Source organism: Diadema antillarum, unplaced genomic scaffold, assembly GCF_040938485.1.
Source record: "Diadema antillarum isolate AM-2024a unplaced genomic scaffold, OU_Dant_1.0 seq00001548_RagTag, whole genome shotgun sequence".
In the NCBI taxonomy this organism is placed as follows: Eukaryota; Metazoa; Echinodermata; class Echinoidea; order Diadematoida; family Diadematidae; genus Diadema; species Diadema antillarum.
Window position 1 is genome coordinate 583,519 of NW_027272277.1, and position 72,089 is coordinate 655,607.

At 38.1% G+C, this 72,089-nt stretch overlaps 3 protein-coding genes across 4 annotated transcripts in view; 2 read left to right on the top strand and 1 right to left on the bottom strand.

Annotated features, from left to right (window-relative positions):
• Positions 1–3,025: 3,025 nt before the first annotated feature.
• Positions 3,026–51,987, bottom strand: LOC139710621 (uncharacterized). 2 transcript variants are annotated; one of them, XM_071622545.1, is made up of 30 exons: positions 51,652–51,987; positions 42,710–42,960; positions 41,862–42,042; positions 40,694–40,800; positions 39,930–40,136; positions 38,534–38,637; positions 37,634–37,738; positions 36,005–36,109; positions 35,088–35,214; positions 34,588–34,751; positions 29,369–29,523; positions 27,541–27,697; positions 26,800–26,951; positions 25,494–25,620; positions 24,277–24,486; positions 23,903–24,081; positions 21,949–22,028; positions 21,352–21,535; positions 20,358–20,490; positions 19,570–19,683; positions 18,543–18,937; positions 17,576–17,640; positions 16,484–16,585; positions 16,009–16,146; positions 14,499–15,107; positions 12,746–12,978; positions 12,060–12,179; positions 9,923–10,075; positions 9,379–9,403; positions 3,026–7,765 (listed from the first exon to the last, which is right to left on the bottom strand). In XM_071622545.1, exons 2-30 carry the CDS (start codon positions 42,927–42,929, stop codon positions 7,455–7,457), a joined length of 4,962 nt encoding a protein of 1,653 aa, XP_071478646.1. In that variant the 5' UTR covers positions 42,930–42,960; positions 51,652–51,987; the 3' UTR covers positions 3,026–7,454. The 2 variants fall into 2 exon arrangements, with proteins under 2 accessions (XP_071478646.1, XP_071478647.1); XM_071622546.1 differs by lacking the exon at positions 3,026–7,765 and adding an exon at positions 8,446–8,696.
• A 1,434-nt stretch (positions 51,988–53,421) lies between these two features.
• On the top strand, positions 53,422–57,614 carry LOC139710619 (E3 ubiquitin-protein ligase MIB2-like). The gene is made up of 4 exons (XM_071622543.1): positions 53,422–53,916; positions 55,024–55,210; positions 56,191–56,297; positions 57,406–57,614. Exons 1-4 carry the CDS (start codon positions 53,694–53,696, stop codon positions 57,612–57,614), a joined length of 726 nt encoding a protein of 241 aa, XP_071478644.1. The 5' UTR covers positions 53,422–53,693.
• Positions 57,615–68,507: 10,893 nt separating this feature from the next.
• The window catches only part of LOC139710620 (ankyrin repeat domain-containing protein 16-like), an 11,744-nt gene continuing 8,162 nt past the window's right edge, over positions 68,508–72,089 (top strand). Inside the window, exons 1-5 of the mRNA XM_071622544.1 lie at positions 68,508–68,519; positions 69,247–69,351; positions 70,030–70,198; positions 71,040–71,272; positions 71,472–71,623. Coding sequence (XP_071478645.1) covers positions 68,508–68,519; positions 69,247–69,351; positions 70,030–70,198; positions 71,040–71,272; positions 71,472–71,623 — 671 coding nt within the window. The remainder of the gene's footprint in view (positions 68,520–69,246; positions 69,352–70,029; positions 70,199–71,039; positions 71,273–71,471; positions 71,624–72,089) is intronic.

Sequence of the window (72,089 nt, forward strand, 5' to 3'; positions counted from 1 at the left end):
GTCTCCACGCTGAGGATCGAGATGTCTCCTCACAGTGTTCACTTTAATAGTCTCCACGCAGTGGCGAAATCTCTCACACATAGAGAAGTTTCACCTTCCAACTTTGACATAATAATCATTATAGACTATCTCCAGACCGAGTGAAATCTACCTGCCAGAGAAACGGTGTCAAATCAGACGCTACACACCGCGCTCACGCATGTTCCCACATATCACACGTACACGCAATGTCTGCCTGATTACAGTTGGTTTGTTTGACCCACTGGCTTCTATGTTACCATCTACACTATCTAGGAATGTATGGTACAATGGGTGTACAAGAAAATAAAGCCACTAATTTTATATATCTTACTTGTTGAACCTTACGACTTTACTTTGTCACAAAACTGAGATGGATGCGATCAAACATGTGGTTTTTAAATTTGATTCAATCAGGATATTTCGCAATCTGCCAAGGTAAATAGCTGACCACTTTACAAATTACCATGTGCGTATCCAACCTACGTTTTCTTGATTTTTATGACAAACTTCGGCGAATAATTTTCCGTTTATGTGGATATTGCTTTCCTTCCACAAAATACATTTGTAGGGTTATAGCAAATTAATGACGTAATTGTGACTGATTTAGTGTATGCAACATGTTTTAACTGTACTAACTATAGATGGGTATTATTTTCCGTGTTATCACCATGATCAGGGTGTATAGATTTTGACCAATCAAGCAAAGGGGGGGGGGGGGAGGGGTCGTGGGGCAGGACAGAGGGGGCAGATTCATTGCATTGGTCGTAACATTTATACATGTATTTTGACACAGACACGCACGCATTCCCGTCGATAAGAAAATAAAAACAGCACTACAAAAAAAAAAAAAGGTTGTACATAATCCTCTTCATCATAAAATGCCGCATAATAGTACACCATGACAATGACATCATTGACATAACTCACTATACAAATGGGACATGGTGTATTTGTAAAAATAATGTCGCGCTTCTGCTCAATGTTTATGCATGTAAACCGAAAAGGCACACACAAGCTTCAGACAAGAATGTACGTTTTACATATTTTTTTTTCCGTTTGTGATAAACCCTCGGTCACAATTAACTATACTAACGAAACTTAGAAAAATTAGAACAAAAAATCCAACATCATACAGTGTACAATTAATTATTCTCGAAAAGGAAGAAATGATATTGATTCATCAAAATGCTGAACTGTGTCGTATTTCATTTGTATTTGCACCAGTACAAGAACAGCCATGGTTTACAATAGAAAAGACACACACACAAAAAAAAGAGTATAATCGAATACCTAGTGCTACACGTGACACTGAATAATACATTACTCATCGTTTAGAGTGAATTTTATCGTATGTCATCTAATAATGTACGATGATGTGTTTATCGACATCATACGGTTTTTATCGTCTTTCTAATCACTATATTAGATACTCATGTCATAACATGATGCCATTATTGAAATGAGTGCTCGACTTGCCTTGCCCAGCACGGATTAAAATATATATATATATATATATATATATATATATATATATCAGTGTATTATAACATCATACGCATTCACTGTATCACTTGTATCCATAAAAAACCGCATGTGATACAAACACCTGAAAAATTGATAATTTTCACAGCGCAAAATGCTTCACTTCGACAGGCTCCTTCACATTGCAAGTTTACCTTCTTTGGCGAATCATTGTATTATAGTTTACCCATACTCTTCTATCATGACAAGATGAAAAGTTTTGGATTTGCTTTGTTTTTAGTCAGCAAATTACCATATGTACGTAACAGGGAAAAAAATTGTAATTTAGAATCGCATGTCATCAATTACTTTGCTGAAGACACTTTAGTTTTAGTAACAACATGATGTATTTTCAGAATAAAACGAAGGCTATCGGCATTTGATATGTTTGTGTGTCTCTTAATGACTGACCCTGAATCTCTGAAGTACACAGCGAATTGTATTTGGCATGACTGTGACATTATTTTCTTAGTTTTTAATTACGAACACATGCAACAGGTTACTGCAAGGTATTTCGTGATATCGTAGATATTCATACGAGATTGTATTTACTTCAGTATCATTTTGTTCAGATATATAATATGGAAAAAAGCGGCCAACATTTAAACACACACACACACACACACACACAAACGGACACATGATACAGACAAAAGTAAGGGAATTTCGACGAATATGTGGAAATTCCAGGTATCTCAGTGGAAATGAACTACATGGAACCCTTAGATACTGAAAACTGTAATGTCGGCATCAGAAAGAATAACACACGTCTCATCTCGCAAATTAAGATACCGCTAGGCCTGTGAGAGTGCTTTGGGCAGTAAAGTTAGATCACAAGTATTTGAATTACTTTGAGGAGATGACACGATATACTGCACGGTTAATCGCGTTAGCTTCCACAATCCGAGCATATAGGAGATGTGTAGATGTTAAGACAGGGGTCAGACTATGGAGGTATGTACATATAAAACGAATAGATTGTAAATGAATAGATACATAATTATTAAACTGCAGTTAACTTGCACAATTCACTTTTCACTTGTGATTTACCACTGTAATATTATTATACATTCCTTTGTCTTAACTGTACTGGAAGATCTATACAAGAGTCATTAGTTCGCGCTATACGTATTTACATTTACTGTAGAAATGTCCTTATAAAAACAATTTCCTAGTTTCTCATATTTGAATTACCTATGTACATCACACTAAGTGCTACCAGTACTATCGGGAAAAGGCAGCATTGGAAATACATTGTACAAACAACACATACTCAAACATTGTTGAATATTTCTATTAATGCTATACAAAAGTAGATACCTTTGAGTGGCCGTTTATATAGTGTGTATACATGTATATACCGTATGCTATATCGTACGCCGCATATCGTGTGTTAAAATGGTTACATTGAATCATGATAGGGTGCACGATTAAGCAAATAATATTTTTAAAGTCACCAAAAGTGAAATGTCATTTTCTCATGGACATTTACAGAAAAAAATTCAACAAAATAATAAGTAATCATACCAACAAAACCATGCAAGCTTATGACTTGCATCAATTCATAATTGTTCAGTTTACCAGCCTCAATATCATGTGCCGAATGTTTTACTCTTTTATATTCCGTAGCCCTTTTAATGCTTCGGGATAAGAAAGGTGGTACTCTTGTATGATAAATCACTTAACCCTATTATAATTTTTGCACATTAACAGTTTCCATAGAGACCCCTCTATCTCCCTCTACGTTAACAGTGGTGATAAACAATACCACAGGAGGCCTTCGAAAGATATTGCACAATATAATGTGAAAAGAAAAATCTACATTGACTCCATAAATAAAAGCATGTCAGTAAACAAATAAGGCGCAAACATTAATTACCCAGGCAATAGGATCCACGTGATATAATGGAGAATAAAACATACATCACAGTATGAGGATTACCGTTGGATATTCACTATAGTGTACAAATTATCTCATGATGAACAACATTGTGGGTCTGCCGGCATTCATTGTTTTTATGTGAATCTCTGCTATGATTTTTTCGTCACTCCTCTCAGTGCTTGTGCAGATACACATCACCTAAACTATAGAGACAAAGTGAATACCTACAAGTTCCCATTAGCAGGAAATGGAAGAGTTTAAAGGTATGGTATAGTTTTGGTTGAGATGGGGATTTAGATGATAACTTTTTCCAAGATAATTACAAATCAGGTATATTACAGTGCATAAAATTCTGAAAGGAATTTAAAAGGGGATGGCGAGTAACTGATCAGTGGCTGCTAACGATCACCCCGACATTGTTCAGGCATGCTATGCTACCTGGAACCACTAAACTGCTTATTACTTGAATATGAGACCATTCTGAAGCAAATAATGTTCACGCAACAATAGATATATAATGTACTCAATGAATACCACAAAGATTGGAACTATCATCCCCCAGCATTCCCACTGATTTCCAGTGATCACTTACTAGCCATCCTTTTTAAAGTTTATTTGATGAATTTCGGTGTTTTAATGACTGAAACATCCGTCAAAACGAAGTAAAACGAAACAGTCCCATAAAAGCTGGGTCCCATGTTATATAAGGACCATCGCTTTTTGATATCCCAACTATTACAAAACCAGTATTTATGAAATTAACTCTGAATTTGCTTGCGGATTGCTTGTGTGTGTGTCTGTATCTGTGGTTCTGTGTTTGTGTATGTGTGTGTGTGAGGGGGGAACACTTACACGTGCATGTTGACTCCTGAATGTTAAATGTGAACAGTTACAGAAAAAAAAATACATGAATGACTGGAAAATAACACCGGATAGAGATATGAGACGAATATGAATGAAAATTTAACGAAAATGATTGACAAAAGACGAAATCGATCATGCTGTTTTGAGTGCTGCGAGTGAGACTGACGAATTTGAACTGTAAATGACGAAAATGTACGCCAAGACTAAATTGAATGGACTTTATTTGGAAATGAACCACGAAAGACGAATTTGAAAGTAAGATTGGCTTATTCCCGACATCCTGCGACGAAATGTAAGTAAAAATTTGTGAAATTGATTGAAAAAAGTGGAAATGAATGGGAAAACCTATATTTCATAAGGAACATCTCATTATTTCTTTCTCTCTCACTTTCGATCATCTCGACCATCTCGACCAAAACGATACTATCCCTTTTGAATAAGAAGGGAATAATTATATGTTCTGCCAGCATCGAGCATTTCTTATATGGCAGTTTATAAGGAAATATATTGTTCTTCTTCTTATCGTATGACATGTAAATAGTTTGAGTGATAAGTCTAGGATGCTGAGCCAGGCTAGAGCATCATCTATTCTGTCTTTAATTCCTTCGAGGCCACCTGGTCAGCATCTGAAGAGGCAGTCTTGTTAAACTATGTGCTGTGCATGCCATACATGTATGATGTTCTTTGTAGACGTTGTGATCGAAGTAGGTCTATACATTTTCGCACCTACAAATGTATAATAATGATCATGATAAAGTAAATACAGGAACATTATCTGATTTGCTGAAAGAAAACAAACAAGGCAAGGTGAAATACACAATCCGGAAAAAAAATGACCAAAACTTCAAAGTTATTTGCCTTCTGTGGGATATGTAAGAAAACGTTTTATTTAAGGCTGTACATATACATGTATACGTCACGGAAGGTTTGACGAAAAGCAAACCTCTTAAGACAAGAATACTCGCGAATCAAGTACGACTGCGTTCGGTCACCTCGTCAATAACAGAAACCCAAGTATAGGACATTTGAAATACGATAATGACGACGGTCGTATACGAGATTCAGCCTCAAATGGATGGTTTAGTATTGGTTGCGGTGGGGATTCATCTTTTAACTTTTTAACTCAGATGCGCTGAAAACAACCACATGCCACAACGCTTCCGGATTTTTTTTTTTTTCGCAACAAACTTCACACTAATTATGTGCAAAAAAAAAAAGGCAAATCGAAAACAAAACGACATACAAGACGGGCACAAGCTACAATCGTTTGTTACATGCAAATTATGCCTGGGGATGTCACTATACACTGTATATTATATTGTATAACAAATGAATAAGGCTCAATATAATATACTGGAGAATGAAACATACAATATACATTGAATTACGAGGATTGGTATTCGATATTCTGCAGTGCACAAATTATAATAATATGATGAAGAAAAATATGGCTTAATGCATTGTCTTCAACATCGGTTTGTAAATAGACGAGACATCCATCAAAACAAAGTAAAACACAATATTACCATAAAAGCTGGGTCCCGCCTTAAAGTAAGACCACTGTTTTTTGATATCCCAGCCACTACAAAACCAATATCTATGACATTAACTTTGAATTCCTTTAGAACTGTAGGCTATAATTTTCTTATCATCTCACACACACGCACAAAAAAAAAAAAAAAAAAAATTGGATACCTGTAGCTCCATCTCGACCAAAACGACACCATTCCTTTGAGAAGTTAATAAATGTCCGGCAAGTATTGAAAATAATATGGCAGTTTATAAGGGGAAGACAACATTTTTCATTTTATAGTATGACATATGAATAGTTAGAGTGATAAGCCTATAAAGAAGCGAAGCCTGTCTAGAGCGTCGACTGTTCTTTGAGGCCACCTGGCGAGCATCTGACGAGGCAGCCCTGCAAAACTATGTTTTGTATACCATCCATGTTTGTTCTTTGTAGACGTGGTGATGAAAGTGGACCTTCTATACATTTTTTTTCCGCTCCTACATGAATGTATTATGATAATGATAAAGACAATACAGTAAAATTATCAAATTTGCTGGAAGAAAACAGACACAGCAAAGTGAGATACGCAATGCGGGAATAAATGACCAAAACATGGTAGCTATTTGCATTGTGTAGGATATGTAGGCAATTTTTTAGTCAGACGCTATACAATTAAAATACGTCACAACAAATTTGACGAATAGCAAACCTTTTTAAGACAAGAGTGCGTGCAAACCAGGTTGACTATTGTGTATTCGGTCTTCTCTTCAATACGGAAACCCAAACAGGACATTTGAAATATGATAATAACGACGGTCGTATACGAGATTTAGCCTTAAAGGGATGGTTTAGTATTGGTTGCGGTGAGGATTCAGCTTTTAACTTTTTGCGAGATACTCAGAAGCCACTTTATGAGCATACATAGAGCATGTAATTCTAAGAGGAAGCGAAATTTGGTTTGAAAATTGGCTTGAAATGGGAAAGATATAAAAACAGTAAAAAATCAATCCTAATAAAATGTGGGTCCCAGCTTTAATTAGGAACGCTATGTTTACGATTAAACTCATCCATTTCAAAACCGATTTTAATCAAATAAACTTGTAAAGATTCATAAAACAATAGTGATTATAAAAATTATGTCAAAAGTTATAATAATGATAGGGTCTTTATTTGTTACCAAGGGTAGCCTCTCCAGTGTTGCCGCTGGTCTACCAGAGGGCCCCTGCAATTATTTTAACCCCAGCGTTGCCAGGTACCCATCTTTACACCTTGGTCGAGAGGGACGTAGTTGGTAAAAACATCTTGTCCAAGGACGTACAGTAAGCACTGGGCGGGATTCGAACTCGGGTCCTCCGATCGGGAGTCGGGAGTCTTATCCACTATGCACAGAGCCCCCACAATTCTGTTTAGAGTTATATTTTCTTCCATATTTCATAACAGATTTCTTGTAGTCTCAAAAAAAATCATCACAAAAAAAAAAAACACGTTGCAATCCTAAAGTCCCATCTCAATTAACCGAAACTGTACCATTTAATGTCTATGGCGGTGCTCATTTATGACACCATGAGGATATCGAAGGGTGAATTAAGCTGCGACATTCCAAGACTCAAGTCGCTGTCTGCCATGCACGGACTGAATACCCCATGCCCCAAAACATCAATTCATGTAGTCCCCTAATACCTCAAGACAGTCTTCTCTTTGCATAGAAGTCAAAATTTCTTGTAATTGCTTCAGTGACTTCAGTTTCCCTTCTTTCTCGGCAGCGTCTATCAGTTCGACGACGCGCTCATGGCTCTCTGAGAGAAGTGAGGTTTTCTTGTCCATTTCTAGGGCCTCTGCTAACTGTCGCCAATCACAACACAGATGGTCCCGCGGAGCCAAAAGCATGTTGAGCTCCCTGCGAAGACTGTGGCAGACGATCGGTCCGCTGCGCTCCAGCCTCGGTGCTTGGCGACCTTCGACGCACCCTGATGAGAGAAAAAGTGTACAATTGTTGGGTTTTGGAGTTTCCTTCACTAGGAATATGAAATAGTATCCTCTATGGCAACGAGAAAAAAATGTTAACAGGTCAGTCAACTATTCAACATTATGTAAAACATTCCTGAAGTCTCGAGGTAGCTTATTACAATATTGCTATATTCAAATGTATATATAGTAGTATTTTAGGAGAATTTTTATATCTGTACTTCAGCAAATGATTAACAGATGAAGGGATTATGTCTGGAAGCATAATGCTACTTTCCGCTTAAAGAAAACAAAAGTGGTGCGAGAAGAATCGGTTCAGAGAACTTTAAAAAAAACTGTTGGGAAAAAAATCAGTGAACACTAATTGAAATAGGTAGCTCTTTCTCTCATAAGCATTATGGATGAAGGATGATGTTACCACTCGACTAATGGCTGTACACGAAATTAGTGTTATCTTTTTCTCTTGATATTAAAGCGAGTACATTTACTTCTCTCGAGCAGTAAGTATAATAAGAGGTGCTGTGTCATTAAGTAAAATGTCTGACGTGATAAAAATAATAATGATAATAATAATAATGATAATAATAACAAAAATAAGTGACGGGGCGGGTTGAGGAGTAAATGCGTCAGTCCAGTTTTCGTTGAATACCCACCAATCACTTCAGATTTCCAATGACCATGCCCCCGGTATATACTTTAACACTATCTCGTAGTTATTTTCAGTGCAAAAAGGAATCTACAAAATTAATGTTCATCTCTGGTGCCCCTCTAAAATTTCGACATATTACTTCTGACACTAATTTATGTTAAAGGTGTAATGAATTAATACGTCATACTTCTCTGCCATTCTGTCCTTGCTTTTCTTTTCATTTTCCTTTTTGTTTCAAATCTGCCAGCTTGTCTACTTGGAGTGAATTCCACTCTACATTGTACCTTTAGAAGGATCAAAGGGATGGTACAGTATTGTTGGTTGAGATGAGAATTGGGCTTTTGACTTTTTGCGAGATACCAAGAAAACACTTTAAAATAGTGACAGTGCTTTAGCATTCCATTCAAAAAGGAAGTTAAAGTTTATTTCATGAAAATCAGTTTTGGAATGGCTGAAACATCCCAAAACAAAGTAAAACAAAGCGATAGTAATAACAAGTGGATCCCGCCTTTCATAAGAATCGCTCTGCTTTGGATATCTCACCAATTTCAAAACTAATTTCCTTCAAATAAATGTTGGCTCCTTCATGGAATGACATGTCCTTTCATATTTCATACGAGGATTCTCATTATCTCACCAAAAAATGTTAGAAATCTGAAGTTAGGCCTCAACCCAAACCGTACAATCCCATAAAGATCTTATTAACGTGATTAATTTCAAATGACACGAATTCTTGCAGACCTGTGATGAAATTTCTTCCCGAAACATGCCAAGAAATTCAGTCAGTAACCTCATATTACAAATGTTTACAAATTATATAAGGGAATAGGTAAATGTTTTCAGAATAGATACAACGTGTAATAGCGTCTCATTAAAAAGTGATAATTTTCTTATCATGTATCCTTAACTTCATAAATGCAGTTAACTTCGTGTTCTTTAATCATTGAGTATCACTACATTACATACCTCGTTCTTTTATCTCCTTGTTGCGCTGTAATAACAAAGCAGAACGAAAGTTAAAAGAAACTCTTGGCGTTTGCACCTGCACTTATACTGATCTACATTATTTAACTTTTTTTTCTACCACTATAAAAGTTAAATGCAATGGCCGCACTTCATGAGCAAGCCAGTATATTCATAGTGTTCTTGGTGTATTTTGTGTTCACCGTTAACTTTTATACAAAATTTTAACAGTAATCATAATACATAAATTAGAAATTCACTGCCGATACCATCGATATCATACACACACAGACACACATGGACACACACGCTCAGAGAAAGAGAGAGAGAGAGAGAGAGAGATAGTATTATGTTACAAAAAGGAATCACTATCCTGTAGTTGTCTGCTTTGAAATGATTATGCTTATATTATTCACGTTGCTAATTTTCGGAAATTATTTATTTTACTTCATAAAACGTTATGCCTTAGTTTCACAGATAAGAAAAAAGAAAAAGTTATCCAAAATTACACGTATTTAATGAGCAAGTTTACAAGACATGGTCTCACCCATACGTGACGAGGATCTATGATAACTTCAATTTTTTCCTCACTGCTCTGCTGACCAGCCGTCATTTCAAACTGTTGTTGGTTATCAATGTCACGCAGGATGAAATCACAAGGATATCTGGACCTTCGCCTGAGTGTCTCGTAGGGAATCGTCTACGGGAAAAGAATCAAGAAAGCAACGAAAACATTAAATTCATCATACATTTCTAGTTTCAAATGTTCTTTTCCAAGTAACACTTTATACGCCTTATTCAAAATGTGTATAAGTTTGGCAGATATTTTTTATGTAGCTTATTTATGTGGTTGGAAATTACAACATTACATTGTTGAAGCGGGTGGTGTTTTTTTTCTCCACATTTTGCCTTCGTTTCGTTTACTTTTGGACTTACTTATTTCTATTTTCCTTTACACAAACTCACTGGGAAATACGAGTAAAAGCAACAGCTTTAAAATATGACTCATAATTATATCAGAAGTTGCAAACTTTGACAGATGTCGAGCATCGAGATGTATTATTGAATTTACAGTATTATATGTGGACAGAAACGGTCTTTCATTTCTTCTAGCGTATAGGCACAGTAATGTGCCTGGTTGCACAAAGTGCCGTCTGCTGACTATCGCTATTATCACGTGGGACGAACCACGAGAGGTCGGCAACATTCGCCCGTTTTCATGGTTCAGTGGGTAGGGGAACCACTTCACTGGGTTGGCACCATGCTCTTTGCGATGAATGAATAAAGTGGGATCTTTTACGTGCGTGAGTCTTGGGTAACTCACACACGGGACTTCCATAGTCCTATCCGTGGGACAGAGTTTTTTTGCCTCCTACTACAGGGGACGGAATGTTTATTATACAACACCTCAAAATGATGTCGAATTGTGATTGGCCAAGAACATGTCACATGACATTCAATAGAAAATACCTACCAAACTCATTGAGAGTGACAGCCATACAATAGGCCCCTGGCATGGGCCTATTGCACGGGTCGAAGGTACTATAGCACGGCTTCGTGGGGGGGCTACTAATGCATGGCCGCTCACAGAGTTCTGTGGCTCACAGCAGCAAAGCGCCAGCAAACTACAATGTACATATATTGTACGTGCTGGCCGGCTGCGCTGCGCTACCCGCTGCCGGTAAGTCTCACAGACCAGGCGCGGCGGAGTACTGCAACGTTAACGTGTACGTACGCGCAGCTACTTTACCTACAACAAATAGTTGCATGTATTGCGGCCTACCTACTGCTGTGTTTTTAGTTTTGACTCTGATCTGCTACGTGGACCACAGTGATCCCAAAATCAAGACTTCATTTCAAGTTGAGAAACCGTAATTTGATTATTTTTCTGTGTTTTTTATACAAAATCATTTTCGGAAATAGAGAAAGTCTAGACTTACTACTAGATCTACCAACATCTCAGATCGGCTTAACAGTCATGCAGGCCTAACTCGATCTAACGTTAGCGTAGAATGGGTATAGACCCTGCGGAGTTTGACTGTGTGGTCGAATCATGACGAGTGTTTGAAAGCAGTACACAGGGTGGTTTACAATTCTCGGCCTAATTGTTACATTTATTTTTGGGCCTTCCTGAGTTAGCGGTCACTAATTTAGTACTGTGATTGTGGACAAGGTGTTGTATAAAACGAATAATTTATGATTTTGTTTGTGCATTGGGGCACGTAATACCGCACTCGGCGCGAGATTCGCCACTGGTCTATTCAACGCGGCGCTACGCGCCTTGTTGAATAGACCAGTGGCTTATCTCGCGCCTCGTGCGATATTCGTGCCCTATGCACTCACAACTCATAAATTATTCGTATACTAGTACACGCAACATTGCTCAGTGAGACTCGCGGTATCCTTGTATCTGAAGGCAGAAGCGCTACCGACTGATCCTTATCACAGCCTGTGCTTCCTATAAGTAGCTGGATTACAAGCGCACGTCACAACGCCATACCCAGCACTTCACATGATACTAGTAAACAAACATAGTATTGCAAAACCAGCAAATGCGCACATTAATTGCCCGCATGAATGAGAATGAAAATTCGTCAAATATCGTTGTTTCTTTGTAAATAATTACGATAACTTCTATCATACGGGACTGAGAATACATTAAGCATTTTCTAGATCTCTCTTACTTTGTCTTTAGCTCCTCCACTCCAGTGAACGTTCATGCCATTGTATCGCTTTCGCAATTGGTAGTACCTCCTTGGATGTGCTGTTGTGTTTCCGTGTTCGCTCATGGCTTCGTCTATTTCCTAGACAAACGTAATAAGCCATATCATTGTCAAAATATGTCGACGTAAATACGGGTCGGTGATGGTCATGTATTAATACCACTTGACTAATGCAGCTATAGGATCGAGATCAGTCCCGTTTGAGTTACACTTTCCCTTCCAAACAATATTTTATTTTTCCCTTAGCGCTGCAAAGCTTCGGGAAAATACCAGACAACATCGTATTTTCCCTCAGCGCTGCAAGCTGAGGAAAATATCGCCTGGGGAAAATATACCTCCAAAGGATATGTCAAATATTACTCTACACCTGTCAAAAAGACAGATGTATGCCTAGGTATGCATACCAGCGATAAACGTTCCGAAGGAGAGAAAGATAGAGAGAGAGATTAGTTACATCCCTCTTTGCTCTTACAATTATAGTTGCCCACACATACAAATACAAGAAATCATTCTAACAAACATATCAATTAAAATACAAAAAATACCCATGTTAACGAAAAAAAAAAACACCAGAAGAAATATGCACAAACTTATGCGGGACTTCAATGATTCAGTTTACAATGCATCGAGTTAGATATTGGAAGTACCATTGCAATCCATTTCGCGTTGTCATGGAGATACGACGTTATAATCGCGTTGGAGTTTGCAGTTGGTCTTGACTTTGGTAGGTATGACGTCACGCCAATTTCCTTTCCTTCCACGCCTTCGCCGGTCACGGTGACTTTGTACAGTGTAAAGTGATCAAGATGCAGAACAAAGACGTTGTCGCGTACGACGCATGTTGGCGATCCATCGGCAGCACAGGGCATTTTGGAAAATTCTAAAACCAAAGATAGGAGAGCGCGTTTATTTACACCTTCCATTTTGATAAAGAGAACTTTCACTAAAACTACAACTGATGCAATTATGTTTCTTTTTTAGTGTTAAAGGCTGTCGCACCCACCCCCTCCACCACCCCCTCCCACACACACACCAAAAAAAAAAAAAAAAATGGTTCCCCATGCAGACATCTCGATCACTGCAAAGAGAGCATGCAATAGAGTTTCTATACCCCCAAATACCAAAGCAGAATTTGAAACCCACAAGTTAGGGAGATTTCATGGGAAGGAAGAATTCATATTGTAGCTTCAACTCCTTCCTCATTTCTAACATAAACTCTTAGACCCGGGGTTGTGTTTTAGGTGCGAAAGAACGAACTTCAACTGTTTAGCACTGTTTAGTATTATCATTATCAAAGTGCCGAAAAAAATCATATTTCTGAATGGTCCTGCTCGTATGTAATCTACATTTGTATTACTGGAATCTTGCGACGGTTACTGAACACCAACTCGGCGACCAAAATAATGCTTCTAGATGTCATTCAGAAAGTGAGACATTGAGAAAAATAATTACTAAACCATTTTAAATTCGTCATCAGATTTGATCGAACAAAGATCACAAAGTACTTGGTTACTGGAAGACAAGTAGCTTGCAAACGGTTGGCAACCTGTTTGTGACAGAGTGACACGTATTCTCCAATCAAATTACATCAGAATTTGCGGTTTTACTGTCGGGGTCGGCACCCGGGTCCCGTTTCATAAAGCTTTGTTACAATAGTTGCCATGAGAAACTGAAACCATTGCAAAGAACAAGTTTGTCATACAAATATGGCAGTTGCTACTCACAAGTTTTATGAAACGGACCCAGATCTTTGCTCGTAATCATGTGACTTGTGTATAAAATTTTCATTCATGATTATGCAATGGTTTAACAACTCGAGGTGGGTAATGGGAGAAAGAAAAAAACACGTTTCAGAATTTATAGTATTTGGGATGAGAGATAAGAATGTTTTCCAATTTATAACAAATTGCAATGAACAAGGATGATAACATGGCAGCCTCACCATAAGAATACTTGGATAAAAGCATACATAGATTCTACAGAGGTGAACTTGTTAAGCAAGTAGTATTGTAATGGCATTACGCTGCTCCTTTTTTTTTAAATATATGTATATGTCATCAACACTGTTCAGTGTAATTTGTTTAAGATTGTTAGAGTATTGGTTCCTCTGCTCAAGGATCACAATACATTCCACAAAATAAATCTATACGTGGACTTGTCAATTTATGTACATGATGTGAAATTATGAAAATCGTCTGGGATGCTCCTTTAACGGGGATGTAACAATATCAAATTTGTTCACAGAAATATGATAGACGGACACCAATCCAGAATGAGCCGCGCACAAGTGTATTGCGTAGTTTCAGGCTACAGACAATTCATCCCAAGCGACTTAGTGGGTTAGCTGGTGATGGGTTTATGATGTTTGTTAATTCTGAATTTAGCAACAGACACAATTACCTATTGACGTATCATCATCACAATAGTAGAGATGACCTTGCGCGTTCTCGATGTCGCTGATAATAGCGCAGTGTGGGATAGTCAGCGTCACCTGCTTCTGAAACTCCAGACCTGACGGTAGACACTCCACGAGCGGTCCCGCGTCAAGTTCATCGTCCCCTGCCTGCTGAATGCCATGTTCCCCTGGGACCAAGGACACCGTAATTTGTTTTGGTTTCCCAGGTGGAAGAGCTCCTGCGGGAATATTCAGAACGATGTCCAAGCCTTCAAGCTTAATGTTCCCTCCCAAGTGATCGATGGTCCGAGAGCAAGTAAACTGTGATGTCTGCCCATGGAGGTTAGACTCCTTGGACGGCGACTCTGCGGGTTCATTTTGATCGACATTTTTCGTTGGCGATTTCGGCGATTCGTTGCCGTCTTTGGTCGCGGAGGGTGAAGTAGGGTTGACGTTCTCGACACCCTGAGACGGGTTCACACTCTGCTGGTCATTTTTATTCTTCTCTTGAGTACGATCGTCAGACGAACTACGCTTCTGTGGTGATTTGTCTGCTGCTGTCTCGTTAGGATCTTGACTTGATTGGTTAGAGGTCTTCTCTGAGGTCTTTTCGCCTGTCAAACGAATATAATATACGTATACGTATTTTATAGGATTTAAGCTATTCTATACACATTATATATAAGACCTCAATAGATCCTTGTCATTTGACTGTTTATTTGACATTGATCAATTGTCCCACTTAACTATTAAGTCATTATTCGCGAAAGCGTGTCTCCCCTTACCGTGCAATCTTGGATCTATGCGATTTGCTCCATTGCACGCACGCCGAGAGCCGGCACACGACTACGTTAAACGCTTGGGTTTGCAGCGTGCATGCGATCAAGCATTTATATTGACGGGACAGCCTGCGCGCTAGCGTCTACCCCTCAGCAATCCCACGATCTCACATTTCTCTCGTTTCTATATTCATCAAACATCAAACGACGAGGAGCTATTTTTACGTGTCATGATTTAATACGATAAATAATACAGGTTTTTCATTTCGTGCAACAGGCAGAATATTTCATTCGGTGAAATGTTAATGACCAATTAAACGAGGCGCAGCCATATTATTAGTTTACATTGTGCATATTCTTGTACATGTATGAAGTTCTGATTCTCATGTAAAGACATGAAAGAGGTGTATGCTCCTGATACATTTTTTAGTAGATAAATTACAAAATATACAATATAAGAAATGCATATATATAGGGGGCCCTATATATATATATATATCTATCTATATAGATAGATATATGTATATAATTATACTTATATATTTATTGTGTGTGTGTGTGTGTGTGTGTGTGCATTTATGTAATGCATGATTTCTGTTTTAGCATGAGTAATAATGTACTGGACTAGGTATCTGTGGTGACATGTGTTGTTAATACGATAATGATCATTAACATGTGTTTTATAATCATAGTATCACATTTCCCCCTTCTCTTTTTTTTTCGCTTCATCACTAACCTTCTACGGAGAGTACTTCTCCGGAACTGCCAGTTGAATAGGACGACCCTGTTGAAATACTGGTACTTGAAGACTGCTTGATATCATCAGCACTTCCGAGCTTTTTGGGATTGCCGATGCTGGAGCCAACGGAAGATGCTCCAGAATCAAAAGAAGTCAGTGTAAAGAGTTTTTATCAGGTTATTAAAGCAAAATAGTAAAGCTCTAGGCAGCGGAAGATCCTGTTTGACAACAATACTTAGAACGGTACTGTTTAATGATAGTATCAAAAGCAATTAGCGAATTTATAATGTAATATCAGTTGTCCAGTTGTGATGTCAAGCAATGCATATATCACCATAATATTTTCGTAAAAGATTTACAATTATCGATAACCACAACATGAGTCGTTTTACATCAAGTCAGAATGACTTCATTTGTGTCAGACATCGTTTAGACATTATAAAAAGACATTCTTTTCTCTCTGCCTACATACCACTGAAGGACTTTTCCTGAGATTTTTCCAAGCTGCCGGTTATTTTTTCGCTTTTAACTGATTTTCCACCTGAGAAGTATCCTGGATCACTAGATCCATCACCTGAAGAGAACAAGAGAAAATTCAGTGTGTGACATTAACTAAACATTAAAGCAAACGCCATTAAAATCCTGATATTTCAGCTCTTTATGCTGTTGTTGCTGTTTTTATTTCCGTCTTCAGATACAATACACACTTTAAAAATATATATATATACATATAATACGGTGTGAAGAAACGGGGAATTGCGCGTTCAGCCAGATACGACGGTTCTTCCACAGGGTCCCACATTTACAATGCAAATAATAATAATAATAATACATTGAACACACAAAACGTGAAAAAAAATCCCAAATGAAAAATTATTTACAGGACTGATACAATGAGAGTCTACAATAATCAATCATAAATGAAAAAGTGAAAAGAAGAAGAAGAGAATAAACATAAAAGAAGCATGACCCCCTCCCCATAAAAGCAACACAACAACAACAAAATGATTTTACGTGTTGTACTTCACTGTGTCTAGACAACCAGGTAACGTTTGAAAAGTTCTTGGTTAATGCATCACAAATTAAATTGGGCAATAATTGACTGTACATTGATATTTCCCCGTAGAAAAAAAAGTCCTTTGGCCATTGTTAGAATTTGGCAGTGAATTATTCAAAAGTTTTCTAAAAAATTATCAGATTTATACTACTATCACTTTATTTACACTTATCCTCGACAGAACCCCCCCCCCCCAAAAAAAAACCAAAAAACAACAACAACAACAACAACAACAACGAAACAACAACAACAACAACAACAACAACAACCTCACAATCAATCAAACCACTATATACCTGGTTTGGATTCCTCAAAATCTCATAGTTACCACTTTCTTGTACCCTCCACCTCTCCTTTGTGTAAACACTATCTAACTGTCATGGCAAGGGAAATCGATCACGTGGTAGTTCATGTAATTCCTAACATCCGTTAACAAAATGTTTTGCAGATCTGTGCTGACGAATCTAGCACACAATGTGCGATAATAATATTTTTATTTTTACTCACCACTTGTATTCGTTCCAAATTGCTTCAATGCACCCCCGTCGTCCGGCTCAACGGCGATTGTTTTCCTGCAAACGGTGGTTATTAAACATTTTGTACTCAGACTGACTACATGTGAATGCTCCAAATGAATACGATAGGAATACCACAAGAATATTAGCATTCAACACAGAGCAAATGACAAAAGAATTACTTCTCTATCTTCAGCCCCACATTATTCGGTTCCCCAGGATTTTTTTTTTTTTTTAATCTACCATTATTATGCTATACACATGGTCTGCAATAACTGAAATGAACGTTGCCAGCTCAGCGGTCCTTGATGGTTTTGATCAAATTCACGTGTTTGGGATTTTTTTTTCTTCACTTTTTGATATAAACGAATTTATGTCGAGCCACTGATAGGTGTGAATTGGGGGGGGGGGGGGAGAGAATATAAAATGTTATCAGCAAGAAAGCTACGTAGATGGAGGACCCCATCAAAGGAAAGAAATAGTACACAATAGGCCAGTTAATGTCTAGCATTACAAGTGTGCTTTAGAGGCACTCCATCCGAGGTGAACTGTATTAAAAAAACAGAAAGCAAACAAACAAAAAATAAATAGATATGTCATTGTGGAAACTGGTATGCCTCGGCCATATCGCATTATTCTCCCACGGGTCTCTAGTCTTGATGTTTGAAAGTTTGATGGGAAAACCTGATCTTTGATTATAACAACTTGATCTGCATTTGAATTCAATTTATATAATTTTGATTTGTAAAGTTGTTTGTATCTCTCGCGGTTTGGGATCCTTTGGGAGGTCTACACAAGACGATCGATGCATAATTGCAGTAAAGTTTAATTGAGCCTTTGGCTAAAGTGAGCTAAAACGTCGTTATACATGTTAATATACTAGTCCTTGTAAACTTCTTCTGACAGGCAGGGTAAAGTAGTGAGCGAGAAACCAGACACTTGCCTTTCTGCAGCCTTACCTCAAATCTTCAAATTGGTCCAAGAGTTCGCCTGTCTCTGGCCGCCTCTTTGGATCCTTTTCGAAGCATGGTTCAAGAATGGGCTTGATGTCTTCTTGGGCAAGCTCTAGAATGATTGGAGATACTTTCTCCTCCTTCACAAATCGTTTCAGCAACTTGCGGTCGTCAAACTGGTTCTCCCACAAATCTTTTTCAACAAACATCTCCAAAAGGGTGCAGGCCAGTGACCAGACGTCTTGCTTCTGGCTCTTCGGATTCCTGGGAGACACCACAAATTCCGGGGGAATATACTTGTACGTACCTTTCAGAGATAAAGCTGAAAAATGTGTCTGGCTCGCTCGCTTTATCGATGCCAATCCGAGGTCACAAAGAAAAGGCTGGCGAGATCTATTGAGCTAATGAATTAACAAACAGCAAAATAAAAAATGAATAGAATTCTCCGGCGTTTTAATGTCCACAAACAAATGGATGTTGAAAGTCTTCGCGCAGAATGACCTTCACACGTATAATTTCAAGCTTGTATAGTTAACAATCCTATTAGTCAATTGCTGTTGGAGTAATCCCTATGGTTACTGCGTGCCGTTAGGCATTTTTTATGATATACTTCCTATGAATTTCATTCAATATCGGGTCCTTTTTCACAATAATACCAATTCGAACAAAAATAAGCAGTTGTTTTTCACACTTGGACTGCTGAATCACATTCCCTTCTTTTTTTTTAAATGCAATGCAATAATTGCTTTGTTTTTGTTGTTTTCTTTTTTTTTTACAAATCAAACCATATATTCAACAGTGCTACAAAACTCTGCATAAATCTCAGAAAAAAGCTACATTGATCAACACTCACCCTCACACGCACCTAATCAAAAGTGAATGTCAAGAGATCTAATGTACTTATATTGATCGTCATACACACCATCTAGGACATACGCAAACAAACTCGCATACCACGCACAACAGAAAAACAAACATAAAAACAATAAAGGTAATCATGACAGACATTACTCTAAAGGCAGCACTTTCTCACCATGATGTTCCCAGGCTTGATGTCTAAATGAAGAATCCCTTGCGAGTGAAGGAATACGAGTGCTTGAAGGAGCGACGTACTGATCTTGATTTTATCTCCATACGTCAGAGGAGGCTGAGGATAACATGAACAGAAATTAGAATTGAAATAGGTGCGTTTGATGGACTTGATGGCTGGAAATGTTGCAGTCATTATGGAAAAGCACGTAGGACTGATAAAATTTCGCCAAACTCTACTTGCACAGCCTTGACGGCATTCGCGGTAGACACAAAAATCTTGCTGAAGTTGTACCAAAAGCCCAATCCAACTCTGTTATCATGTTCACAGGCTAAGATAATGACTTCCTGTAGTTATTTTATTTCGATTAAAATCACGTTCATCTTTCTTTCTTCCTTCCTTTCTTTTTTTTAAAGACTATTGTGCAATCACTTGGTACCCTAGGTGTGTTAATTAGTGCCATGCATTGTTTTATCACGTAAGAATGTTGCTGAAGTTTTCAGTGCAAATCATTTATAAATCCAAATAAGATGAAAATTACTACCATACCCGATGCGTCATATGACCCGATACAATCATATTATTTCAAGAACAAATAGTAAAACAAAGACAAGTAAATATATAAATACATGTGTGTAGGTTTTGAAATGTCTAGTTATATGAATTCCAAATTAAAGGAAATGACAAAATTTCTCCTCTTGTTAATGAGGTTCAAATAATTACCCACCCAATTCCTGTCAGACAGTCCATTATAGTTAAAATGAAAAACACAAAGCAAAACAAAACGGTACCTGTAGGCATTGCTTGAAGATGATTTCACGAAGATTGAAACCGTCGATGAATTGCATGACGATGTCGACGTGGGACATTTCTTCATCATAACACACGCCGTACAGTCGGACAATGTTTTCATGAGCAGCTTTCCTGAAATATCGTGATAAAGCAAAAGAAAAATAAATGATAATGCGTAAACTATAGAAAACTGACGTCACACCGAAGGAATCGAAGTAACGAAGAAAACTGAGACCAAAAAAAAAAGAAAAAAAAATTCATAGAATCACACAATATATAGCCCACTAACACTTATTCATCTACATCATTACATCAAAGACTCAAACTGAGGAAGGGGATGGGATGAAGGTACTGCTACGAATTGAGTACATCATTTGGGATTTCAAAGTTGTGCCTAAAATGCGAGTATAACTTCATGTTTTCCTCTACCCTTTGAGGGAAGAGATCCTATGCGAGTTGGCTCGCCGAAATGCTCTGAAATGCAGGGGAATTTAAGTCCAAACATGTATGTGAAGTCAGCGAACTCAGACATGGTATAAACTCAGAATTCAGCATCAAGTAAGTCATGTTTGTGGAAAACATTACTAAAGTCAGAAAGTTTATGAAAAAATCCTACATACCACTGAAGAGTATTGACTTTTCAAGTCTTGTCAGATTTTGTAATGGTGGATTTTATTTTACTGCTTCTGTACATGATTCCTGGGACGTGATTTTACTGTGACTCCAAATAACTTGTTATCTTCTCTCATACCATGGCTGCACCAAAACTTTCAAAATTCAAGGCTCTTTAATTGAATGCCGATGTCCAATTTTTCTTGGAGCTTCCTTTTTGCGTTCTACTACAAATAATACTTCTGTAAGCACTGAATGTATAGTTGTAGAAATCGCCTGTGTTTATTTATGTGTCATTGCCCGGTGATTGAGTGTTAACTGACTAATTTCTAGCTAAATATATGTAAACATGCTATGGTTAGTGTTACCAATTACACTTACGCCATGGTTTCAACTTCATGTTTGATTTCTTGCAGTTTGGATGTCTTGGTAGAAATCTCTTTGATGGCAACTTTCTGCCTTGACCATATGCCTTCGTAAACCTTTCCGAATCCTCCCTTGCCGACGATTGACTCCCGTTTGGTGAGATCCTTTTTGTCGATAAGCCGCACGCCCGGCGCGAAACCTTCAATTAACACAGTAGATTATGTGCAAGTACATTCATGTATTTGCATGCCACAGACAAATAGTTTTGTAGATTAATGAACGCTTTTAATCATGTGACAGACCTTTTTTCTTTATTGAATATAACTTCAGGTAGGCCGTACACAAGACAGGTCATTATTCATAATCAAAGCATATTCCTTACAAAGAATACAAGTATTAATATAGAAACGTTGTTGAACATCAGATTCCGGCCAGGGTTTATACGAGGTATAGTAATACAAGTCTTGATTTAAACCTTAAACACAAATAACGAATTTGAATTTTTGACAACAAAAACAACAACAACAAAAGCAGTAATAATCTCCGTTGAATCAAACAGCACATTCCCCACCCCTTATCTAACCCGGAAACCGTTCCATATCAGTCAGTTACCTCCACTTAGCGTCGTTGGCCTTTGTTTCTCTTCTGGTACCTCATCCTCTGGAACCATGGAGAGCTTTTGGCCTCTTCCCCTTAGAGCAGACAGAGAAATAAGTCAGAAAATTAAGCTTAAAAAATGCGAGATTTTGGAGGCTGGAAAAATTAAGACAGTGCTGGGTTAGAGCCCCCCCCCCCCCCCCCCCCCATCATCACGGCTGTTAATATTAAAGTATTATGCGATGTCATTGCCACCGAATTTGGTATATTCTTTTTTTTCTACACTCTTAAAACATCCGAGTCAGAACTGACCCGGGACTGGGTCCGTTGGGGTCACACACCATTCCGGGTCAGAAATGACAAGGAATGGGGTCAGATATTACCCAGTCAGAGTCATGAATTGGGTCAGGGTGACCCCATTCGGGGTCTTCATGACCAAATTCCAAGTCATTTTTGACCCGGAACGGTGTGTGACCCCAACGGACCCCGTTCCGGGTCAGTTCTGACTCGGATTTTTTTTAGAGTGTATACTATATATGTGAATGCTTTTGCATTTAAAAAATCTACAGTCTTATTTCAGCTTAAAATCCCTCTTCGAGGTTACTAAAATCAAGAAGAAAGTTTTTATTGTCATACTGTGTTATCTCACGTTTGCAATAAGTGATATACTTAGGCAAGCTGCATCATAACAACAGTATTATATAATTAAGTAGGTTGCCTACTCGTTATGTAGGCATCTTAAATGTTTTGGAATATCTATTACAGATCTTGTCAAGGAATGATCCAAAGGAAACTTGAATGAAAAAAAAAATGATAAACGAGTTCCACTTAACAAAACATAACATAACATAATTATGCATCTCAATAATTCATTCAAATCATATGCATGATCAGGTCATTCAATGCAGGTTAGTTTATATGTATCTACAATGTGAAATTACCAGTGTCTATTGTTTCATGCAGCTAAAAAGGAACATGTGCATGCATTTCTATCTATTGCATTATTTCCTCATGTACTTCTCTGTTTTCCAATCTAATGTATTTCATTGTTTTATCATCTGGATGAATTATTTGTATTCGCAAATAATATTCACTTTAACGAATCGCATGAAAATAAAGTTTTAAAACAGTATCTGTAACATACTCCAGTCCCCTTTGACTTTACACACAAGCAAGTGCGAAATATCAACTCTTTCTTGATATGCCGTATGCAAACGTGACGCCAGTCTGTAATCGTACATGCGGGGCATGCAAATTTGATATGAAAATTTGCACGAAAATCTTTTAAAAAGTCATGAAACGACGGCGCGAAATCTTCAAGCGTTACAAAATAATCGCAGATTATGTCGCGGAGGGGGGGGGGGTACCCTCGTCTTTCTAGGGTTGTATGCCCAATGGGTATTGTTACAACATGTACGGACAAGTATGATCAAAGGGACTGCACAGTACTGGTTGAGGTGAGGACGCAGGTTTATAACAGTTTTTGGTGAGATAATGAGAAACCTCTTGTAGAATATGACAGAGCATGCAATTTCAAGGATTCAATGTTTATTTGACAGAAAAAAAAAAATGGTCTTTAAATGGCCGAGATATAAAAAAAACAGTCATTTTAATACAATTGACAGGGCACAACTTTTATTACGATCTCTTTGTTTTACCTTGCTTTTAGATATCTCTGTCATTTCAAAACCGACTTTCATCAAGTAAACTTTTGATTCCCCTTCGAATTGTATGCTCTTTAACATTTGATAGAGTGGTTTCTAAATATCTCACAAAACGTTTCAAGCTGAATCCTCACCTCAACTAGTACTGTACAGTCCCTTTAACAACTTTCCGTCAATCATAGAATAGCACACAGCGTAAGCTAAAAAATGCACACACGCACATAACTGCACACACACAAAAATGAACACACATCTATACACAAAAAAGTGTACCTACACTTGTATGACTGTACAAAATATTTTACCTTTTAGTGTCTTCAGCCAGTTTCTTGACAAACTCGCGCACTTTCCTATTTGAGATGTACTCCAGAGGTGTTTTTCCCTTCTTGTTTTTCGTCGTAATGTCCGCTCCTTTCATGATGAGTAGGCATATCATGGCAATAGCAGGCCCTGTTACCCCAGATGAACGATGCTTGGCGCAAATCTGATTACGGATATTGCATGTAGTATTGATAACAACTATTATGGAACAATTACGACACAGCAACGGGAATTAAAAAACAGAACAACAACAACAAACCTGAAAACAGTTTGTCAAGCGCTACTATTGAAAGAATAATACAATCATATCAGATAATAGTTTGTTTGTTTGTTTGTTTGTTTGTTTTTTTCATCGTACCCGTTCCAGCGTGGGAGACGAATCCATGTTGTCGTTGTCACGGTACGCCCTCGCGGCCAGATGCAGGTACGTGTCACCGTCGTTCTCTTGAATATTGACGTCGGTTCCTTCTGCGAGCAGCAACTCAACACACGCCGTCTTGCCTCCGCTGAGGCTGGCTGCCGTTGCCGTTTGACCATTACGGTTTTTGGCGTCGATCTCACAGTTGCCCTGATATTTAGGGAAAAAAATGAACAAGATGAACAGATTAACAATGATGATTAATGACTTTGTAGAGGAAAAGAAACATAGCCAAACGTAAAGGCATGTAATTACGAGTATAATGACGTAAATCAGTCAGGTACTTACGTGCCCTGGAATTTTACTTACCAAACACACACAAAATAAAATGTACGAATGTTACAATGCGTACATTGCTGTCAAAATGAGACTTACCAAAAAAACTAAAATCTGATATCGGACGTAACTGTATTTGTCTGGTAATCATTCCTAAAATTATTTGGGCTGATTTATGAAGGCAATAGATTCCTTTAGAAATAGTATTTACACATACCATTCCGCTGTGTTATTATTATTTCTATTCTTTTTATTCGGCAATTAAACATACAATACAAGCAGACATACATTAGAATACAAACAGACAATTGTACTGCATGATAATCATAAAGATTGAGGTGCTTCCCGGTGCATGTCCGCTGGTTGCCTTAGGAGGAAAAGGCAAACTCTATTAATCGACGAGGCTCGAGGCCTTCCTCCCCGACCAGTGCATGCTTACAGACTCATGATTCCTTACAGTTTCATCTATTTTGTTGCACTATATTTTGTAAATAATTTCTCAGTATTAGTTATTTTGTTGGTTTTTTTTGCTGGTTTATAATTACACGCAAAACTATACACACTCTGGGGAGCACATACATACACACATGCACACACACGCACACACTTACACATAATTATACATTTTATATAAGTTGTAACATTGAAATATATATATATATATATATATATATATATATATAATGGCTAGTACAGAACTTTTCAACAATAATGTTGTGCGATATATATCTCAACGGCAAGTGGACTCTGCACTTTCATTCAGTATGCTTTGTCTGTTTGTCTCTAATTTCAGAAGGGGAAAAGGGATACGAAAAAAATCTGTATTTTCATTTTGGTCTGTTCACTGTGTTTTAATATGTTGTTTTCTTCATCGCACTCACGACAGAAAGAAGCGCCTCAGCCACCGCACGATGATTGTTTACGCAGGCGATGTGAAGAGCCACGTGTCCGTCGCTGAATTGCTCGTTCACCATATCTGGGTATTTCCCGACAAGAGCCAAGGCTGATCTGAATGCACAAAGAGATATGCGCACTTAAAGGGATGGATAGTTTTGGTTCGGATGGAGATGCAGATTTCCAACTTTTGTGTGTGTGTATTTTTGGGATAATGAGAACATGCAATTCATAGAGGAATTAATAGTTTATTTGATAAAAATTGGTCTTGAAATGGCTGAGATATCCCAAAAAGCAATCCTTATAAAATTAGAATCTCTCTGTTTTACCTTATTTTTGGATATCTCAGTCATTTCAAAACTGATTTTCATGAAATACAATGTCAATTCCCCTTAGAATCATTTGCTTTTACACATTTAATAGAGTAGTTTCTAAATATCTTTCAAAACAGTCGAAGTTAAATCCTTACCTCTACCAATACTATGCAGTCCCTTTAACAAACGCTGGTGTGTCAACCATGCAATATTTAAAGCTCATCAGTGGAAATATAAAACTTGAAAAACATTCCAGTTTACTTTTCATTTTCTTGCTTTCCCCTCCTTCGTCGCTGTCTCTTCATCTAATTCATAATTATTTCCAATCTCATAGATTCATTCAAATTATATATAAATGTATATACACATCAGCGAAAGTGCGATCTCGTTGCATTATGCTCCACATGTTACGTTTGAATTACTTACATACGTATAAATAGAGGCATTAACCCACTAAGGACATTTTGTCCAACAGCCTTTATAAAGTAAATTAATATTGTATCGACATTGCAGTATTACATTTTGAATGAGGCAAAGGCGCAACTCTCTGATCATTTTTCGCACTAAACTAAATAAAATAATGCAAGAATATACATGGCAAATTTCAAACGAATTCATGCCGAAATTTGGAATTAATTGCGGTGTACACTGACTTGCTCAAAATTGAACATCATATCCGAAAGGTTTCAACTCCTTCGACTCCTCCTGAAAACAAACTGCAAGGCATTTTTTACAGGTATTTTTCCGAAAATATCCACAATAGACAACTACAAGACGTTGCTAGAATCCAAGTTTGCAGTTGGACGGACATATCACTAGAGACAGCATTGATCACGTGAACGTTTATCTCTCCCTTTTGGTTTCTCATTTATTTTTCTTGACAATACATTTCCTCCACGCTTGAAAATGGGCTTTGATAATGGACGCCTTCATTTACTGGTTTTACTTGTTTATTGGTTTGCTTATTTCTCATCATCACCTCGCCTCCCCGTGGTACGCAGCGTAGTGCAGGAGGTTAAATCCCTTCTTGCTCTTCAGACGAGGGTCAAACTTCGCGCTGGCCATTAGCATTTCGAAGAAATCAGAGTCTTTCCTCACGGCCCTGTGAAGGGGGGTTTCTCCGTTAGCATCCTGTGACAATGGAATAATGTTAAACACAACGGATAAATTATATGATAAAAAAAAACATAGCATTACAGAGCTCGATCCTTCCCGGGCAGCATATATATATATAGATAAGTATATGTATTTAATATATATGTATTTATATTCTTTTTTTTAACGAAACAATGGAACAAACAGGTTAGTGGTCGCTTTCCTATTGGTAATTTATAATGTCTTTGAAATAACATCTTACGTCAATTGAAATTCACTCTTAAGTAAAAATGTCTTCTAGACAGTGTGAGAATGGAGCATGAATTGAAGACATAAAAAGCTTACCATAAAGAGCTTTTATTTCATCTCAGACATTATGTTTTTTAATGTACTTGGAAGACTTCACGTATTCATAGAGTTATGCATTGCTTTGCGGTACACTATTCAATATTAAGTGTAATACTACTACACATACATTTTAAGCAGCAAATATTCCCTTTCACAATTCTAAAAGGACAAGTTTCTTCATATCTCTCTGTGCAACATCTTACAAACAGCCGACTCTGAACCGATAGAAGATACACATTTGGTATTGATAATTATGATAGCAATGCAGTAATATTACCAGAATGTCAAACCGCGGATTGAAATCTAGCAGGGCAGCAATGCATGCTTTGTTGTCATTTCCAATCGCTACATGAAGGGCAGTGGCGTTATGTTTGGTCACAGCGTCGACATCAGCACCATGCTCCAGCATGTATCTCATGACAACGCCTGCCTCTCTGAGAAACCAATAATAATAATAATAATAATAATAATAATAATAATAATAATAATAATAATAATGTACAAATACTCTGCCTTGAGAGTTTTTGGTTAAAACTCTTGGGAAAGGTGACTCCAAAGAAAATATTCATCGAGGGGCGCATCCCCGAAGTGAATCGTTCTTTTGGAGACACCGACGCCTTTAACTAAAAAACAAACAAACACGCAAACTAACAAACAAACAAACAAACTCGAAATTACGCAAAGTATAAATTGTTTTGTAATTTGATCAAAAACTTAAAAAAAAGAAGGGGAAATGGAAAAAAAAAATAAAAGAAAGCAAGAAGTCGTATAGTGGATGCAATGTTGTGAAGGGATCTTACATTGACTATGAGAAATTATGTTAAGCAAAGTTGGTTATCAGTCATGTCATGTCAACATCGGTAGCACTTGCATTACTCCGTCGAAAACAGCCCGTAATTTAGGTGTCATATTTGATCAGGAAATGTCATTTCGAAGTCATGTAACTCAAATTCAGCGGATTGTTCGATATCAGCTGCGTAATTTAAGTTTCATAAGGAAATATTTGTCTAAATCTGCAGCTGAGATACTTATTCATGCTTTTATTTCTTCTCGGTTGGATTTTTCGAATTCATTGTTGTGTAATCTTCCAAAAAAAGATGTCACAAAACTTCAACGGTTGCAAAATTCTGCTGCCCGATTGTTAACTTTTACTAATAAGTTTGATTCCATGTCACCTCCGTTCCTTACATTGGTTACCTGTAGAAAAAAAGGATTATTTTCAAGATTCTGTTATTAGTACATCATTCAGTTCATTCTTTTCCCCCCATATATATAAGTAATTCTGTTCATAACTACAATCCGACACGAAGGCTACGTTCATCATCAGATACATTCTTACTCCAAACACCCAGAGTAAAACATGGGTATGGTGATCGTGCTTTTTCCGTTATGGGACCAACATTGTGGAATCAGTTACCTCTTCAGTTAAGGGAACTGTCATCTACAGAGTCATTCAAATCCAAACTTAAAACTTATCTGTTCCTTTCATACTGAGGACTGTAATTGCTGTATGTCATTAATATTGGATCAATATTGTATTTTTAATTGGTATATGTTGTATTCTTTATTTGGTGTATATTTGTTTTTGTTTACCATTTTCTTCTTTGTTGAAATGTTTGAATATGTATATGCATGTAAATATATGATATCTTTTCATTTTTGACGCGCCATGAGCACTGAAAAGTGGACCTGTGCGCTATACAAGTAGCCACTATTATTATTATTATTATTATTAGAAGGAGCGCAGACAGTGATGTTTGTTCTACATTTCACAGAGCAAAGCAATGCGCAAGGCCATCGTTGTTTTTTATGACGTCACAATTGTTTTGTTAGACATTGAGATTTTTCAGAGTGACTGTACGAGCAGTGCGCAAGTTGCCTGTAGGAAACTTGTGTGTAGCTCATTGGGATGTTTTACTTTTAGTGTGTGTCTTTCCAGTGGACATGTTTTACTTTGTGTTATGCTCATGGACTTATAATGACTCGTGAACCTTTTCTCAATATCTAGCTCGTCAGCCGTAAAACTCGTGGTTATTAAGCTCTTCGGATGACCCCTGAGGTCGGAAAGCTGGAATTTTGATTTTTCTCCCGTTGACTAGACTCACGCCTCTGCCGCATAGTGAAGTGGAACTGCGTTCTGCTTGGTGTCCCCGACATTGAGGTCTGCTTGGCCTTCCTCTACGAGCACCCGAACGACGTCAAGTTGACCCTTGGCTGCAGCCGAGTGGATGGCCATTCGTCCCCCTCGACGAGTATTGACCTTGGGAGAGACAAAAAAAAAAAACACGTTCGTATGATTCTTCCTCTCATTTACCTCCATTTACCACTATTTCTTCCCCTCCTCCTTTCTTTCTTTCTAATAAATTTTTCAGTGATGGAAAAGGTGCTGTTATTACTGCATATTTTGACATTGCTTGTCGATGTTGTCAAGGTACAGTCAGACTATATAATTTCGTGAAAGGATATCTTTTCAGGAGTCTTCTTAAAGGTGTTTTTCATTCTTTCTTTTTGGAACATTAGAATTAGCAACGGAAGCGCTGGGACACAGAGCAACATATTTTAAGTTTACTAGCAAGACTTGGGGGGGGGGGGGGGATTATAGCAATTAAGGTCGAAAATTGTCAGCGATTAACCCTAAATAGGCCGAACTCCCCCCCCCCCCCCCCCCCCACTCCTGACGTTCCGCGCAATATATCGCTACGCGAAAAGCTATCGCCGCGACGTTTCATGACTTTTTTCTTTCGAGTGTCCCGCATCTTTTGACACCAAATTTGCGATGCCCGGGCGCACGGTTTCGAAGTTGCGCATAAATATGTACGTGCATGTAAGATTAAAAATTGCTCAAAATCGTGAATTTGTGTACATTTCAATGCAAACTGTGCTTAGAGGCAAATCTCATAAAAGCATGATTATTTGGGGGTTTTATTGATTAAAATCAATTAATAACATATTATTTTCTTGTTCGGAACAATGTCGCAGACAAGTGTCATAGAAAAAAACTAGAAATGTCGCTATGGCGACTGGTATGCCTCCGCCATAATGCAGTGTTCTCCTAATAGGTCTACAGTATATGTGGACAATGTGTGATTACATTTTCAAAAAATTGGCAAAATATCAAAATGACATGTTTGTCACAAATGTATTGAATGTTTACCTTCCTTGACCTATGTTTAATTGGATGAATAGGAGATTATGTATTTGGGGATTTAAGAACTTTAACTTGACTTTGACCATTTCATAAGTTTATGCACTGAGTAATTTTCAAGGTATGGAGAAAAAGCTCAATTTCTGTATTGAACAGTAAATTGTTATCATTTTCATCTGGCCTTTGATTTATAATAGAATCACTGTCAGGCAGAACATACATACATTCAGCATGCACTAAGTTTCAAGATAACTTGAGCCACTTCCGAGATAGGGAGAAAGAAGTACACTTGTAAGTTCAGCACTTTCACTTGATCTTTGACCTTTTGACCTTTGACCTTCTTGGCAAAAAAAAAATCCCAGCGAATCTCTATTGGGTTATACATGCATACATCAAGTTAAAAAGAAAATAATCCAGCTGGCATTGCATAAACATAAGGAAAATAGTAAAATGTTGAAGTATTGTCCTTGACCTTTGACCCCTGACCTTTGACCCCATGAACCCTAAATTCCCTAGATAACCACTGCCAGTCAGTAGATGCATAATATATACTATGTTTCATGAAGATACCTTGAACAATTTCCAAGATACAGAGAAAAAAGTGAAATTTTAACATTTTACGTGACCTTTTGACCTTTGACCTTTTGACCTCATGACCCCAAACTTTCACCAGAGAATCTTAATTGGGTAATACATGTATACAGTAAGTTTCAAGAAAATATCTTGAGGTATTGCATAGATATGGGGAAAATAGTAAAATTTTAAGCATTTGACCTTGACCTTTTGACCTTTGACCTTGAGCATGTGGACCCAAAAGTTGATAGGCACAACTTCACCCCCTAATACACATACATGCCAAGTTTCATTAGAATACCTCAAAAGGTTTTGGCAGTTACCCTGTCCACAAAATTCATTACGGACGGACGGAAGGACGGACGGACGGACGGACGGAAGGACGGACGGACGGACGGAAGGACGGACGGACGGACGGACGAACGGACGGACAACCCGAAAACATAATGCCTCCGGCACCACTTCGTGGCGGAGGCATAAAAAACAATGAAAAACAAAGTTGAAGAACAGGGAAATACATAAGAAATAATAAAAAATTAAGAAAAGTTTTCTGTTGGCACAATTTTTTTCCTTATATTTGCTCAAGACACTAAAAAGAACATTTACACAAAAATGTGCCCATTTTGATCTTTATTTAGTGATTTATACCAAATTGTCTGATTTCATGAGTCAATGCATAAATTAGCATAATTTAGCGTAAATGATACTTTTTTAAAAAGTTTACTTCATGGTACTTTAGATTACATCACAGGCAGTGTGCGTGCCAATTTTCATCGCGATCGCGCGGTCGAAGGCCGAGATCTGGAGGGGGGGGGGGGGGGGGGGGTGCTGGGAGGCCGGCTCTATGATCTACCTAACCCGGTACATGTTTTAAATTGTTCCACTATTTACATAGGCTTGAGATGTTTTTCAACATCTCGTAAGTCCCTGCTATACTTTTCTTTTTCTCTCGTCACGACCAAATTGCTGTTTTATTGTTGAAAAAAAAAATCCCGTTATCTTTGCCACAAAAAGGCAAGAATGATAAAGCGGGGTTCCCACTATTGTGCGATCCATTGCGAACGCCACGATTGGACATTCGTAACTGATCGTGGAAAATTTGTTGAACTCGTCTGAAATTTCACGTTTGGATACGAGGTTATGCGAGTCAATACGTGTTGGTACGCTTAGCTGCGATATGGTCACGATTGGTCTATTTCAAGCGATACGATCTGTCACGATCTGGTCTGCCGTTCAAATACGATCCGACAGGATTGCCCTGATTGAGTTCACGATTGGTACCGATCTAACATGACCATTACGATCAGGATCCCCGATCTGGTACGTGCAGCAACGTACTGATACGTTCTAATACGAATACCGCGAACCAATACCGTCTGCTGAGATAAGATACGATATCTTTTACGATCGGGATCAGAAGCGACCCCCATTTAAGGCGCGATTGGACCCGAATGGGAATATTATAGTCCGGCTGACGATGGATTTCATTGTTTCCCTTAGATTATGAAGAGTGATTAGGCCTATTAATTTTATCCACAGCCATTGATGATGGCAAGGCTTGACAAGTTGACGATGATGACAACGTAACCTTTGCAGTATTGCTAATGACGATTATGTTATCAGAGAGAAAGCAGCACCCAGGCCAGCCATAACCTCAGATATTCCCTCGTCTAATAGTAAACGTAAAGAAATTAATAGATTATTAAATCGACATGGTCACCCTCCCCCTTCACAAAAAAAAAAAGAAGAAATGAAATAACGAACCCAAATGTATAAGATCAGATGATTGCCCCTCTTCCCCAGGCAAAAAAAAAACAAAAACAAAAATAAACAAAGGCAAGACAAAATGACCTTTCTCTCCAATACATGAAGAAAATAATTATATGATGAAATGGAAGCTAGGAAAGAGGATGGGATCATTTTAAATGTTATGTAACATAGTATTATGTGTTATATACGCTCGATATAAGAAAGTTTGCCGAATGGATAGTATTCCTTGTGTTCGATTTCATATTCGCAAAGTGTATGTATCATATGCCTTTTTATTTCAAAATGTCGTTATCTCATTGGTTATTAAAAGTTTGGTTTATTCGGCTTGATTTTAATAGTGTTTTACTTCACAATGTTTAACATAACTGATACACACACACAACAGTAAAGTGACTCCCTAAACAAAATGATGTCGCTTTTAAACAAAAAAGGAGGTTTACGCAAAATTATTTCGTAGGGGTATATTGCTACACTTATGGAATAACTAACTGTGAAAAATAATGAGAGTGATCTTCATTGTCATAATCATACGAGTGATCTCACATCCACGACAATGGTCACTTTTACATTTGCAGTAATAATGAGAGTTGAAAATAACAATTTTCCTCTAAGATTATGCTCTACAAAACATACAAAAAAAGACATTGAAAAGTGTCAAAATAGATGTAAAGGGGTCAAACGATGGCTGATGAAACAACAACTCTTAATTACTATGTTCAATACACAAACAGCAGGATACTGCACCCCCAAAAAGAAATACTCTGTAATATATTTTTAAAAATTAACCATTTGCCTTTGATATGTACCCATTCAAGCACGATTCATTAAAGTATTCTCATCTTTGTACTGACGTTAGTCAATACGTGCAGACATACAATTGCCATTTTATTTTTGCTCATTTTTTGTTTTCGTTACAAAAGTTATCCCATATCCTGTTTTGTGTGTCTGTATAATGGTAATAGCAACTCATTAATGAAAACATCATTAACATAATGTATGAAAACATCTAAAAATCTGTAATACATCTTCCATTTTATGAAACCATTAAAAAAATGATTTTGATAATGTACCTTAAAAATTACGACAATTAAACCCCACACCGTCATACAATTTACCGTTTGGAAATAATAATCTAAAGATGCAGGCTACCACCTATCAGAATACAAAATAAATCAATTTATGTGTAAAATAAGGGCAAATGGGCAAAAAATAATAATAATAATAAGCGGAAGTGAAGTGACAAAGTCGATCCCGATCAACACGATTTAGAAGCACGATTAGAAGAGATTCGCTGCGTCTGGATACGATCCTAGACGATCTGATGCGATGATCACGATCAAAAACTAATCGTGTTAATCGTAGAAAATTTTTGAACCGTCCAAAATTTTCCTACGATTAACGCGATTGCCACGATTGACCTTGAGATCTGATACAATCTGATAAGACCATCACGCTTGCTGCACGATTAAGACCACGATTTCAATCGTGGCGCCAATCGTGATAGTGGGAACCCCGCTTAAAGGGCAACATACGAAGATTGGTACACAGAAGGGAATAAAAAGAAAAACTACAATTGTAGTACAGACTGCTTTTGCCGTTCATTTTGCTACTGTAGTGGTCGCACAGAACCCTGATAAACGCCTTAAAACAATAATGAGAATCCGAAAATCACATTTCTCTTTTTTTCATTAAGTTTTGCAGGGTTTTGCCAAGTTATCCAGAGTTGGGTCGGAAGTTTTTACATCACCTATGGCGATCGCCACGACTTGCTACGACTAGTCGTGATTCATTGCAACCACTCAGTTTACTAGGAGAAATGATGATGAAGCAACAAACCAGCTCCCTGTGGGACTCCACGATCTGCCGGACTGTCTCGACATCGCCCTCGTCGACGGCATGAAAGAGGTCTGCATGCTTCCTGGCGGCGTCTCCACTTCCCACTACGTCATCGCCTTCCTCGTCCGAATCCTCCGAGATCTCTTCCACTTCCTCTTCGGATTCTACAGGACGAAAATTGTATAAGTGGTAGTCCTACACTTGTCTTCGACCCATTGAAGGGTTGATACTATAATTGCAACGGGAATATTGAAATGCAATCACAATTACCAATATTGTAATTTTCACATGTCCATACGTAATCATAATCATTAGCGCAAACATTCAATTTGCCATTCAAGGACCATAAAGTGAAAAGTGTCACACACACACACACACACACACACACACAAAGGCACCCACTTCCCGTTACAACCAAACAAATATAAATAATGAAAATTAACTCCTACATCAGTCACGAGTGAGTGAAGTGAGGATGATATATATTATACATTACTTACCAGAGTGAGTCTTGCCGATCAAACGACGGAGACTGCAAGGGTTGAAAGTCCACTTGTGGCTGCCGAAAGCAACTCTAACGTCACCATCCTTGTCCACTCGAACCACCGTACCCTTCTTTCCAACCACCTGACACAGCGGAGAACACATGGGGATGGGGGCACGAATAGTTAAAAAAGGTGATTGTGTGTCTTTCAGTAAATGGATGCCTTTGTTGGGATGAGTTTCAGGGTGCATTTTAAAGCATTATATTCCTTGTCAGGTTATCCTGAATATACAAAAAAAAAAGGGGGGGAAGAGCATCAAGATAAATGTAGCCTATGGCGCAGCTAATCAGCAAAACAGCAGATTCAGATTTTTTTCCCATGTAGTCTAAGGCGAGCATAAATAATCCTCACAATTGAACAAAAAATGTCAGTTTCATGAAAGTCTTATCAGAGACTTTCTGCTCATAATACACACTTATGAGAGACTTAATGAAATGGATTTTACTTCTCTTTGAAAGTCTCTCATACTAGTAGCTGAATAATATGAGCGACTTAGGCAATTCAGAGATTTATGTAAAGATTTTTATGTGATGACTTCATGAAACGGACCCCACAATTCCAAGCACTGAAATTCCCTAAGCATTAAAATGAGTTGTGAACGTCGTTACTGTCCAGGGGAAGACAGCTGGAATCACGTATTAGGTTTTCAGGTTTTACTGTGCCTTCCGGCCACTTCGGCAGATTAACGAATGTTGCGGACTATTCTGTATGGCTGTTAGCGGTACGAAAATCATCCCAAAAATGAAAAATGAATTCCAGTGATTATTAATTAAATCACTGGAAAAGCCAGATGTGTAAGATGTATAAGTTATCTTTTTGTTGTTTTTTTGTAGCTTTTAGTTTCCAATTCAAATTAATAGGTATTTTCTGACCTTTGACATAGAACTGTTCCAACCCCCATGGTGTTCTTGAAGTCGTCTTGCCTTTTTCCTATCGTTGCATACCCGTACCTCGTCGTCCTTTTTCAACATCGGCACCTGTCGACAAAGGTTGATAATGACACATGACTGGTTGATTGTTTAAGATAATACTAATGACAATATGATATAAAATAATAATGACAATCCGCTACATACTCTACATTTCTATTCACTGTGAATAACCTTAGACCTTTTGTGTGCTTTGAGTGCCAGCTGACACACATACACACACACCCACGCCCACATGCACGCACACACACACACATAAAAACGCATAGCATTAGACACGCTATTCAAAGTCCCTGGCGCAAAAAGAGAGGAAATATTTTTTACGATCGCGTAATGTCTGCGATAAAGAGATTTGTGGGATAAAATAAAATAAAATCGTTGAAGGGCATGATGTTAGCTTTCGTTTTCTTGTCAACAAAATCAAACAAACGGTTCAAAGTAAATTTCAGTGAATGCTAGCTTAACCCTAATCCCACCGGGTTTTTTTTTTTTGAGGGACTTGGAACCACCGAGAAGAGGGGGGGGGGGGCTTTTTGGCCCCCTTCAGATCTCGGTCGTGGATTGCGCGATCCTTGCACAAATTTGCACTAAGGTAGAGGCTAATGTAATCTACAAGACTGTATAGTTAGATTTTTCAAATTTTAATTTATGTGTTTTACATTAATTAATTAATGCTAATTTATGCAAGAATATATATATTTTTCTGTCTATAAATAAAAAAAAAGGTCCAAGACTTTTAATTTTTGGTGAACATATTCTTTTCAATATCCTCAACATTAATATTGAAGCAGAAATTCGGCTTAATAATTATTTCTTATGTATTCTATTGTTTATTGAATTTCGTATGTATATCTTTGTTTTTTACTTTTTGTTTTTGTTGTTTTTTCGTAAAAAATTTGTCGCAGAAACTTTTTAAAGCATAATCAGGCTAAAATAAATCATTATCAGCCATTGAAAGTAAAAATATTTCTTTTTATATGAATTAATTGCAAAAACAATTTACATTGAATTTGTACACAAAATCATGTTTTTGAGCAATTTTGGGGTCGACGAATTTTTTTCAAAGGGGCGTGGCTACAAAACGGTATGGCGCGATACTTGAAAGACAAAAGTATTAAAGTGTCGCGGCGAGCGCATCACGCGTTCCGGAATAATCACGCGAAACGTCGAGGGGCGCCAAAATGCCCCCCCCCCCCCCCCCCCCCCCCGTGGGAATAGTGTTAAAGAACAGAGAAGCAACATAGATGGCATACTAAATACTCATACTCATTGCATATCCTCATTGTATCCATACACATTGTAGCCTCAATTTGTTGGAGATGAAATAAAAAACTTGGCAACTTGAAATTCACTGTTTGAGCAAGAACTGGCCAAAAGCTATTGGTTATGCTCAAAGTGAAACAAAAACAACACGAAATTACATCCCCCCCCCCCCCCCCCCCCGGCAGTGATTTTGGGCGTAAAGCCTTAGTCAGGTATGAAATGCCCAGCAAATGTAAAAGCTTAATATTATGAGAGGAAATGCTATTTTGATAAGTTGTTCAATTTCTTGTTTTTTATGTCATTTGTTACCTTTTCGAGCGCCATAGGGTTGACGACCATTTTCACTCCGGATTTGAACTTCACCTTCACGCCTTTATTGGTGATTTTCAGTACTCTTGCAAAATGTGATATCATCTGAAGAGAATGTATAAAAAAGCAATTAACATTCTGGAAGTACTCTCTACTAAACATAGGTTCTTACCTTGCAATTTTACCAGCGTCACATTTGAATTGCAACTTGACACCTTTTAGACCAGTGAGCCCCTGTAAAGGCCCTCCAAGGGTGACACCGGTCAAAGTGCAAAGGTGAACCTATTTTTCTTTGAGCGTAAAAAATGGCACAAATAAAATAGACGCCACTTTTTACAAGCCGCCGATACACGGCCACTGATGTGGTGTCCTGAACACTTTATTATTGTGTTACAATGTTTTCATTATAAAAGGTAATTGTCATTCTTGCCAAAATAATCTTCACTCACGGAATTCAACTATATACGACGTACATTTTCACAAGCATGATTTCATTCAATGGGAATGATTTCTTTCCACATGTAAAACGAAAGTCGAGTTGCATTGGGTAGAACTACTAGGTGCCATACATTTAAGATATTGCAAAGCAAAACATTTTCTCTATCACTAAGGAAAAGTCATAGGTAGGCGTGTATATATATGATTGTATACTTTCCTAGTGAGTTTAAAATACGGGGGAATGATCAGACACATTGAACGCAATTAAACTTAGTATAGTTGCAGAAACATTGTGCTGTTGATTGTTATTATCCTCTGCAACGTGTTTCGACCAATTTTTCACCAATAGTGCGCAGTGCTCTGTTTCTAGTACGGGGTATCAAAACAGCTTATGGAAATCAACATGTTTTACTTATATTGTCAAGTGTAAGAAATGAAGAGCCAATTTTCGGAAATCCTTACCGAATTATCTTTGTCGAGACCAAGCTCTTCTTGGAGGTCGTCAAATGCCTCCTTGTCAGCCGTTATACACACCTTATCGTCCACGGAGATACCTTCCTCATATCCTATGAAAACAAGCATGAATGTTACACAATGGAAATTATATTAATGACATGAATAGTGAAAGCCTTCATACTAATAGCAACGAGATGATGGAGACTTTCACGTCTTCTCATTTTTCTGTGCATTATAATGAAAACAATGAATATCATAGTGCTATCGCAACCATGATAATAAACCATGCGAATACGTTTGTGTAATATATTATATTATATATATATATATATATATATATATATTATTATTATTATTATTATTATTATTATCATCATCATCATTATGACGATGATTTTTATTATTATATGTGTATCATATTGCAATGATAATGACAACGATCTTAATTGTTTGAAAAGTAAGTATGTTTGGCACTTCCTTCACCTGTTCTTTCCCATGATATTTAGTTCCTGACATATTTTCCTTTTCTAATAACAAATAGTCACAAAGACGGCAACAAAGCTGAACAACATAATGACATTACAAGGGTGTAGAGAAAATCAGCATCCAAATTTCACATGCTGCCAAGCAAGAGAGTCTTCCATAAGAACAAGAAATATGAAGTAACAGGAAAAACTGAAAATGATCCACGTGCAGCGGTAGATCATGCTTGTATTTGAAACAACTTTTGCTGGATAAATATAAACGACAAATTGAATTGAACTACAATTGAATCGAAACTGAATTGAACTGAAATTGAATCGATTCAAGGAAATCCGACGATGAAAAGTGAAATCAAAACAAACCAAAGCAATAAACAAACTTAAATTGATTCCGCGCCTCATCATCTTGCTTTTTTTTTTAAATCTCCTTCTCTTTCCTGTTTTGTTTTGGTTAGGGTTTTTGCTGCTCTATATAGTCTCATTATAAAGCCTTATGGGTCAATTTATGTGAGGAAAGCATGCGTCAAGCAAATCAGACCTTTTTATTTTATTGCTAACACTCTAACATTTCTAAATAAATTTTCATTCTTAAAAATTGGAGGAAGCGCTTAAAGTATTACGTTATATTTCTTTAATTCAGAATATTTCAAAATATATATCCAAATCAGACAACTGACCTCATGCGATCAAAGACTCTCTTACGTATCTCTCAATTTATCTAACATGACCCCCGCCCCGTTCCCGCACATTTATGTGTACGAGTTTGAGTGTGTGTGTGTGTGTGTGTGTGTGTGTGAGTGTGTATGTGTGCGCAAGTGCATAAATGCATGTAATGGCGTTTACAAATTGCCGAAAAGTATGAATACAAACAAAGTATTGCCGATGAGTATGGTTATAACATAACTAACGCATAAACTCACCAACTATTGGAAGATGTCCTGCGTAGTATTTCCCGCCTTGTACTGGGGTTGCTACGCGTTTGAGATCGACGAAACCATGGTATCCAACACGCACTACTGGGATTTCGGCAAAGGATGCCTTTGAACTCCATATGACAGTGGCAGCCGAACGAGCTACATCATTCATTTCCGTGAGGTCCTTGATTCGCCCGCGACTGTCGTTCCCATCTTTTTGTATTTTCATTTTTTAAGACAGTTTTTCAAGACACAAAAGGGATAAAGAGGGAGAAAACTGACACAGACATGCAAAAACATACAATCAATCAAATAAACAAACAGATGGATCACATCTCCCGTTACAGGTAGGTTTTATGTATATGGACAATAATTTCATGATGTAAGGGTGATTACCCGTATACTGTAAGACACGTGAAGTTCCTGAGTTTTAGATACCTCAATACACATGTAAATATGACACAATCGTCGAATACTCGTCTACATCAAAGCCTCTACCTCATTCTGCAGCCGTGTATTGTTAACACCTTCGCATTGCCGGTAAATGTTGAAATTCTTCTGGTTACTAGTATTCGATATACCCCATGTTATCACTTGTATGAGCTTTCCTATTTTGACCCCCTTGGTTTTCGCGATATGATTCGAGTGTGATTCTTGAGCAATGCAAGAACTTTTCTATTTGTTTGTTTATTCGCGTGAGTGTATTAATATGTTTGTTTGTTTGTTTATTTGTCGGTTTGCTTGTATTTGCTCTGACTTTTTGGACGTACCATCTTGATCTCCGTATTTCCAGTCGGGTCCTCGTGCCACCTCCGCCTTAGGGAAGAAACCAAAGACATCCTGTTGTTCGCAACCTTGTCGAATCGGCATTTGTACGCTGAAAGGTAATCATGTCTACATTGTAATAAAACATTATGATATCATGTACCTCACACGCACACTCACACACACACACACACACACACACACACACACATATCAATAACAGTAACAATTGTGACACAATAATGTTTACTCGATTCGACATTCCATAGAGCTGGAAATAATGATGGCATCTTCTAACCAAGGATCAATGGCTTTTGAAAATAAAGGTTTACCCAGAGCCAAAATATTTTTACATCAACAAGATTATATTTTTCTTTTGATGATTTTTCCTTCCTATTGAATATGTTGTAATATGATTTTCATGCCGAAATCAATGTTAAGATTCCCCCTAATGCTTGAAAAGTTGAGCAAATTTTCCTTAAAATCAACTAGAATTGTTTACACATCTGCGTATAAAACCTGTAAACCTGGCATTATTCCCGGCAGAATCTACAGTATTGTCATTTAATCGTGGCAGGACGGACGCTCGAACTATTCACCTCTTCCGGCGCTGTCCGTAAGCAGGTACAATGTATAAGAACATTATAAACGTACCATGGGTTTGATAACCAAATTTCATTACCAAATACCGGGTAATACCTATCTACGAAGAAATGCATATGTCTCTTCTCTAATGTAAATAGTCCTACCCAATTCTAAAAGCAAGCTAAATATTTATCATTTCATTCGATTCATTAGCCGAATATCATCGCACAGGATATATTGTGTGGAAAAATAGCAATTTAAGTATGAACCGAATCATACAAAAAAAAAAAAGGAACGAGATCCAAAAAGATGCGCACAGTTGTTTTCAAAGTTCGATTACCTGATACCTCTATCAATTTTTCAATATCCACGTTCAATGACTGCTTTGCATTTTAATACCATTAATGATAATGATAATGCTGACAGTCCTCACGAAATACACTTCGAGCAAATTGATTAAGATATTTCATATTGCATAATATAACAACAAAACTATATGCCAGTAGAGACTTCGTGCCTTTACGTATTATAAATGTCTTATCTATTACTTTGTGCGCAAGAAACTCCGAAAAGTAACGGCAATCTCACCCTGTTGCTTCAGCACTCGTGTATCTCCAGAACGCATGATTGGTTTCGTGTTCTCCTGCCAGGTAGCACGGGGTGCAAAGGTCATAATTGGGGCAGTCCATACACTTCCATCGAACTCCAGCGAGTCCTCCCTTGGTGTGGTAAGAGCATTCATTGCACTCGACACCCTTGTGTTTTGTCCCTGCCAGGCAGAAGAGAAGTGCATTTTTTTTTTCTTAGACAAGTTAGAGGTGCTAGGTACTTTTATAGTACCTCCTGGTTCTCAATGTTTGCATAACCTTCTTGAACCACAGGTAATGATGATGATGATAATAACAAATATTATCATTTCTATTGTTATTACCGCTATTGCTATTGTTATTATCTACGTGGTGTCAAATCCACTCTGTAGAGTGCTCAACGAGAAAACATATTGTTGAGTACATTGGTCCAAGGGGAATCCCCAAAGAAAACAAGAAAACGTTCATAGTCCAAACAATAATGATAATGATAATAATAATAATGATAATAATACCTGCTGAGCAAAGTGGTACAGCGAGAAGTGCCGTTAAGCACTGTTCTATAGTGCGTTCACCCTTAGAAAAGACGACCATCGTATTATTCCTAGTATTTCCAGTGTCAGTACTAATAGTGCGTCGTATTTATAGCTGGTATAGTTACCATTTACCATTGTTATTATCATCAATATCACTGCCAATTAAGTGGCACTGCGAACAGGCCATCTTGTCGTCATTGCAGTAATGCTGTATATAGTCCAAAATAATAAGCACGTTGAAAGACAGTCACCCAAATAATTGATGTTCTTGTTGAATGATCTTCGAGGAACGCAGTGAATACATTACGCTTACCGGCAGGCGCGTTGTCCCAAAGCAGGAGGTCGTACGCGTTGTCGGCTCCGATTCGGTAACGACCGCGGTAGCCGTAATCCCACTGGACGACGACCAAGCCGGTCTGGTTGCCACCAGGTACGTCCTTGATGGTTCCCAGGTGACCTTTGCCCCCATCTTGGTCCTCGTACTTCCAGTCCGGACCCCGGACCACCCGCCATCCCTTGGCAACAGAAGCCATCTGAAGAGGATTTGACTTGGGTGGCTGTTTGCTAGCTTGTTTGGATGGGGAATGGAAGACTTTAGTATCGTAAGAAAATGAACAGAAATTCTCTCTTAAGATTTTTTTCCCCCTACAATAATGCAAGGCAAAAATGTACTTAATTTTACCCGGTTCAAGGACTAGTTATGCATTCGCAGAACGCCATGAATTAAATCATTATAGGGACCTACATCGTAATTATGACTTATTTTTTTCTAAATCTATAGTGCAGTGCATTTACCCTCCCCCCCCCCCCCCGAAAATAAAAAAATGTCTTTGTGCACCTTTTTTCAGTTACGAAGCCATCGAAAATTAATTCAACTTAATATACACACATCAGGCACTACATTATTGTAAACACACAATACCATAATGAAATGAGTATAATCTTATGTAGAGTTCCTCTCCTTGAATATAAGAAAGAATCACGGCCACAAGCTTTTTTTTAAACTGTTGTAAACAGGTCTATTATCTCTCTGCATTTATCAGAAAGTATGTGAATTCATGCACGCAATGCATTAAGGCAAGTATTGTAAACATTTATGTGGAGATAAAATGTTATTTCAATTTGGAGCAAATGATACTAGTGATACCCCATCCTTGAATCTGCTCTGTTGATAACAAACGTAGCGTCACAACCATTACTTTTTGCCACATACAAAGTACTGTCAATACGATGTGTAAAATCCTTACCGAAATATGTGTGTGTGTGTGTGTGTGTGTGTGTATGCTTTACTCGTGCTTCCCCTATTATTATGAGGTTTTACAAATTTCAAAATTCTTTAAATAGCAAACTATTGCAAAAGTGATTTCATGCACAGTTGAGGGCCAATTGATGACCAATTGAAATCTGTAATGTGGCAATCGCATTTTAACTCTCAAGACGATATAAACTTTATAGTTATTGTAGAAGGCTTCAGGGTCACGTCACTGACACTATCACGCCACACTCATAAACATGAAGTTTTATCGGAAAATTACACCGTATGCAGCGATCCAAATAGGAGTTACATCGCTCTCTGTTATCAGTACTAAATCCTGTTAATTTTAGCATGTAAATAAAGTCACCTATTATATAAAAATAAAAGCTACGAGGGTATCATTGTAAGTACTAGTAAATTCCTTTTGTTAAAATCATAGGGAAATTTCACACGATTTTCATCTGTAATGTGGCAATCCCATTTTGACTCTCAAGACGTTACATGTATATAAACTTTATAGTTATTGTAGAAGGCTTCAAGTTCACGTCACTGACACTAAAGCCACACTCATAAACATGCAGTTTTATGGGAAAATTACACCGTATGCAGCGATCCAAATAGGAGTTACATCGCTTTCTGTTATCAGTACCAAATCCTGTTAATTGGAGCATGTAAATAAAGTCTTCTATCATAAAACAAGAGACCCGGGGGTCACGCGCTCACCTGAGTATCGCAAGTTCACCTTCCACGCATTCCTGCAGGCTCTTACTTGAGAACATTGGAAACTTATTTAATATTCATTAAATTAGGAGGTTTGGACCTCCTGGGGCCCCCAAGGAAAGCATGGTGCCCATTCAAACACTTTGAGATCTTATCCCTATGGTAATGCTACTTGATAAGTGTGGTGAAAGTCCATTATGTTGTTTTCAGCAAGAAGATGAAAATTTAGGTCCGCATTTGGACCCCCCCCCCCCCCCCATCCCATCCCATCCTGCTTCCTTGGGTTCCAAGGGGGTGGGGCACCCCTGATTCTCCCATGAACAAACATGAAACAACAGTCATCAATATACTGACTCATTGTATTAACTTAGCTCAATCACTTCCAGTTCTAGAGAAAATCTGTAAAGATTCCTTACAGGAGGGGGAGGGGGGGGGGTCCCCTGGGGCCCCCCAGGTGAAGTCCGGTGCCCATTTGATGGAATTGAGATTCTATCCCCCTAGGGATGCTACCCGCCAAGTTTGGTGAAAATTAGTGATAGGGTTTTCAAGAAAAATATGAAAATTTACAATTTCGGTCCAAATTTAGGCCCCCAGGGACCCCCCAAGTGGGGCATGGTGCCCATTTAATGGAAATGAGATTCTCTCTCCCTAGGGATGCCACCTGCCAACTTTCGTGAAAATTCATTATGGCATTTTCAAGAAAAAGATGAAAATGTACAATTTGGGCCCGATTAGGACCCCTCTAACCCCCCTCCCCTGGGTCCCAAGGGGGGCACCTATGATTCCGCCATGAACAAACTTGAAACTACAGTCATCAATGTACTAATTCATAGTATTAACTTAGCTCTATCACTTCTGGTTCTAGAGAAGATTTTTTAAGATTCCTTAATTTGGGGGGGGGGGGGTTGGGCCCCTCTGGGGCCCCCAAGGTGGGATATGGTGCCCACTAGTACAATTGAGATCCTATCCCCCTAAGGATGCTACCTGCAAAGTTTGGTGAAAATCGGTCAAGGGGTTCTCAAGAAGAAGATGAAAATGTAAAAGTTTACGCACGACGGACGACGCACGACGCACGACGCACGACGGACGCCGGACGAAGAGCGATCGCAATAGCTCACTTGAGCTTTCGGCTCAGGTGAGCTGAAAAAACAGCCTAGGATACCATTGTAAGTGCTATTAAACCCAATTTGTTAGAATAAAGAGAATTTCACACGATTTTCATATTATTATTTTTTTATCATGTAAAGCGGTAGGGCTGTGAGAAAATTTGTGGAATTTTATTGTGTTTCTTGAGCTGATATGCTGCTCAAATACTAGGAAAAAACCACAACAAATCACTCTGAACAAGGATGACGGCATGGGAGGCTCGCGTATTTCAGAAATGCTGCAATGTAATAATCCACTACCACACAAGTCACTAACTTCACCTGTGTAGAGTTTATGCAATTAAGCTTTCTTTTGTTCTGCTTTTATGAGCACACAACACTCTACTGCTCTAAAGAAAATAAGTTCTACTTTGCATCTTTAAGTGTGACACAATGTAGCAGCATTTTGCGAGTGCAATTTTTGCACCTTTCAAATCAGAAAGGCGCATAGTTGCACATTTAAACCTATTTTTCTTAAATTGTATCATGGATGCTTATGTTAACCTGATCGTATCAGGACAACTCCCCCGGAGGACTACTCCTACGGGGACTACTCCCACCTGACAACTCCCTCGGAGGACCACTCCCCCTGAGGACGTCTCCCCCGGAGGACCACTCCCCCGGAGGACGTCTCCCCGGAGGACCACTCCCCCAGAGGACGTCTCACCCGGAGGACTACTCCCCCGGAGGACCACTCCCCCGGAGGACCACTCCCCCGGAGACCAACCCCCCAGAGGACCACTCCCCCGGAGGACAACTCCCACCTGACAACAGCCCCGGGGACGGGAAAATCCTGTACTGAACAGATTTTTTTTTGTCCTTGAAATTAAGACTCAATTCATCTGTGTACAAACACTATTCTATCAATATAAAAACCTGCTTAAAATTGGCGTTACCTTTAAGACACGTCCGTCTTTATAGCAAAGTTCTTGAAATCTCAGCACAAAGTTTAACCATTATACACGCTACATGTAATATCGAAAAAAAAGTAGAAGCGCAGGTCCATTTTAATACTGAAAGTTACTGAAGAGTTAAACACATTGGCGGAAATAGCTTTTGAGGGGAAACGGAGTTCATTCCTTAGCATGTACATTACTTTATCTCATTTTAAGAAGCCCTTTCTTTGATGATTTTCTTTTTCTTTTTGCAATTCATGATTATGATAAGGAATGTGTTAATAGAAATACCTTTTTAATGTGGTTATGATTTTTATCTTAGATTCTTATGATACTTACTATCCTGTGTGTCACTGTCAGTAATGTTATTTTGCAATTTTCGTTTGTTATGTTGACTGCGAATTTGTCTGAACATCATTTACGATTCTTAATGTCGGAGAAATAATCGACAGAAAAAATTTGAATGTTTTGTTCCTGAAGAGACTTGAACGTGTACAATGGTAATATCTTCCAACAGCGCTGGGAAAGCACACCTGCACGGCCAACACAAATCTCTTAGCCACAAAGATGGGATAATTCGAGTTTACTCAAAAAACTTTATTGAAAAACGAGTTTTGTTAAACACGATTTTATTTGATAGCGTTTGAACATTGAAAACAACTTTACAACATGGAAAACAAACAAAAAGCAAACTCAATATAACAATACAATTATGTTACTCTGAATTATCAAGCCATACCTTTTTTTTTAATTAATATGACATGTGATATTTGGCCTAAATAGATCGAACCCTTTGTCAAGACTTGTGATAATCATGCACAAATTAAAAGTATCAGTCTGAGGGTTAAAAGTAGGTATAATCCGTGGATCAATCATGAAATTATTGTTGCCTTTCCTCCAGAAACAAAAACAAACAAATGTGGTGACAAGTTTCCGACCTCCTCGCTGTGTTGTGATCCATCCACTCCATGGCTTTGGCTGGCTTCAAGGTCCCACGAGGAGGGACGAGATGAATGCACAATAGGCCTAGGCTTGCATGCAACGAAGAACAACGTCAGCACTGGCGGATCCTGGATTTCCAAAAAGAGGGGGGGGGGGGGGCCAAAATTCGGCCGATTTTTTTTTTTTGAATGACTAAATTTACGTGATGACTTAAAAAAAAAAAAGTCATCAGAGAAAGGGGCGGCCGATACCCCCCCCCCCCCCCCCACCCCCCGAGCCGCCACTGGTCAGGGCTGTCTTCGGCTATTCCCGCTAAAACGCGTGCCTATAGCAATGGAGGCATCATTGGGGGAGGGGGCTGTGCATAGGGGGCGAATGCCCCCCCCCCCCCTCACCCGTCAAAATATTTTTGGCTCACCCGAGCCGAAAGCTCAAGTGAACTATTGCCATCGCTTTTCGTCCGTCGTCCATCGTCCGTCGTGCGTCGTGCGTAATCTTTTTCATCTTCTTCTCCAGAATCGGTGGGCGGATTTCAACAAAACTTGGTGGGGATCATCCTGAGAGGGTAGGGACCCAAAGTCGTTCATGTGGAGCATGTAGCCCCAGGGGGCAAAGGGGGAGGGCCCCTAAGGGGGGAAAGGGGGTAAACTTTAAGAAATCTTCTCCGGACCCAAAAGAGGTAGGCCTACAGTGAAGATATGTTTTGTGTAGATACCTTAGTATCGGAAGATTATAGTTTGTTCATGGCAAGAGCCAATATGACCCCTTGGGCCCCTATAGGGGGTGAAAGTTATGGGATGGGGGCCAAGGGGGATAAACACAGTTTCTTTTTCTTCTTCAGAACCAGAGGCCGGATTTCAATCGAACTTGGTGGGATCATCCTTAGGAGGTAGGGTCCAAAGTTTGTTCATGTTGTGCATGTGCCCCCCCCCCCCCCCTCCCCGAAAAATAGGGAGTAGTCCTCCGGGGGAGACGTCCTCCGGGGGAGTTGTCAGGTGGGAGTAGTCCCCGGGGGAGTCGTCCTCCGGGGGAGCAGTCCTAGAACCTAAGCTGATATGTCATCATTTTTATTCACTGTAATTTGTTTCGAATTTTGAAAACTGCCATTCCTTCTCCCAGTAAATAAACTATAAACTTTGTAACTGTATCCAGTAATAACCAATTCATTCATGCTCAAGGGCAAAAGTCTGAAAATCATCCCGATTTGATTTTATTTCGGAATTTTTTTTTCATACATGAATGAATTACAAACTCAATTGAACGAAATAATTGAGCACAGTATAATTTGAATCTGACAGTTCAAACAAATAGATCATCTATCTGAATATCCAACATTTTTTGACACTTTTAATGCGAAATGAAGATAAACAAATTATTTTATGCACACATTTATATGCAAACATATAGCTATCCGTTTACCTATTGTTCAAAGATAATTAAGCAACTCTTGATGAACAGAAATTCAGAAGACCATCATCATAAGCAAACGTTTGACGAGGACAACGGCCTCAGAAATAATTGTCTAAACAATCTCCTTTTAAACATGACGATTATACCCTTGCAGGGTGACGACATACAGTTTGAAAGATATTTGAAAAGCATTTCCTAGACAATGTGATCATTTTATAAAATGCACCGCATTGTATTACAAATATAACACTGTACTTGTTTTATTACCGAAATATAGTAGCATAAACTGGCACAGTACTTATCTACATCCCATGATTACATTAAAAAATGTGCTAGAAAAGGGAATCATTCTTCGAATAAGATGAGATGCTTGAGCGATGAGTTCAGTTCTTTTTGCGTTTGCTGCATTTCTTAATATAAAAAAAGTTGCAATATATGCAAAATGCTTTACAACTTAAGGGGCCACTGACACTGTACAGGTCTACATTATCTCCTAGTTATGCACTGCATTTCTAACAGGCGCAGAAAGAAAAACAAATATTGTACTGTGAAGATGCTTACTTCAAGTTCACTTCAAATTCATTATTATGTAGTTTATAGACTGTGCAAAGGCAATTCGTTTTATGATCTAATTATTGGGTCCAGCACAAATGTTAGTCAATTTATCATGAGTCACAGTTAACTGTCGCCTTGTCCAAACGTCCCCTGAACAAAACCTTAATGTCTATAGAATATTACTTCCCCTTATATATTTCACTAGCAATTTCGGTGATCTGTCTGAAACGTCACTGACGTTACTTACACACATGTTTACGCCTAGAAATCAATACTTTTCACACGGTGCATTAAAGGGACGTTATCATAGCAAATTCATCCAGTTTCCTCTCGATTATAATGAGCATACTTGCTACCTTGTGATGGCTGAAATATTCCCATTATACTCCCATTAATCACATGTACATCACTTCATTCAGTTTGTGTTACAAAAGTGTCACTATAATTACTATGTTGACTGAATAACATTGTCAATAGTATTGAGTTCATTTCTAAATAACTTCTTTTGATCATTTTAAAAATATAAAGCAATTAAGGTTGCAGTACATGGTGTCTGTGTGTGTGTTATGTGTGTGTGTTTACCCCTGTTAGATCGTAGTTTTTGTAGAACTGCACACTCAACATACTAAACAAACATTCAACACGTACGTAATTCGTGTATTATGCAGCACATTATCACATAGTATGCATAATAAATGTGTGCATCTTTTACACAAAGAAGGACATGGCTGGCTGCCTGGCCTGCGACACCACACTAATCCGTCGGTGTGTTGCTGAATATACTATACCTTAGCGTGATAGTACAATTGCATTCCAAAATGCTATTGAGGCTCCAAGCTCAAGCACCAGCTACACTACAAATACATTTCCTGTGCACTCAAGACAGGAACATTAAGCGGAAAGGACGGAAACACTAACTTTGACTAAAATACAACAAAACCAAATCCTCTTACATTACGACTACTTTACATTCTGATCTCTCACGGAAGTGATTATAACCATGCTGTTATTATATTCTAACGAATATTGATGCATAACTAATAATATAATCAATATGACATTATCCATATAGCAAGAACTTAGTTTTTAATAGCATTGAAATGATAAAATAGTTTAAAGAACTATTCTGTTCCTATTCTTGTCATCATGCCATAATAACTTAAATGGAAGCAAGAGATCAGCAGAATTGCGATCTTACAAATTTCATCCCTACTGAGTGAGACAAGTAAAGAAAACTCACACGTCATCTTAATTTTATTACTATTTAATATTTACAATGCATAGTGTATTAATCAAGCAGTGGCAAAATTGGCAATTAAACTTAAACTTTGGTAATTATCATGATACGCATTGGCATGCTACTTCCAATATTAAGTGATTATAATTTTCATTAGCGTTATGTCACAATCATTATTACTCAATATCGATATCACTCTAAAAAGGGTGGCAAGGTCTGTTATTATAATTCTCAATTTAGTAATGGTAAAGACATTATGTTTTGAAATAAAACAAGGTGGATATTGGCAGCAAGCAGCACTGTGTGTGTGTGTATGTGTTTTGTTGTTGCGTATATATCACAAACCAAAACTTATACAGTAGTGCCCACTCTTCACACCTCCTCCCTTGCACCTGTTGTTTGGTTGTTTTCTGATCAGATCGAGAGGCATTTGAATAGAAAGACGAAATATTTCAAAAGAATAAGATATCTATCCCCATGATCTATTATAAACGCCTCCTATTTTAGTGTTGGTGGTTTACCAAACATAACACACCCACCCACACACACTCCTGTACAATATGTGACAAATAGCAACAGAACAGTTTGATGTTTTTTTACAACAATAATAAGTTACAGTAACTGCTGTAGCAGTGTCTATATATCATGACATAATTATATGGAGGCATCATACAATGACCTACCAAATACGAGTATTTCGACCCATCACCATGACAACTTCATTTACAATTCCTAATTCATGAAATGGACACCAGCAGACGTTTGGGGTTCCTCTCTTGTTACATGAAGGGTACAACGTATATGAAAATTAATTCTATTCTCAACAATGACTATACCTTCACATATGTCTTTATAAAATATGTTAAAAATTAATAAATACATATATCTTCAATTTCATATGAATATGGTATGTGTGCAATAATGGTAGCTATAGGCCTAGGTCTATATAACTGTGTGTTTTTAAACCTTCGGATCTTCATCTTACCTAGAATATGGATCACTCTTTAGTTTTAATAAACGTGACCTCATAAGTTAGATACAGCATTGCATTCCACATTGAAGTCTACACAACAGGTATAAAGACAGTGAACTCACCCCGCCGGTCCGTTCGAACGGCTTCTTTAGACGGCTTGTACCGCTAAGTAGCAATATCTTTTGCCCCTTGTTCCAGCAATCTCCAGTGAGCCGTATCGTGACAACCATTGGCTTTACGTTCACGCTATACAGATGTACCCTCCATTATGCCCATCGCGCATCGACGGATTCGTTAGCGAGAAAACGTCCGGGTTTTTCGATAATCAATTAATCCCGCGTTACCAAAGGAAAACACATGTAAAGGATACAATAAAATATCGCAGCACATACGTGCTAGCAATCAGGGCCTACAGATCAACATTGATGATGTGCGATCTATTCCTGGTGTTGTTTGTGAGCTTGCCCGTAGCGAGAAATCAATCGTGAAGGCTGTATGGAGAAGTTCATACACAGGTGCGTATACCGCGATACGTGCAGAAGCTGCGTGTACTCATGTCTAGTACTGTATTTCACAAGCTTCGGCTCATCGCAGCGCGGGGATTTTCACCGGGGAATCCCCACTCAGCGCGTTGCAATACACAGCATTCTAAATGCGAGTGTGTGTGTGTGTATTGTGATCTTGCGTATCGCGGCCGTTGTTTGTATCTACGCTACTGTTCGGACATTTTTTGGATGCGATTGACTTGATGTGGCTTTATCATTATACAATACAGTAGGCAATCCATTGTCATGAAGTACCTACACAAGTCAATATTTTGATAATGACTGTTCGCACATGCACGACGTGCTTTCTGATATTATTTTGTTTTTTCGACTCTGTCGGTTTAGATTCTTATCAACCAGATGATGAGACCTGAAAACAATGGTATCATAGTGTGAGTTCATCTTGAAAATAATTGTATTTACTGCACTCTAGTAAAATATCCTTCACAACTTGACACTGGAACTGTGGTAACATAGGTATAACTGGTGAGGCAGCACTTTTTTTTTTTTTTTTTGAGAAAGATCAAATTGTCTTACGAGTTTTCATACAGCACAGGGCTGGAGCTGGAGCCCCCCCCCCCCCCCTCATAAAAAAAGTAAAACCAGATCAGATAAAACGATGTTGCACTGCTAATTAAACCAAGTTTACAATTTTACAACTACCCTTGCGCGAATTGAAGTCATTATTTATCAGACCCTTTAATGCCGGACTCATTGATTCCCATTTTCCTATAATACAATGTCGGCCAATTTATTTTCTTTTTTCCCCTTTCTCTCTCTCTCTCTCTCTCTTGGATGTTTGCATCATGACATTGTGCCTTCTCTTGTTTGCTTGTGATCATTTTGTTTGTTGTGTGTGTGTCAGTTTTGTGGGATATGTACGCATAATTTTTTATTGTTTTATTACATATCTTCAGGCGAAAAAATGCATCTTGTGAAGGACACCCGTATACAGTGGCGGCTCCAGAGGGGGGCGCAACCGGCGCACGCCCCCCCCCCTTTTATTTTTCGTTAAAAACAAAAGAAATAAAAAGAAAAAAAATGAAATGAAACCCGGAAGTGGCACCAGAAATATATCAATATTAGTCACGCCCCCCCCCCCCCCCTTTACAGAATTCCTGGATCCGCCCCTGGTATATACCAGTGTAGTAACCTTTTAACTGCAAGAAAACGCATCTGTCTGCATCTAACGGGTGTGGGGATTCCCCGTTGGTCGTTATGTGGTGCAACTGGTCTGCTGGCGGGGATTTCCACACGTTTGCGATGCGTACGTGTGGATGGAGACGCGTGGTATGTGTTGCCACTGTTGCGGTGAGGTTGGATGCACACTGCGGATGTAATGGTACGGACAGTCTTTGTTGTGTAGATATTGAGACTATAATTATTGTTCGGTTGTACTAATTGCAAACGTAATTCTGCATTTGTCTGCGTATTGCCTGTTTGCTTTACAGTCAAAAGTAAAGATTGTGCTGCAGCAGGTCCAAGAAACAGTTGTGTCGTTTGTGGGGTTTTTTGTGTGCGTGTTTTTTTTTTATTATTATTCTCTTTCACTTGAAAAGTCATTTGCGCCAATTTGACCTCCGTTGATATTCAGCGCTTTGGGTTTCTCACGGGCATATATGGCGGCAGCGGGAGTTGGTTCCCGAGTGGTACGTGGCCCGTCCTGGGACTACGGTGATCAGGACGGGGGTGAAGGCGTCGTAGGCACCGTAGTGGAGATTGGGAAAGGCTGCTTTGAAGGTTGGGCGGTGGTCCAGTGGGACTACGGATCTCGTGCTCGCTATCGCATCGGACGCAACGACAATGAGCACGATCTCCTTTTGCTGGACAGTGCCTGTGCAGGTAGGTCACTGTCTAGAAAGTGCATAGTATTTTGAATTCTATATATATATATATATATTTTTTTTTTTTTTTTTTTTTATTGATGTCAGTTCAGCGGGGAAGAGTTTCACATTTACGCTTTGAATGTTGTTGTACGTTTTCATCTTTGTTTTCCGTTGTTTTCATCTGAGAGGGGAAGGGAGTAAAAATCAACGTTTCAAATCAGACTACATAGGCATATCTGAATTATATTAATCCGATCAACAGATAAACAAAATGATATTATCATGTTACAACAGAAACAATTTAGTTAATTGGAAAGTTCAGATTGAAAGTACGGCCTGGTCCTCTTAGCTCATGTTACCCGTAGACAGGGGTACTCACGCCATATTGGTTAATTTCTTATTTTGCCCGCGACTTTAAAGGAAACCAAAACCCAAAGAGCAATGTGGATTGAGTGAAAGCAGCAATAATAATTGAACACATCAGTGAAAGTTCGAGGAAAATAAATTGGACAATCGATGCAAAAGTTAAGAATTTTTACAGCTTTGGTGTTGGAACCACTGGATCAGGAGACTACTAGAAATCATAACGTCATGTATGGACAACAATAATAGAGAACATACAAAGAGAATTCCTTTAAAAAAATCATTTTCATGAAAATTACACATTCCAACGACTTAATTGATACTGAAATGATTAAGGGTATAAGATAATTCCCTCTGCTTTCTGAAAACGGTTAGTCAAGTGATCTTTTATTACGCTAGAAAAGTGAAAGCATGCAGTGAATTTTCTTTATGTTGTTGTTCACACATATGAACTCTAGTAGTCCCCTGATTTAGTGGTTCCAACACCAAAACATACAAATTCATAGACTTGCATCGGTTGTCCGATTTCCTCTAACTTTCACTGATGTGTATAACTAATGTTGCTGCTTTCACTCAATCCACATTGTGCTTTGGGTTTTGGTGTTTTTTCTTTTAATATGTATTCAAACTATAGATACAGAATCGGAAATTTTATGTAGAAAAGGCAAAGAGGCCTATGAGATCCCTCTGTGATTATAACATGTTTCAAAATGTACCGTTATGAATAGGCGCCTATATTAGATTTACTGCTTTATTCTAGGAGTTCAACATCGCGGCATAACTTGTGATGGGAAGTGTACGCTAAGTCAAGTTGGCTACGTTACTGGGATCCGATGGAAGTGCGCACATTGCAGTGATTTCGACCTCTGCAACGAATGCTACATGAACGATGAACATGTCGCCAACGGCCATACGTTCGTTCGCATCAACACAATGGGTTCACCCCCGTAAGTATTTAAAGGGGCATTCAAGACGATTTTTATAATGTTATACCATGGAGTACATAAATCAACAGCTCGTTGTATAGCTTTGTGGAATTTATTGTGGTCCTTGAGCAGAGAAATCAATAGGCCTAATCTGAAAAACCCAAAACAAATTACACTGAACAAAGATGACAAAGGAGCCTCACATATTTCAGAAACGTACCTATGTAATTCCACTGAAATACCACGTGCTTATCAAGTTGATCTGTGTGAAAATTATGCATGCTTTCTTCTTTTGTTCTGCTTCCTTGAGCCCTATACTAACACATTCTTATGGTGAGGCTGCCAAGTCATCATATCCTTGCTCATTGCAATTTTTTTATACATTTTGAAAACATTCATATTCCTCATCCCAATCACTACAAATTCTGAAACTCGGCACCCAATATAACCAAACTTGTTGCTATTATGTCAAAGTCTGAAAAGCACCTGGAGGTCTCCTTTAATCATGAAGCTCCTTGGTATAATGCACGCGTCTCTGAGATCGTCCAGGTTGATCTCAGTGTTGCCATAGCAAGGAGGTATCCTTGCTGGCCATTGTTAGAGGGGGTCATAGAGGATACGCATGCGTGTTCCCTAGATCTCCGTAACAGTACAAATGGATACTTTTCGCGCGACGAAAATAAATGGTCTTCAGGCCCGAGAATTGTCACAAAGAGGGTGTATTTGAATTTTCACTTGGACATTTCTTCTAAAAATAAGGGGGTGTGTTTATCTCTTTTTGTTTCGATTTCTGAGAAATTAAAAAGGGGGTTATAAAATACGTCGAAACATTTTGAAAAACATCCCGAGGACTACAGGCAGGGTTTTTTTGTTCGTGTTTTTTTTTATTCCCCGAAAAAAAAAAATGTAAGCCAACTTTCCAAGCGATCATCTAGCTTGGTATGATGCGGAAAGATGTATAATATGCGTCATACAATTCGATTCGTTTACCTTGCCCGCAGGGTGCAGATTCCCTCACGTAGAAATGCAACCAAGGTACCAATGAGGGGGCTGTTCCAAGGTGCAACGGTCAAGAGGAGTCGGTTCTGGCAGGGGGAGAAGGAGGATGGTGAGGAGATTCATAACATTACGTAATAATCTAAAAGTAGCATTCTCTTTCGGGCAAGCCCCTCTCAAGTGCATGTCTGTTCAATGTCGATTTCTATTTTGTTATGCAACAACATTTTGCTATGCAACAACATTATCTTAATCTAAGAAATGAAGATGGGTGTGACTGTGAAATAAGTACATAATTTCTGTGACAAATTGGCATAATGATAATAGTCTACATAGATTCATTGGCAGAGCAGAAAAAATGATAAAATCGGTTAAAAAAATTGTACGATAAAAAAAAAATCTCAAATGCCTATGAATGGTTCAACAACCTATACATGGCATGTTGCATATAAGGTTATGATTCCCGATCCCCCTGCTCTTTCTTTCTCTCTTCTACTCAATTTGAGTTCTTGTAATCAATTTTGATAGCGACACATTCTTTCCGTTAGTGGGTGATACGAACATTTTTGTTATCATCATGTCATGTTTGCCTGCGATAAAACTAAATAATGTGATTAGAAATATTCCTAAAATCATATTTTTTTGTCAAAATCCACAGTAGCGGATACATGATTAAAAACACATCTTTATCGTTTGACTTAGCCTATCACCGATTATGACTATTAATGCCTGCGCGGTGTTTCTATTCTGATGCTTCTTTTTGCCGTTAATTCAGTTAATAGGTATCAGTTAGTTTATTAATTTGCTTGTGTCGCAGTCTTTGCTCTTATTGTTTCGGGCACGAAGGCAATTCCAGACAACTCATAGAACGTCATATATGACAGCTGGTTTCCAGGAGATGGCAAATGGAACTCAAAGAAATATTAATATATTCATTTTTTTCTCTGCCTTCTAAATGTCTTCTGCAGTATCTATACCTATTGGCATTCTGAGTGTGATTGATTACATGTATTTGGATATGCCATTTCTAAATCGGATGATATCTTTTCAGATCTTAAATGTTGTTAAGAAAGACATGTAAACTGAACTTACCAGCTTGTTACCCTCATGTGTCGCAAAAAAAAACTAACAACATGCAATTGTGTAGTACGTCGCATCTCCATTTATTTTTTTTCAATATTCTGCCCTTATGTTTGATTCTACGATGTTGGATGTTACAGGTCTAGGAGATATCGTCTGTGTCCATGGTTCTGGCGACGAAAGGGTGGCTGAGGTTAGATGGAGACAAAACAAGGGGACGTTCAAGTGCCAAATTGGCGGAAAAAGCATCCCGGAGTTGATTTGCACCGCGGATGGAGACAACAGCCATTACTACAAGGACCACCTGCCGGTCTTTGGTATATTGCATTACTTATTGTCTTTATGCTAATGTGATAACTATCTCAAATGCAGATAAAGAGTTGTTATTAGAAATAACCATGAAAACAGATTCTCAATGTATAATTAGTCTCTTCATATCTTTCTACAATGTGCACTAAACAAAATTATAGCTGCAAAAGAGTTACACATGTAATTCCATAATGCGGTCAAGTGCAACACAACACAAACGTCATAACAACTATAAGAAGACAAAAAAAAAAGGTTTGCATCAGTCAAAGACTGGCAAACAACAACAACAACAACAAATTAATGGGCCCGAAACAGGTTTCAAATGTTGACACAAGCAAGTGATAACGAGAAACAGGTTTCAAATGTTGGCATAAAACAACAAGAAATGTCGCTACAGCGACTGGTTATACCCCCGCCAAACAACATTTCATAAGCTTTGGTCAAAACAACATTTCATAAGCTTTGGTCAAAACAACATTTCATAAGCTTTGGTCAAAAAACTGAGGAAGTAGTTAAATCCGCAAGATCTTTCCTTGATCTTCTGCCATTAATATGCCGTTACCATGGCAACGTACTTTCGGGTACTGTCGAAAAATGCGTCTTGCACATCTACAACCAAAGGCACACATCTGTACCAAGTTTCATGGAAATTGGGCAAAAACTGAGGAAGTAGTTTGCAACACAAAATTTTCCATCATTTTGGCTCATAATATGTGAGCTGCTACCATGGCAACATACTTTTTTGTCACTGTCAAGAAATGTGTCATGCTGACCTATATCCTAAGACAAACATTCAATATGAATTCCATGAGAATTGGAAGAACACTGATGAAGCAGTTTTGCCATGAAGCATTTTGCCCTATATTTTACCGATAACATGCCGGTACCATGGCAACGCACTTTTTGCCGCTGCGGAAATATGTGTTTTGCACATTAACATATTCAGATGAACATCTGTACCTAATTTCATAAAAATTGATCAAAAACTGTGGGAGGAGTTCGCGACGCAAGATTTGTACCCATTTTTGCCCATAATATGACCATGGTAACGTACTTTTGGGTACTGTCAAAAAATACGTCTTGCACATCTACAACCCAAGGCACACATCTGTGCCAAGTTTTATGGGAATCGGTTGAAAACTGAGGAAGTAGTTCGCGACGCAAGATTTGCAACGGACCGACCGCCCGACCGACCGCCCGACCGACCGCCCGACCGACCGCCCGACCGCCCGACCGACCGCCCGACCGTCCGCTGATTCCTATATACCCCCTTCAAACTTCGTTTGGCGGGGGTATAATTAATAACGAAATAAAGCAATAGGCCTACACCCAAAATACGAGCACATATGGTTAGCTAACTCAAAACAAAACGAGTGACGCGTAAGGTCCACAGAGTATAGAAATTATACGCCCACAAGGAAAAAAAAATGGTTTCTTTTTTTTTTGCTGGAAACTTCCGATATCTTTTTCCGTATATCATATAACTTATCTATATCACATTGATCCTTTTGAAAGAAATTTACCTTAACGATAATGGTAACAATATGAATAATCAGCATTTTTAAAAATATATAATGCATTCTAAGGAGAAAACAAATGCTTTTTTAGCTTCTCAGACTTCAGAACAGATACAAAAAAATTGTATATATTTTTTATGCATCTCTCTGTAAAGTAGGCAAATTCGTAAAGATAAAATTGTACAGATTACCATCCCGTTGTGTTCTAGATGTGACTAGTCTCAATAGGTGTCAAAGTTTTTGTAAGTACACCTAAATCTATAATTGCCATCACACACCGTGATCAATGCAAAAGGAAAACACATTTTTTGTTTGTTTGTTTGTTTTTTTTATATACTCGTCGTAACTATCAGGAGAAGGTGGATTCACCGAAGAAGGAAACAAAGGATCGAAACGAGCATCCAATTTGAAGGGAACGAAATTCGTTCCCGGAGATCGGGTTGCCATGACGGCCTCGCCGGACACGCTGTCGAACATGGGTTTGTCCAAAGAAAGCCAAAAGCACGTCAAAGAGGTGAGAACCCGAATTTCTGAAAAATCGAAGTCTTTGAAGCAATTTCCTTTCTGCCATTGTTGTTGTTTAATTATTGTTCATTGGTATCGTTATCATGTTGTTTACCAACACTGAACAAGATGATGATTCTCTAGCAATGTCCCTCTCCACAGCTCACATAGACGCAGACACACACAAACACACACATACAAATACATACGAAGAGTTTGTTCGCAAAAACCGATAAGTCCATATTTGCCAAATGGAGATATTTGCGATTAAAGGTCAAGAAAAATAAAGAGAATAATAAGACAGTTTTTGCTTCTTTTGACCATAACTTCAAAAATATACCTTAATATGTAGTGACCTATACCATTTAAAAGGTATTATTTTGTACTTTATGACAGAGACCGTACTTCAAAATCTTCAAATATGGACTTATCGGTTTTTGCGAAACAAACTCTTCATACATACATACATACAAACATACATCCCGACCGCTGGGACTGTCTTTATTTGTATATTCCTAGGACCTAGACGTGTCTGCGTTGACTTCAATCCGATAACTTTCTACATGATCACGAACAAGTACAAAATATGGTAATTATGGTTTTATGGTAATTAAATGTTTGTATATTTCAACCAATGTTTTCTAGAAGTACTTTCATTAAGTATACTCGGAAGGTTATCTTCTGTTTCATTCATTATTCTGAAATGCACACTGTAAACACTTTGTACATAAACCTGTGCTTTGTAACATTAACATGACTTATTGTATATCCAAAGCACAGTTTATTTATTGTGCCCTTGTAAATAATATATAATCAAATATGGTGTTTTCGTTATTCCACTTCGCCTGATCTTTGATATTATTTTGTCTGTAATCTGTGGGGGAACTACATTTAGCAAGCAGTGCTCCTAAGTAGTCCCCTCCACATTTATACATGTTGTAATTTTATCTAAAAATATCACGATATTTTGTATACATGTGTATATTATACTCTGATAGTTATGATATAATGACCACTATGTGTTCTACCCTGTATATTTGTGAGATAATGTCCACTATGTGGAATATGAATGAATAAGTTTCATTTCATTTCATTTCAATATTCACAATTAAAGATTCGTATGAATACATAATATGGACCTTTACAAAACTCAAACGAGTCATAAAAACCATAAGCAGTATAAAGCGGAATGCCAAATCATGTTGGCTGCAATAAATTGCCGACAATCAAAAAAAAAATAAATAAATAAAAAAAGAAGAGTAGACAATTAATCCAAATTTAACGTAGAAGAAAAAAAAAACATTGAAAGTTGGACAGTAGTGATATATTTCCTTATGATTAAGGCTTTATTGCGAAATGTTTACATAGGATGTTTTGTGATTTTACAACTGACCTATATGCATCAAGTGTATCTCGAACATTTTTATATCACTGCTGCCAATGGTAAAGAGTAACTTTAACTTCACCATTTGACAAAATTTTGAAAGAAAAATGTATATCCTTATCGACATTTACTTTAGTATGCACTGAGCCTTCAATGAAAACTTTCAGGAGAACAGGGGCCTTGCTACAGACCCCAACAGAGACTTGCTCATCTAGTATCTGTGAAGAATATGTGATGACGTCATCATTTCGGCAAATTTGCAGAAGTTTTTACAAGTGTTCACAATCCCTGTTATTATTTGGTTAAAATATGGACAACTTTTAGCACTCTTTGAACTTTTCTTTAAATTTCATTTCAGCTGTTTATAAATCGTTAATCCCTTCTTTGCCTGACTTAACTTTATGTTAGGGTCACCTTGATAAGGTATTGCACTTAAAGTTTGCATAATGAGGCAGGGGAGTAAAATGATCACACATGTTATCAAGTATGACACAAGCACTCAGTCTCTAGATTTAACGGGACGTATAGTGCAAAATGCACGATACTATACACTATGACTATTGTACACAGTGTATAGGCCATGAAAAAAAAAAGGGCGGGTATCATCCGACTTTGTAATGATTGCATGGATATGATTCCTTTCCGGATATCCGTGATGTAGGTCACTGGAAAAATTGGCTTCGTGCAAAGAACAACCCAAACCGATGTTCACGTGGCGTACCAAGACGGACAGGTGGAGATTCTTCCGGCAGCCATCTTGGAAAAGGTAGGTCAAAGCTCCGAGACCCCCTCCCCCTCTATGTTTTCCTGCGTAACCACTCAGTACATCCCACCCGCCAGCCTCCTTTCCGTTTCCGATCGGCGCTACACTGTTCTGATATACAAACCGTGGATATCATGATAGGCCTAAAGAACTACGGATTAATCTTTTATCAACAACAGCCTCAGTTATAGCTGGGCCATGTTTGGAATGAGATGGTCAAATAGTGCTTATATAGTACATGTATCTTCTCGCTTAATTCCCAATGAATAGTACCTTCCAAATATTAAAGAAGGCTATTACACAGACACACACACACAATCACGTGTATATATATATAATACACTCAGCAAAAAAAGTAAGTTCCCCCTTAACATTTTTTGGCATATCTCAAAAAGTATTTTACGGATTGTCATAATTAAAACAGGAGTGGATAGGGAATGTCATTACTCATAACATGAATGGCACATCATTGCCACCAGATATCATTATTGGTGTAAACACACGCATTTTATGTCAAAATGCATGGGAAAAAAAGTTGCACTAAGGCTATATGAAGCATATTGTATAAACTTCCTATGTAAGTTAGCAAATGACCTTTTTAAACTGTGTAATTCTCAGGAATTTCTTCAGGTACAATGTGCTTCCCTATTAAACAGGTGTTATGCATACTTTTTAAACAATAGCCTTTTCGATATGAAAATGTTGGTAGAAACCATGTGATTTGTAATTGTCCCCGCCGAACGAGTTCGAGCAGGGGACTATGAAACGGGCTCCGTACGTGTGTGTGTCTGTGCGTCCGTCCGTGCGTCCGTCCGTGTGTGCGTCCGTGTGAGATCAAAATGTTCAATTTGCTACTTCTCTGTCATTTATGAACCAATTTTGATTCTGTTTGCTTTATATGATAGCACTACATGAGAGCTTTAAAACTTCTACACAAAATTTCAGTTGTGACCTTTGACCTTGACCTTTGACCTATATTGTACATTTTGCTACAAAATGCTACTCCTTCGCCATTTCTAACCCGATTTCGATTCCGTTTGCTTTATATGATGGTACTAGTTGAGGGCTTCAAAACTTCTACACAGAATTTTGACCTTTGTCTTCTTCGACCTTTGACCTTGATTTTTGACCTACGGTGTATATTGTACATTGGCTACAAAATGCTACTCCTTCGCCATTTCTAACCCAATTTCGATTCCATTTGCTTTATGTGATGGCACTAGGTGAGGGCTTCAAAACTTCTACACAGAATTTTGACCTTTGTCTTCTTTGACCTTTGACCTTGATTTTTTTACCTATATTGCACATTTTGTTACAAAATGCTACTTCCGGCGGGGACATACCCCGTTCCCACTGCCGATCAGATCAACTCGACCATGCGAGATCACTCCCGATCACCTATTTTTACCCGAGCAATCCCGACCAAATGCTCGATCGTCCTTCAACACGATCCCTTCCCGACCGCTATTCGATCTTTTACGATCCACATCCGACCATTCTCGACATCCCCAGAATCTCTCCTCGACAACCACACAGATCTCTACTCGATCATCCCGATCTACACATAATCAATACACGACCGCTACACGGTCAATACTCGATTTCTACAAGACTTCTTAGACCAGCTCGACATGACTCGATCTGTGTAAGATCTTGCATCGAACGGGTCGGCAGGTTCGTACAGTGATCGAGTGAAAGAAGAATTGGTTACACTATTCGTTTGGTTATATCAGACAACTCAGTATTCATGCTTGAATACGGCGTGGCCTAAAAGAGTGCTATAAAACTGACTACATTGTATTAATTGCAAAAGCATGAATGAACGAAAGAAATGATTTCGCACTTTTGTCAGTCCATTTGATAAAAAGGTTCCTTCAATTTAGCGAAAATCCTCATCACTGAACATTCTGTCATTCAAAATTGCAAGTTGTTCGTTCAATTTAGCATTCAGATCAATGAGATTTGCACATGTGCCTTTCGAATTCGTAAAACGGGCGTTCAAATTGGCACGTGCTCTTCAGTCATTCAAATTCGCCAGCACTGGCGAAATGGGTATTGCAGTCATTCAATTTCGCGTATATGGGCAGTCAAATTCCTTACATGTTTACTGAATATAACGTCATGTTATTTCATTTTGAAAAGGTGATAACATTTAAACGCGTATTTCTGTGTGACTTATTGTTACATCCACGCACTGTTAAGCAGTAAAAGTATCGTATTTTTGACCGTAATCTTATTATATAACTCGAGTTTGCTGTTCTGTAACGCCCCTGCTCTTTCATACATGACATTTTAGGCCCATATGAAACAATACTCTACTCTAACTTCATCTTCTTAGTCATGACGGCACAAGTTAGATGCACATGTATTTCTCAAGGGGACAGAAAAAGAATTATAGGAATATTTGATGATCATAACCTTCACTTCCTGCAACTGGCCGACACACGGAATAAAGCGCTCAACGGCGAGATAAGTTGTGGCCATTCACATGTTGCACTATCTTCGGACTTGAAGAGTCACTAAGCACATTAAAGAAAAAAAAAGTGTTGCCAAAATCTCTGACATGAGTACGAAAATATGAAATGTAATGACGCTTGGAAAACAATAACTGTGCTAAGAAAATAAAGAAGCAAACCATAGATATGCGTGCTAAATTGACTGCAAAAGATGTTAAATTGATTGCCAAAATGAATTGGAATGAACGAGAGCAGCATGTCCGTGATCACGTGACTATATCATTCTAAACTGAATGAACGAATAACCAAATGGTGCTTGTTTTACGAATTTCAATTGAAAAAGTGTTAATTAGAATGAGGCTAAAGGTAATTTGAATGCTCCAAAATGAATTTCAATGAAGAGATCATAAAATTGAACTACTGAACATGTCATCTATGGTATATTTTGCTAAATTGAATGCAGCAATTAGGAATTGGACTGACCAAAAGTGCAAAATTGGCCGGGAAAACCTATAGTTGATAGAAGAACGCTTTCTATTTTGAAACCAAAATCACTAATTCTTGTGCAGACGTTTCGATTCTATAGTTATTTTTCCTGAAAAAAAAACACGATATGACAAAGACTGATCACTACTGTTTGTGAGCCACTCAAAAAGGTACAAAATATGCATTCAGTTGTATTCATTCATTTTATCCGTTTTCAGTAACTATTTTTGACGCACTCGTTATCAGTTTTTACGGCTTCACTATCGCTCAGTCAAGTAGGATATCAGTGCCCAAAGTTACAGATTTTGTAAATCACAAATTATCGTGGAGATCAAAGCGCCTGCACGAAGCTTGATTATCATTGTGTCAAATAAAATTTGAGGCGTTCTTTCTATTGAATAATGTAACGATTTCATTCAGTTGCTCATATCTTTTTAAATAGGAGACAGTTTTGTAGCACTTGGTCTGCCGGGACACCATGTATAATAATATAGGTTCGTTCATATGCATTCGATATTTGTAGTGGATGTGAATAGCAAATCTAAGATTGATGTCTTATAAAAAAAAATGTTACACCGCCACGCTTCGTATAAGTACATGGTATAGGTGGGCTGAAATTAATTTGGTCTAAAATAAAACATAGGCCTATATGCCCATAAATGTACCATAGTTGAAAAAAAATGAATGTTCTACAACCCTAATGAGTCATGTTATCTTTGTCATTATTGTTCTCATTAGTAAAGAATTAAAAAGTGAAGGAAAAATATATTCATTGATAAAGTATAGGCCCAAAAGTGTGTAAAAGAAAATACATGTATCATATTAATTTCTAAATTCATGAAGTGCGCTGATTGTGAAACAGAGTACATTATTATGAAAATAAAACAATACAACATTTTACATTAGCAAAAATGATGAAAATCTTGGTTTATTTTTTTGTCAACTCATCCCAGCCAATCGATATCAAGGTGGACTTCAAGCAATGTACATACAACTCTCAATAAAAAAAAAAAACTTATTAAGCGAAGCAAAAGTGTAACATCTACGTAAATAAAAGTAAAGTAAGTCACTAAGCATCTATGAATCTACGTTACAACTAGTGTTTTAACACGTCAGCGTAAGAAATAGATTTTATATCAACGTAACCAACTTCAACTTTGAAACAGACAAGCTAGCAAAAGAATTCAAGAAACATTCCTCAGTTTATAAGTAAAGTAAATAATCTAGAAATTTTCTTTTCACGTTACAGTCATATTGCCAGAATACTGAATTTTCTCAGTTTCAACTGTGTTTCCTTTCTTTCTTCTGTATTTTTGTCTGGAGAGTCTAAATCTGCCATGTCTGCTGTTTAGGGTTTGTTGTCTTTTCTCTCTTCGTGGCCCTTTTTTTTTTTACTTCAGTGGGCCAGGAGTGGCTGAAGATACTGACGACATTTAACTTTTTAACGTGACCAAGGACTGCATATATTTTTTTCTTAATACCTGAACAATAAATGAGTGCTAAGAAAATACGTCTGCACCTACTTCAACCACTGTTAAAAAGTGCTCGGTATTTGATCGAGTGCCGGTCGAAGCATGATCGAGTTTAGTCGAGTATCAATCGATAGCAGTCCTGTATCGGTCTTGTAGCGGTCGAGTTATTCATGAAACTGCTGAATCCTGGATCGAGATGATCTGAAATCAATCGTGTAGCATTCGAGTATAACTCGAGATGATCGGGAACTGAGCTCGGGGAAAAAATCCGTCCCGACCACACTAGATTTCTATACGACCGATTCCCGATCAGCTCGATCTCTTCTCGATCACTACCCGAGGTGTTGGTGTTCGGGCTTCCTACTCGAATATTTTGGACATGTCCAAAATTATCGTGAAGGAAGCAGGAGCGATGCCGATCAAGGTAGATCGACCCCGAATACCAATGCCGAGCGAGCCCGACCTGGCTAAAAAAAGCTTGATCGGGATTGATCGAGTTGATCTGATCGGCAGTGGGAACGCACCATTACGCACCGCGTAATTTCTACTTTTCCTTGTTCCAATTTGGGTTGATCAAATTAATGTGCCTATGGCCATTTTGCATCATGCGCTCAAGTTGTAGATCAGTTTGTTGAGAGAGATGGCATCGAACGTATGGAGTGGCTTGCAAGATCCCCTGACTGTAATCCAGTAGAGTATCTTTGGGAGATCATTAAGCGGAAAGCGAGCAAGAAGGTGAAAGAAGACACTTCACTGCAAGAATTTCAGCGCATCTTGCCGAGAGCATGGGCCAACATTGAGCAGCGCCAAGTACAAACCTTACGCTGCCTTTATAGTTAACAGTATGAGGAAGAGATGCCGGCTGGTCATTGTAGCGGATGGTGGACATATCAATTATCAAATACTTCACTTTATACTCATGAAAAGAAAGATAGAGAAATATGCAATAAACCATGCTTAAATGTTCAGAATCATTAGTGATTGTTTGATTATTTGTGTAAAAGTCATTGAATATCACTAAAGTGCAACTTTTGTTTCCATGCATTTTGACATAAAATGCCCTTTTTCACACCAATAATGATATCTGGTGGCAATGATTTGCCACTCATTGTTATGAGTAATAAAATTCCTTATTCATTTCCGTTTGAATTATGTATTCTGTTTGAATTTTTGTTATATCCACAAATGCTAGGGGGGAACTCACTTTTTTTGCTGAGTGTATATTAAACACATACATACATATACGTGTATACTACTTTACTTGTTTCGGTGAAACCAATCATTTAAAAAAAAAAGTCAGTAAAGACGTAACGATATTGATAACATATTATTGATAACCAAGGTTCTTTGAGTGCATACTTCACACTACAGTATGTCCCCAAAAAAATTACAACGGGGTATTCCGCAATGATATCTTTAAAAATAGTGAATCAATCTAAATACAAATTCAGGGTATGAAACTATAACTCATTGCCCACAACTTACAGAAAACCCCATTCGATTTGCTTCAGTGGTCAAAGAGAAATGAGGAATTTTGTAGAGGATGTCGGGAATCTCTTCTGTCCAAGTTCTGTCTATTATTCACACACAAGATCATCGAAATGCTAAACTCCGATTCATGATATGCTTTACAACAATCCACATTTCTCTGTGACCGCATAACCAATTCGAATGGGGATTTCTGCAAAATAGAGCTAAAATGTTATATTTGAAGACCCTGAAGTAGCATTAAAAAAATAATCATATTGGGCGTTATCAGTGCGAAAATCTGATTGTAATTTTTGAGGGGACATCTGCAGTAAGTCGCCCCAAAAATTACAATCAGATTTTCGAATTGATAACACCAAATAATGATCAACCTGTGTAAGTGCTACTTCAGGGTCTTAAAATATAACATCTTAGCTCTATTTTGCAGAAAACCCCATTCAATTTGGTTAAGCGGTCACAGAGAAATGTGGATTGTTGTAAAGCATGTCATGAGTCTGATTAATCAAATTTTAGCAATTCAACGCTCTTGTGTGTGAATAATAGACAGAATTTGGACAAAAGAGATTCCCGACATCCTCTACAAAATTCCTCATTTCTCTTTGACCACTGAAGCAAATCGAATGGAGTTTTCTGTAGGATGTGGGCAATGATTTATAGTTTCATACCCTGAATTTGTATTTAGATTGATTTACTATTTTTAAAGATATCATTGCGGAGGGCCCCGTTGTATTTTTTGGGGGGACATACTGTATAGGTACACTGGAAACTCTATAGGGTCATATAGAATACATGATTACACAATTTGGTATATATATGGATCCATCGACAGCAATGTCCGCCTCAAGTCTAATTTCTTTCACTATATGCTACCCACAGTGAGGCACCGCGTACGTTTGGGAAGGGAACTATCTCTTGCACTGTATATGTATGTAAACGCTATTTCCAGCCATAAGGGGAAATGCGGAATTAATGATACTCTGTGGAAATATTTAGAAAATAGCAACTATTGCCCTTTTTGAAAAATTATGCATAAATACTGGCTCAATGCAGAATTGAACTGACAAGAGCGCAAAATGCATGTTATACCACTAAATTTTGTTTGTTAATGAGAAAATACACCTCAGTCTTCTTTTAGAAAAAAAAACAGATATCGTACAACCATTTCTTGCATCCCTGCCAATCTCCCATAAATTGTATTGATGCATAGTCCGCTATCTGTACACACTATAACATCTCTGCCCTATTGTGGAGTGAAACGTTTATGTTCTTTTCTAAAAATGAAATAAAGTTTGAATTGAATTGAATTGAATTGAATTGAATTGAATTGAATTGAATTGAATTGAATTGAATTGAGTAGTCCTGAGGCCATAGATAAATTTTTTTATTTTAAATGATGAAAAAAAAACGTTGTAAAACCTTGAAGGGAATCAAAATTGTCCCCTTTGGAACGAATTACCCTTAAGATATATCTATAATTATATATATGTTTGTGTGTGTGAGTGTGCGATCGTGTGTGCGTATGTAAATGTGCCTATCTTTGTTTGTGTCTGCACATCAAACGTGACTTAGTTATAACCATGATTAATGCTTTGTACTGTGCAGGTGCCAGATATAAAAAAAGGAGACAAAGTTCGCGTCAAGTCAGACAAGGCATTACTCAAGAGATTACTTCCGGGTCACGGCGGCTGGAATGACGACATGAAAAAGGTATTAATGTGCTTGCACGTTTGCCTCTTTGCTTTGTTTCGGTATTTTTTTAATTTTATTATTATTTTTTTTAGCAAGCTTGTTGGGTTTTTTTTTTAAGAAGACGAAATAAGACGAAATATCGGTACACTTTTCCTTTTTGATACTATAAGATATTGATCACAATTTTGCATAATGATACTACGCAAAACGAGCAGACTTTCATGATGCAAATTGACTCTTTGCTGATAAATCGGTACGATCATGAAAGATCTTGCCTTACGAAGTCTAGACGTTGGTGACCCTGAGATTTTCATCACATAAAATGTGTTTGTTATGCTCTATCTTTTTGTAGCAATTAAATTCGGTGTGTGCTTATATCATGTATTTTCAGACTAAGTGTTTACGTGTTGCATCTTTTACAATATTTTAACATGCACATTTTGCGGTCTTTTCATTTTAATCATTGAAAAAAAAATCTTTCACGTGTTTATGTATAATGCGAAACACGATGACACACCATTTAAATCAATATTGCAAGCTCCCCCCCCCCCACACACACACACAAACACAAACGTACTTTCTCTATTCTCTCTCTTCCATCTCTAACTTTATATATTCCTGTATCTCTCTACCGATCTCTCTATCCATCTGTATATCCATCTAACTATTAACTCCTTCAAACCCCGACACCCCAAGGAGCTTGGCAAATATGCCAAAGTGATGAAGGTCGATACAGACGGGGATATAATTGTGAGGACGAAGCAGCGACGATGGAATTTCCATCCATGTTGTCTCGAAGTCGTCCAGAAGAGCGCCTACACCAAGGGTGACAGCGATGACGATGATGATACTTCGACTCTCAAAGGTATAATACACTGGATTCCCGTAATAATGTAGTCCTCATTTACGGACCGGCAGTTTTCTTTCGTTATAACCGAACAACAAATAATCAATTAAAATGTATAGAGCCGATAATGTTGCGGCCTGAATTGGTCGTTTACTTCGTTGTAACCAGAATCTCATTTAACCGTGTTCGTTATAACGGGAGTGCACTGTACTAACCTTGCTGCTGCTACAGTGCACTCCCGTTATAACGAACACGGTAATAGTGAAATTCAAGTTTCGAACTAAGTGAAAATGATGGCCCCAACATTACCCGCATTATATTTTTATTTATTGTTGTTCGGTTATAGCAAAATTTCGATCTAACGAAAGAAAACTGTCGGCCGAGTCCCGAGGACTTCGTTATGACGGAAGTCCACTGCACTACATAATTATGATACTTCAATGTCAATATTTTGTTCTTTACCTTAAACACTAGGTACACCAACATTTACGGGAATATTACTGAGAAGCGTGGAAACCCCCTATATTATTTCTTTTTTCTAAGCCAATAAATCATAAACCAATACAACAACCAGTTATTTTGTGTGTGCGTTTTAACGCGTTCTTGCAATACGTATCGTACGCTATACCTTTTGTTTTTGTGGTGCTGATGTGTGTGTTGGGGGGGGGGGGATGAGGCTAATCCTCATATTTCCTTCCTATTATCATCATCATGTACTGCAACCTACAAAGTTGCAGTACGTATACTTTCTCATACGCTGTACCAAAGACTCATTTTGTACGTCCCATCTCAAACACATAATTATGCTCCTGTCCACTCGAAACATAATGATAGATATCCTCCCACTTCTTCCCCTTAGGCCTGGGTGGGGACACTCTTCTGAAACTACTGGCGGCCGCAGGTGGAGGCGAGAGTGTCGGTGGAAGCGATCTCCATAAGCTACTGGAGAAGTTAGTGGCCTCTGACAGTGATAAGGGCGACTCCAGCGACTCGGACGGAGAGTTAGGCCCGGGCGTCAAACGGTTCCACTTAGCAGCAGCAATTGGAAATGTTTCAAAGGTCACCCAAATGCTTAGCCAAGACCCTCATCTAGTAAGTGTCCCTAGACGTTGACATTGGGAACTATTGTTACATCACATTCATGCTACAGAAATAAGATGCTAAGTTTTAAAGTCGATCATGTGAGAGATGTATAATAATCGTAAGAAAAACGAATTGTCACCGTAACTGAGTCCCCCATTTTACTCCTGTTGTCATGATTGTTCGTTCATGTTTTTACTGCTTGCTCCAGCTCTCATCCAAATATAAGAACCAGACAGCGCTCTTCGCAGCTATTGGCCACAACGAGCCAGAAGTTGTAAAGGCGCTAGTGGAGGCAGGAGCTGACGTCACACAACGGAGCGGCAAGATGAAGGGCACAGTTTTACATCATGCCACCGAAGGGTAATTACTTTTTATGTCGTAAGTTTACCTGGGACCATGTTCCTGGTCAGGATCCGCTTTTGAAGATGGTCCCCTGGATTTCAAATTTCATACATATCATAAATCATATACCTCATAGATTCCTCTCATCTGATTGGTTAAAAGTGGAGTCATGAAAATAGCTGTGCCTCATATTTTATCAAAATGACGTCATGGTTTACTGTGCCCGGGGCATAGAATCAACTGTGCCCTGTAAATAGGTTTTGAGACAGTCGCAACCCTGTACACATATAGATCACTCATATGTACGCACCAATATACGACCACCGCGCTGTCGATCAGCGTTGATTACGATTGCTGTAAAAGAGACTAGAATCTATATTTTCAGTATCTAATATTTCGGAATCTGTATTTTCGGTATGTAAAACAAATAATGACAGCTTGATATTCGGGGCACACTTAAAATTGTGTAGGCCCTCGGTGATGT

Excerpts from the sequence above, each read along its gene's own strand:
- LOC139710621 (XM_071622545.1), bottom strand. The coding sequence starts at position 42,929 with ATGGCTTCTGTTGCCAAGGGATGGCGGGTGGTCCGGGGTCCGGACTGG. Across the intron at positions 36,110-37,633 it reads ACCCTATGGCGCTCGAAAAG|GTGCCGATGTTGAAAAAGGA; the intron begins GTAACAAATGAC and ends CTTTGTCGACAG. Across the intron at positions 34,752-35,087 it reads GATCGGCAAGACTCACTCTG|AATCCGAAGAGGAAGTGGAA; the intron begins GTAAGTAATGTA and ends TTCGTCCTGTAG.
- LOC139710619 (XM_071622543.1), top strand. The coding sequence starts at position 53,694 with ATGGCGGCAGCGGGAGTTGGTTCCCGAGTGGTACGTGGCCCGTCCTGG. Across the intron at positions 53,917-55,023 it reads GCTGGACAGTGCCTGTGCAG|GAGTTCAACATCGCGGCATA; the intron begins GTAGGTCACTGT and ends GCTTTATTCTAG. Across the intron at positions 56,298-57,405 it reads GCAGGGGGAGAAGGAGGATG|GTCTAGGAGATATCGTCTGT; the intron begins GTGAGGAGATTC and ends TGGATGTTACAG.